The sequence below is a fragment of the Triticum aestivum genome, chromosome 4B (assembly GCF_018294505.1).
Source record: "Triticum aestivum cultivar Chinese Spring chromosome 4B, IWGSC CS RefSeq v2.1, whole genome shotgun sequence".
Taxonomy (NCBI): Eukaryota; Viridiplantae; Streptophyta; class Magnoliopsida; order Poales; family Poaceae; genus Triticum; species Triticum aestivum.
The window spans coordinates 635,639,986-635,691,337 of NC_057804.1; the positions used below are offsets into that span (position 1 = coordinate 635,639,986).

The 51,352-nt window shown below is 45.7% G+C and overlaps 2 protein-coding genes across 29 annotated transcripts; one reads left to right on the forward strand and one right to left on the reverse strand.

The window, feature by feature from the left end:
• The first annotated feature begins 13,377 nt into the window (after positions 1-13,377).
• On the forward strand, positions 13,378-15,033 carry LOC123089506 (DELLA protein SLR1-like). Its single transcript, XM_044511171.1, has one exon. It carries the CDS (start codon positions 13,415-13,417, stop codon positions 14,885-14,887), a length of 1,473 nt encoding a protein of 490 aa, XP_044367106.1. The 5' UTR covers positions 13,378-13,414; the 3' UTR covers positions 14,888-15,033.
• A 736-nt stretch (positions 15,034-15,769) lies between these two features.
• LOC123093739 (uncharacterized) lies at positions 15,770-24,131 on the reverse strand. Of its 28 annotated transcripts, none has more exons than XR_006445534.1 (13): positions 23,534-24,118; positions 23,419-23,461; positions 23,197-23,253; positions 23,028-23,104; positions 22,474-22,521; positions 22,150-22,225; positions 19,642-19,734; positions 19,087-19,134; positions 18,764-18,839; positions 17,642-17,863; positions 16,981-17,050; positions 16,796-16,896; positions 15,770-16,482 (listed from the first exon to the last, which is right to left on the reverse strand). XR_006445534.1 is itself a non-coding variant. In XM_044515771.1 (7 exons), exons 3-7 carry the CDS (start codon positions 19,101-19,103, stop codon positions 16,444-16,446), a joined length of 303 nt encoding a protein of 100 aa, XP_044371706.1. In that variant the 5' UTR covers positions 19,104-19,134; positions 19,642-19,734; positions 19,828-19,851; the 3' UTR covers positions 15,770-16,443. The 28 variants fall into 28 exon arrangements, 2 of the variants coding, with proteins under 2 accessions (XP_044371706.1, XP_044371707.1); XR_006445535.1 differs by having other exon boundaries at positions 23,391-23,461; XR_006445530.1 differs by lacking the exon at positions 23,419-23,461 and having other exon boundaries at positions 23,720-24,118.
• Positions 24,132-51,352: the final 27,221 nt, after the last annotated feature.

Here is a 51,352-nt window from a genome sequence, read left to right on the forward strand (position 1 = left end):
GGACTCCAGATCAGCCCTCCCGAGAGAGATTAGGGCTTGGCGGCGGCTCCGTATTGTAAAACACGATGATTTCTTCTCCCTGATTTTTTTTCTCCCCGAAAGCCAATATATGGAGTTGGAGTTGGCGTCGGAGGGCCACCAAGAGGCCCACAAGGTAGGGGGGCGCCCAGGGGGGAGGGGGCGCCCCCCACCCTCGTGAGCAGGGTGTGGGCCCCCTGGTCTTCATCTTTGGCGAGAATTTTTTATTGTTTTTTCTAAGGTGTTCTGTGGAGTTTTAGGTCATTCCGAGAACTTTTATTCTCTGCACATAAAACAACACCATGGTAATTCTGCTGAAAACAACGTCAGTCCGGGTTAGTTCCATTCAAATCATACAAGTTAGAGTCCAAAACAAGGGCAAGAGTGTTTGGAAAAGTAGATACGACGGAGACGTATCAACTCCCCCAAGCTTAAACCCTTGCTTGTCCTCAAGCAATTCAGTTGACAAACTAAAAGAGAAAAAGAAAAACTTTTACAAACTCTATTTGCTCTTGTTGTTGTAAACATGAAAAGGCAGCATTCAAGTTTCAGACAATATTACGAACTAACCATACTCACAATGACACACAGGTCTCATAATTACTCATATCAACAGCATAATCAGCTAGCGAGTCATAATAATAAAACTCGGATGACAACACTTTCTCAAAATAATCATAACATGATATAACAAAATGGTATCTCGCTAGCCCTTTCTGAGACCGCAAAACATAAATGCAGAGCACCTTTAAAGATCAAAGACTGACTAAACATTGTAATTCATGGTAAAAGAGATCCAGTCAAGTCATACCCAATATAAACCAATTATAATGAATGCAAACGATAGTGTGCTCTCCAGCGGGTGCTTTTTAATAAGAAGGGTGATGACTCAACATAAAAGTAAATAGATAGGCCCTTCGTAGAGGGAAGCAGGGATTTGTAGAGGTGCCAGAGCTCAGTTTTGAAATAGAGATAAATTATATTTTAAGCGGCATACTCTCATTATCAACATAACAACTAAAAGACGACGATATCTCCCATGCTAAACAGATTATAGGCGGTTCCCAAACAGAATGGTAAAGTTTATACTCCCCCTCCTCCACAAGCATGAATCCATGGCTTGCTCAAAACAACGAGTGCCTCCAACATTCAACGGGTCCCAGGGGGAGTTTTGTTTGCAATTATTTTGATTTAGTTTGCATAAAGTATGGGACTGGGCATCCCAAAGACCAGCCATTTTCTCGTGAATGAGGAGCGGAGTCCACCCCTCTTGAAAATAACCCACCTGACACGGAAGATAAGGGCAGCTCTAGTTGACATATGAGCTAATCGAGCATGCAAAACAGAATGTTTATTTGAAGGTTTAGAGTTTGGCACATACAAATTTACTTGGAACGGCAGGTAAATACCGCATATAGGTAGGTATAGTGGACTCATATGGAACAACTTTGGGGTTTAAGGAGTTTGGATGCACAAGCAGTATTCCCGCTTAGTACAGGTGAAGGCTAACAAAAGACTGGGAAGCGACCAACTGAGAGAGCGACAACAGTCGTAAACATGCATTAAAATTAATTTACACCGAATACAAACATGAGTAGGATATAATCCACCATGAGCATAAATATCATGAAGGCTATGTTGATTTGATTCAACTACATGCGTGAACATGTGCCAAGTCGAGTCACTCAAATCATTTAAAGGAGGATACCATCCCATCATACCACATCATAATCATTCTAATAGCATGTTGGCACGCAAGATAAACCATTATAACTCATAGCTAATCAAGCATGGTACAAGCAACTATATTCTCTAAATGTCATTGCAAATATGTTTACTTCATAATAGCTGACTCAGGAACGATGAATCATCATATTTACAAAAACAAGAGAGGTCAAGTTCATACCAGCTTTTCTCATCTCAATAAGTCCATCATATATCATCATTGTTGCCTTTCACTTGCACGACCGAACGATGTGTATAATAATAAGAGTGCACGTGCATTGGACTAAGCTGGAATCTGCAAGCATTCAACTCAAGAGAGAAGACAAGTAATATGGGCTCTAAGTTAAATAAGCAATCATGCATATAAGAGCCACTAAGCATTTTCAATATAGTCTTCTCGACCCCTAAAAGAAAGAAAAGAAAAGAAAACTATTTACACGGGAAAGCTCCCAACAAGCAAAAGAAAAACGGGAAATATTTTTGGGTTTTCTTTTTAATTACTACAGCAAAGAAATAAACTACTACTAATTTTTTGGTTTTTTCTTAAGGTTTATCAAACACACAAGAAGAAAGCAAGAAAAAGAAAATAAACTAGAATGGATATTACAGTGAAAGAGTATGAGCACCGATATCTAGCAATGAGTGTGTGTGAACATGAATGTAATGTCAGTGGGAAATATGTACTCCCCCAAGCTTAGGCTTTTGGCCTAAGTTGGTCTATTGCCAGGGATAGCCTGGCGGATACCCGTAGGTGAAGCTGGGGTCGTACTGTGACGCAGCGGCTATCGCCGCCTGAGCTGTAGCGTGGCGTCGAGCAGCCTCCGCTCTCCTCTTGTACTCATCTACCTCCTCTCTGGTAATAATATATCTTCCTTTTGTCTGAAAATCAAAGAAGGCAGGAGCAGGAAGAGCAATATGGACTACATGACGTTTGTTAAAGATTAGTCGATACTGGAGAGGTGGTTCAGTCCTCTCAACAAACTGGTGGGAAACCATAGAATCAAAATCTAAATAAGAAGGGGGTAACTCCATATCACCCTCACGAATGTCTATCTCAAGAAAATTAGCTAAGTGGGTTGCATAAATTCCTCCAAAGAAATCCCTGTTATGTCTATTCTGATGCAACCTGCGAGCTACAATGGCTCCCATATGATAAGATTGGTCTCCTAACACAGCACTCCTGAGAATGCTGAGATCAGGGACACACATGTGACATGCTTCATCCTTAGCATTTATGCATCTACCTATGAAGAGAGCAAAATAATGTATAGCAGGAAAGTGTACGCTCCTTATAGTGGCTTGTGTTATATCTCTAGATTCCCCCACAGTTATTCTAGCAAGAAAGTCTCTATATTCAGATTTAGGGGGATCCCTGACATTACCCCAAGATGGAAGTTTGCAAGCAGAAGTGAAATCCTCTAAGTCCATGGTATAAGATTTGTCATAAAGGTCAAACATGACTGAAGGAGAATTACGCGAAGATGAAAACTCAAACCTCCTCACAAATGAACTTGTGAGATCATGATACTGGGGGCATTTGTCAGCTTCAAAGTCCTCAAGACCGGCGTTACTCAAATATGCACTAAATTCTTCTTTGATTCCCACTCGATTCATAAAATTTTCCAAAGGCCATTCACAGGGCCTCACAGGAGCGTCTCTTGGTGGTTCCTCGTCAGCATCATGTATTGCAAGTCTATGACCTTGCTTCCTTGAAGAATCACCTTGGAACATCCTCCTAGACATATTGTTTCCTCTGAAAAATTTCTGAAATTTTTAGTAACTTCAAATAAAAGTGAACCAACTTTAATAAAATCGATAGTAAGAACTCCCACAAGTGCCTAGAGCCTATATAAAGCATTGGAACTACTTGGAACCATATAAATTTGACATGCAAGCTCAAGAACATGGTCACCTATGCAGCACAAATTTGCAATGAATAAAGCACTAGAACAAAAACTAATTGGACCAATGGAGGAGTCCAATACCAAGGAACAATCTCCCCAAGCAGTTTTGCGAGAGGTGCTTTGAGCAAGGAGATTGAAAATCACAGCAACGGGGGCTGGAACTCGTGCTTGAGTTGGTTTTTCGTGTTTGTGTGAGGCAGAGGAAGAAGATGGATGCAGGGATAAGTGGAGGAGGGCCACCGTGGGCCCACAAGGCAGGGGGGCGCGCCCAGGGGGTAGGGCACGCCCTCCACCCTCGTGGCCAGGTGGCAGCTCCCCCCGCGGTAATTTTTGCACAGTAAATCTTCAAATATTCCCGAAAAAATCATATTAAATTGGCATGGCATTCTGAGGACTTTTATTTTCGGGGTATTTTTATATTGCACAGATAAGTCAGGAGACAGATAGAAAAATACTATTTTGCTTTATTTCTACTAAATAACAGAAAATATAAAAAGGGTATAGAAGGTTGTGCTTCTATTTTCATCCATCTCGTGATCATCAAAATGAACCCACTAACAAGGTTGATCAAGTCTTGTTAACAAACTCATTCTGAATAATCACAGAACCGGAGAAATTTCGAATAACACTAAGTTACCTCAACGGGGATATGAAAATCCCCAACAATAAGAATATCATACTTTTTCTTGACAGTAGGGAGAGGAAATTCAAAACCTCCAAATATAATCGATGGAATTTTTCCAATAGAGTTGATACTATAAAGTTGAGGTTGGTTTCTCAGAAAATGTACCGTGTGCTCATTGCCATTAACATGAAAAGTAACATTGCCTTTGTTGCAATCAATAACAGCCCCTGCAGTATTAAGGAAAGGTCTTCCAAGAATAATAGACATACTATCATCCTCGGGAATATCAAGAATAACAAAGTCTGTTAAAATAGTAACGTTTGCAACCACAACAGGCACATCCTCACAAATACCGACAGGTATAGCAGTTGATTTATCAGCCATTTGCAAAGATATTTCAGTAAGTGTCAACTTATTCAAGTCAAGTGTACGATATAAAGAGAGAGGCATAACACTGACACTGGCTCCAAGATCACATAAAGCAATTTTAACATAATTTCTCTTAATGGAGCATGGTTAGTAGGTACTCCTAGATCTCCTAGTTTCTTTGGTATTCCACCCTTAAAAGTATAATTAGCAAGCATGGTGGAAATTTCAGCTTCAGGTATCTTTCTTTTATTAATAATGATATCCTTCAAATACTTAGCATAAGGATTTGTTTTGAGAACATCAGTTAATCGCATACACAAAAAGATGGGTCTAATCATTTCAGCAAAGCGCTCAAAATCCTCATCATACTTTTTCTTGGATGGTTTCGGAGGAAAAGGCATGGGTTTCTGAACCCATGGTTCCCTTTCTTTACCATGTTTCCTAGCAACGAAGTCTCTTTTATCATAACGTTGATTCCTTGATTGTGGGTTATCAAGATCAACAGCAGGTTCAACTTCTACATCATTATCATTACTGGGTTGAACATCAACATGAACATTATCATTAACATTATCACTAGGTTCACGTTCATCACCTGATTGTGTTTCAGCATCAGAAATAGAGATATCATTCGGATTCTCAGGTGGTTCAGCAATAGGTTCACTAGAAGTTTGCAAAGTCCCATCATTTTTCTTTTTCTTCCTCTTAGAAGAACTAGGTACATCAATATTATTTCTCTAAGAATCTTGCTCGATTCTCTTAGGTTGGCCTTCAGGATACAAAGGTTCCTTTGTCATTCTACCAGTTCTAGTAGCCACTCTAACAGCATAATCATTTTTCTTACTATTTATTTCATCAAGCACTTCTTTCTGAGCTTTAAGTACTTGTTCTACTTGAGTGGTAACCATAGAAGCATGTTTGCTAACAAGTTTAAGTTCACCTCTAATATCAGCCATATAATCACCCAAGCGTTTGATCATAAAGGTATTATGTTTTAATTGTCTACCAAAATAAGCATTAAAGTCATCTTGCTTAAACATAAAGTCATCAAACTCATCCAAGCACTGACTAGCAATTTTAGTAGGAGGGACTTCAGCTTTATCATATCTATAGAGAGAATTTACCTTTACTACATGTGTGGGGATATCGGGAGGTTCTTCAGTAAATAAGTAATTGAGATCATATACTTCTTCAACGGGCGGTAAATTAAGACCATGTATTTCTTCAATAGGAGGTAAATTCTTAACATCTTCAGCTTTAATACCTTTTTCTTTCATAGATTTCTTTGCCTCTTGCATATCTTCGGGACTGAGAAATAGAACACCTCTCTTCTTCGGAGTTGGTTTAGGAATAGGCTCAGTAATTGGCTCTGGAACTGGCTCAGGAGGTGGCTCAGGAGGAGCCCAACTATTTCCATTTGTCAACATATTATTCAATAGAATTTCAGCTTCATCCGGTGTTCTTTCCCTGAAAAGAGAACTAGCACAACTATCCAGGTAATCTCTTGAAGCATCAATTAGTCCATTATAAAAGATATCAAGTATTTCAGGTTTCTTAAGAGGATGATCAGGCAAAGCATTAAGTAACTTGAGAAGCCTCCCCCAAGCTTGTGGGAGACTCTCTTCTTCAATTTGCACAAAGTTGTATATTTCCCTCAAAGCAGCTTGTTTCTTATGAGGAGGGAAATATTTAGCAGAGAAGTAATAAATCATATCCTGGGGACTTTGCACACAACCAGGATCAAGAGAATTAAACCATATCTTAGCATCACCCTTTAATGAGAACGGAAATATTTTGAGTAAATAAAGGTAGCGCAATCTCTCATTATTAGTAAACAGGGCAACTATATCATTTAACTTAGTAAGATGTGCCACAACAGTTTCAGATTCATAGCCATAAAAATGATCAGATTCAACCAAAGTAATTATATCTGGATCAACAGAAAATCATAATAATCCTTATCGGGAACACAGATAGGTGAAGTAGCAAAAGCAGGGTCGGGTCTCATTCTATCTCTAAAAGATTCTTTACTCCATTTAACTAGCAGCCTCTTAAGTTCATATCTATCCTGGCAAGCAAAAATAGCTGCAGAAGATTCAGCATCAAAAAGATAACCCTCAGGAATAGCAGGCATATTCTCATCATCACTATCATCATCGTATTCAGGTTCAATAATTTCTCTTTCTCTAGACCTAGCAATTTGCTCATCAAGAAATTCACCAAGGGGCACAGTAGTATCAAGCATAGAAGTAGTTTCATCATAAGTATCATGCATAGCAGAAGTGGCATCATCAATAACATGCGACATATCAGAATTCATAGCAGTAGCAGGTTTAGGTGTCGCAAGCTTACTTATAACAGAAGGAGAATCTAGTGCAAGGCTAGATGGCAGTTCCTTACCTCCCCTCGTAGTTGAGGGCAAAATAGTAGTTCGATCATCTTTCAAGTTCTTCATAGTGTACAGCAGATATAAATCCCAACTGACTCAAAGAATAGAGCTATGCTCCCCGGCAACGGTGCCAGAAAAAGGTCTTGATAACCCACAAGTATAGGGGATCGCAACAGTTTTCGAGGATAGAGTATTCAACCCAAATTTATTGATTCGACAAAAGGGGAGCCAAAGAATATTCTCAAGTATTAGCAGCTGAGTTGTCAATTCAACCACACCTGGAAACTTAGTATCTGCAGCAAAGTGTTTAGTAGCAAAGTAATATGATAGTGATGGTAACGGTAACAAAAGTAAAGACAGCAAAAGTAATGTTTTTGGTATTTTGTAGTCATTGTAACAGTAGCAACGGAAAAGTAAATAAGCGAGAACCAGTATATGGAAAACTCGTAGGCACCGGATTAGTGATGGATAATTATGCCGGATGCGGTTCGTCATGTAACAGTTGTTGGGGAACGTAGTAATTTCAAAAAAATTCCTACGTACACGCAAGATCATGGTGATGACATAGCAACGAGAGGGGAGAGTGTTGTCCATGTACCCTCATAGACCGTAAGCGGAAGCGTTATGACAACGCGGTTGATGTAGTCGTACGTCTTCACGATCCGACCGATCCAAGCACCGAACATACGGCACCTCCGAGTTCAGCACACGTTCAGCTCGATGATGATCCCCGGGCTCCGATCCAGCAAAGCTTCGGGGATGAGTTCCTCAGCACGACGGCATGGTGACGATGATGATGTTCTACCGGCGCAGGGCTTCGCCTAAACTCCGCGACGATATGACCGAGGTGGAATATGGTGGAGGGGGGCACCGCACACGGCTAAGGAACGATCCGTAGATCAACTTGTGTTGTTGTGCTTAGAGGTGCCCCCCTGCCCCCGTATATAAAGGAGCAAGGGGAAGGGGGCGGCCGGCCTAGGAGGGGCGCGCCAAGGGGAGTCCTACTCCCACCGGGAGTAGGACTCCCTCCTTCCTTGTTGGAGTAGGAGAAGGGGGAAAGAGGGGGAGAGGAGGAAGGAAAAGGGGGCCGCACCCCTTGTCCAATTCGGACCAGAGGGGGGCTGCGCGCCTCCTTCCTTTCGGCCTCTCTCCTCTATTCCCGTATGGCCCAATAAGGCCCATATACTCCCCAGCGAATTCCCGTAACTCTCCGGTACTCCGAAAAATACCCGAATCACTCGGAACCTTTCCGAACTCCGAATATAGTCGTCCAATATATCGATCTTTACATCTCGACCATTTCGAGACTCCTCGTCATGTCCCCAATCTCATCCGGGACTCCGAACTCCTTCGGTACATCAAAACTCATAAACTCATAATATAACTATCATCGAAACCTTAAGCGTGCGGATCCTACGGGTTCGAGAACTATGTAGACATGACCGAGACACGTTTCCGGTCAATAACCAATAGCGGAACCTGGATGCTCATATTGGCTCCACATATTCTACGAAGATCTTTATCGGTCAAACCGCATAACAACATACGTTGTTCCCTTTGTCATCGGTATGCTACTTGCCCGAGATTCGATCGTCGGTATCCAATACCTAGTTCAATCTCGTTACCGGCAAGTCTCTTTACTCGTTCCGTAATGCATCATTCCGTAACTAACTCATTAGTTACATTGCCTGCAAGGCTTATAGTGATGTGCATTACCGAGAGGACCCAGAGATACCTCTCCGACAATCAGAGTGACAAAACCTAATCTCGAAATATGCCAACCCAACATGTACCTTTGGAGACACCTGTAGTACTCCTTTATAATCACCCAGTTACGTTGTGACGTTTGGTAGCACCCAAAGTGTTCCTCCGGTAAACGGGAGTTGCATAATCTCATAGTTACAGGAACATGTATAAGTCATGAAGAAAGCAATAGCAACATACTAAACGATCAAGTGCTAGGCTAACGGAATGGGTCAAGTCAATCACATCATTCTCCCAATGATGTGATCCCGTTAATCAAATGACAACTCTTTTGTCCATGGTTAGGAAACATAACCATCTTTGATAAACGAGCTAGTCAAGTATAGACATACTAGTAACACTATGTTTGTCCATGTATTCACACATGTATTATGTTTCCGGTTAATACAATTCTAGCATGAATAATAAACATTTATCATGATATAAGGAAATAAATAATAACTTTATTATTGCCTCTAGGGCATATTTCCTTCAGTCTCCCACTTGCACTAGAGTCAATAATCTAGTTCACATCAGCATGTGATTCAACACCAATATTCACATCTGTATGTGATTAATACCCATAGTTCACATCGTCATGTGATCAACAGCCAAAAGGGTTTACTAGAGTCAATAATCTAGTTCACATCGCTATGTGATTAACACCCAAAGAGTACTAAGGTATGATCATGTTTTGCTCGTGAGAGAAGTTTAGTCAACGGGTCTGTCATATTACAGAGTCGTATGTATTTTGCAAATATTCTATGTATTACACCCCGGGTCTATCTTTTATCATATAAGCTTCCAATCTACTTTTATTTGCATCTTTACTTTTCTTATCTATATTATAAAATACCAAAAATATATTTATCTTATCATACTATCTCTATCAGATCTCACTTTCGCAAGTGGCCGTGAAGGGATTGACAACCCCTTTATTGCGTTGGTTGCAAGTTCTTTGTTTGTTTGTGTAGGTGCGTGGGACTTCTGAGGAGCCTCCTACTGGATTGATACCTTGGTTCTCAAAAACTGAGGGAAATACTTAAGCTACTATTGCTGCATCACCCTTTCCTCTTCAAGGAAAACCAACGCAAGCTCAAGACGTAGCAGAACCACACCAAAATCATCGTGTCTTCATTGCGTTTGATTTCTCTGATCCCTCCTTTACTTTCATATGCAAAGTCTTCACTTTTCGCTGCTCAATTCTAAGACTTGCATGTGTAGGGTGTATTTGAATTCATAGTATTAATAAAACTTGCCTACAACTAAAATTGGGAAAAGGATAAGTTTTTATTTGATCAAGTAGTCTAATCAGACCCCACCCTCTAGACATACTTTCGATCCTACAAGTGGGAAGCCATTGCTGGGAGGCTCTTCACCAACCTTGCTGCCTCCATGACCATGTGTGAGTAGTTCCTTTAAGACCTATGGGTCCATAGTAGTAGCTAGATGGCTCTCTCTCTCTCTCTCTCTCTCTCTCTCTCTCTCTCTCTCTCTCTCTCTCTCTCTCTCTCTCCCTCTTCAATACCATGTTCTCCTTCTTCCTCGTGTGATTGGGATCAATCAGATGTAATTTTGCGATGTGTTTGTTGGGACATGATGAATTGTGAGTTTATGGTCAGATTGTTCGTTGATTCATATTGAATCTTTTGTGGTTTCTTTGTTGTATAATTAAGTAGCTATGTATGCTTTCTGATATATTTATCTTCTCTAGACAAGATTGATTGGTAGATCTTCTGATGGAGTGGTGCATAGTAGTGGGTTCAATCTTGTGTGCTCTATATCCTAGTGACAGAATGGGGACAAGACACACATTTGTATTATTTCCACTAAGGATAAAACAACATGGTTTGATCTTATTGCCACATTTCTTCATGTCTACATTATGTCATCTTGTTTATTTTTTACTACGTTTCTTGTAAACTTAACACTTTGCGATGCATGCTGGATAGCAGTCCTAGAGTAGAGTAATAGTAGTAGATGCAGTAGGATTAGCGGTCTACTTGTCATGGACGTAATATCTATATGAGATTATGCCATGAATGATCATTGTTATAAACTTATAATCGTTCCTACTCTTCTCAATTGCCCAATTGTAATGTGTTAACATTCCATTTGCCTTCTTTCGAGAGAGAGAGACCTCTAGTGAACCTATGGGCCCCGTGTCTATTTTTTCATCAATACAAACACCTAAAAATTACCTCTTTACTATTTTCCTTTACTTCTTGCCCTCTATTTTCCTTTAACCTTGTAACTAGCAAGACAAGGGGCTTGATAACCCTCTTGCCAAGTGGGGTGCAGTATTTCGTTTGTTTGTGTGCAGGTACTACCTATCTTGGTAGCTTGCTTATTCCTACCGGTTCAATTAAACCTTGGTTCTTGTGTGCTCTATCTCCTAGTGACAGAATGGGGACAAGACACACATTTGTATTGTTGCCACTAAGGATAAAACAACATGGTTTGATCTTATTGCCACATTTCTTCATGTCTGCATTATGTCATCTTACTTATTTTGTTACTACGTTTCTTGTAAACTTAACACTTTGCGATGCATGCTGGATAGCAGTCCTAGAGTAGAGTAATAGTAGTAGATGTAGTTGGATTAGCGGTCTACTTGTCATGGACGTAATACCTATATGAGATTATGCCATGAATGATCATAGTTATAAACTTATAATCGTTCCTACTCTTGTCAATTGCCCAATTGTAATTTGTTAACATTTCGTTTGCCTTCTTGAGAGAGAGAGACCTCTAGTGAACCTATGGGCCCCGTGTCTATTTTTCCATCAATACAAACACCTAAAAATTACCTCTTTACTATTTTCGTTAACTTTTTGCCCTCTATTTTCCTTTAACCTTGTAACTAGCAAGACAAGGGGCTTGATAACCCTCTTGCCAAGTGGGGTGCAGTATTTCATTTGTTTGTGTGCAGGTACTACCTATCTTGGTAGCTTGCTTATTCCTACCGGTTCAATTAAACCTAGGTTCTTAACTCTCGAAAATACTTTGCTTTTGTGCTACATCACCATTCCTCTTTAGGGAAACTGAACAACTCCTACAGGAGTAGCAAAAGACCGACCACGATCAGCTGAACAAGACCCCAAATCAAAAGAAAAAGGATTGGAACCAATAAGAACAAGACCTATTTGAGAGGTTATTGAGAGGGGAGAATCGAGCCACATCAAAGAGAAACCACCCCCGGGAAGATGACGGTTGCAGCCCCAGTGACGACATCGATGAGGGCACTTCGGTGCGTCCTCTTCGACGAGCTAGCCCACGGATCGCCTGTAAGGACAAACTAAAGCTAAGAACTACGACATGAAACATCAAAATGGATGGTCCCTCACCTTACTCACCGCGGCCGGCGACATGACAGAGAGGGGAGGGGCCGGAGAAGGAAAACGAGGGGATCGCTTGGGAAACGAGGTGGAGAGCACGAGCAATGGTGAAGAAAGTACCAACCATTTGTAACTTGCTTGTTATAGTGCTTGGAAGGACCAACCTAGTTGTTTGTACCTTAAAAAGTTTCAACCCCTTAAAAGTTGAAGTAGTTTTATCTGATAGTACTATTCGCCCCCATCATTAATCCATAAGCAGTCGATCCTAACAAGTGACACAAGAACAAGGTGTCCTTAGTTTGATTTTACCACTAAAGAAAGTGTTTGATGGCTCGCTGAGATTACCACCTACAAGTGGCACCATGACAACACAATAATTTTTACAAATTTTAAAAAATAAATAAAACATTATTATTCATAATTCCAGATAAATCTTTGTGGTAGAAAATATTTTTTCTATTTTTAGAATTAAATATGAATATAATATTATGAATTTGCGAGTCGACCGTTGTGATAGTGATTAATTTCAATTATTTGTTAAAATTAATTAATTCCAAAATTGACAGTGCAGTAGGTTTTAATTTAGTAAATTAATAAAATATTTCTGAAATCGAGCGTTACGATACAGATTTTACTAAATTATTAAATTTAGACGTAATTTAGGAATTGTTCTTTGCGATCAATTGTTTTTAGTAACTTATTTTTGCTGCTGGACTCGATGGTTAATGCGGGGATTAATTTCATGAATTAATCAAAATCAATCCTGAGGACCTAAAACGTAAGCACTTACGTCACTCGTGCCATGCTGGGCTCGGGCTCGGGCCCTAGTTTTCAGCCAGTGGCCCGGGCCAAATGTGTGGAAAAAATGAAATCATGTTCATCTGTATGTGTTTTTAGAAATAGGTTCAAGAATGCACATATGTATTATAAAAACAAATAAACTGGCATGTTTTCCAATTCAAGTTTTTGTTGAAATGGAATGGTTTCTCGGGCCCAAGGATGCCATAATCATATTGGGGCTTCTATAAGCCTGGCACGGACCCGAGCCCGGCCCGGCCCGGCCCGGCCTGGCTCTACGCCCCTGATCTATTGTGAGCCATCCAATTTGCTTCCCCCACCCCCGCCCGTGCATCCACGGTTTCCCGGACGCCAAAACGCTTCGCTACGACGCTGTCCCCACCTCCACGTGTGCACCCAATCGGCACTCTCCACACCTACAAATACGCCCCAAAGCATGGACTGGACGCTCACACACAGCCAGCACTCGCAGCCTTCACGCAGCTCGCCCGGCCGTGAGGAACACATGGGCCATTTCGCCTTCGGCTGGAAGGGCAAGGAACCCGCCCCGGCCGCCTCCCCGTCCGGCGTGGGTGCTACGCTGCCTCTCCAGTCCATCCAGGGCACCGCCGCCGCGACGACCGGCGCTGACACGGCGTACTGCCTCGACGCGGCCATGTACGCGTCCGCAGCCCCACCCACGGTCCCGCCGCCCGTTGCGGAGGCGGCGGCGAGGAGGCACCAGGAAGCGGAGAACGTCGCGCTCTATCTCATCCACATCCTTCGCAAGTGCGCAGAAACCATCGAGGCGGGCGACTATGCGGCCGCGGCCGGCAAGCTCACCGAGGCGCACACGATGCTCGCGACGTCTGTCTCGACGACCACCGGGATCGGCCGCGTCGCCAGCCACTTCACTGCCGCGCTTGCCCAACGCCTCTTCCCGGCGACGCCGCACTCCTCCTTCGCGCTGGACACCTCGCCGGAGCGCGCTGGCGAGCTCTACCGCCAGTTCTACAATGCGGGGCCCTACCTCAAGTTCGCGCACTTCACGGCCAACCAGGCCATCCTCGAGGCGTTTGAGGGCTGCGACCGCGTGCATGTCGTGGATCTCGCCATCAAGCAGGGCATGCAGTGGCCTGCCCTCATCCAGGCCCTCTCCATCCGCCCTGGCGGCCCGCCGTCCGTCCGCATCACCGGCGTCGGATCTGCGCCCGCCGCCGACGAAGTTGGCCTCCGCCTCGCCGAGTTCGCACGCGCCATGAACGTCCCCTTCTCGTTTCAAAGGGTCACTGACGACAGCCTGGACCAGCTCCGGCCGTGGATGTTCCAGGTCCTCCCCGGAGAGGCGGTGGCCGTGAACTCCATCTGCCAGCTCCACCGCGTCCTGGTGAACCCGGACGCCGCATCCACCTCTCTCCCCTCTCCCATCGACATCGTGCTCGGCTGGATCGCGTCCATGCAGCCCAGGGTGTTCACGGTGGTGGAGCAGGAGGCGGACCACAACAAGCCGGGGCTGGTGACACGCTTCGAGAATGCCATGTTCTACTACGGCTCCGTGCTCGACTCCATGGAGGCCATGTCCGTGAGCCGTCGCGGCGCCATCGGCAACGGAGCCGGCGCCGACGCGTACGTGCAGAGGGAGATCTTCAACATCGTATGCTACGAGGGCAGCGCCCGCACCGAGCGCCACGAGCCACTGGCATACTGGTGCTCTCGCCTCTGGCGCACGGGTTTCACCCATGTGCCACTGGGTCCGAGCGCGGCCTATCAGGCCGCTAAGTTTGTCCGCGTGTTCTCTGGCACCGGATTCCGCGTCCAGGAGATCGGCGGATGCCTCTCGCTCGCGTGGCACGAGCACCCCCTGCTCACGGTGTCCGTGTGGAGCGCAATGCCCGCCGACCGGGCCGGCACTGCCAAGGAGCACGCCGATAAGCACAAGCTGAAGATGAGCATCGGCGAGAGCAGCGGCGGCCACCTGCCAGACGCCGGGGCGCAGTGAAAGAGCGCGACATGCATGCATCGTGGTTTGAATAATTGTTAAGAGTCGTTGGAGGCAGAGTTTAGTTTGTTAGTTAGTCGGAGCTTAAGCTGTACGTAGTCGTGAGTCAGTCGTCATATGGATATTGGTCTAGGTCAATAAAGTGTCAAAGCTTGTGAGAGATAGTGTCGTTATTCCTTCCTGGTTTTACCTATCGAACAGTTAATTTGTTTCATCAGTTGCAAGTAGATCATGGTTGCTTGCTACTACTGCGCTGATCCGTATGTAGTCGTTACTCACTCCGACGGAGGCCAGGGAGCGTTCGATTACTGGATCTGTCCAGTGGAAGATGGTAGCGCGGGATATTTTTAACCGGTTTACATAGCGGTCATGTAATAGGATAGGCAATTAGTTTACCTATCTTTGTTTTGCTAGCCGTTTGTGGCTTTTGGCCCTTTTGTTTTTGGCGTTGTGACTCTTTGTGAGCTTGTCGTTATCTTGTTTTCAGACTTTAAAACCTTGTTGAACACCTTTATTTATTTATAAATGTGGCCGTATGCATCGTATGCATCGTTCCGATGCAGAGGCGGGGAGTCTCCCCTTTTCAAAAAAAAAAACCCCGGGTGGCGCCACCTAAGGCGGGCCTGTGCGCTCCCATTATGATTACTAGGTAGGAAGTGCGGCTTGCCGCACCCGGTGCTGCGAGTACAGTCATATCCAATCCGCTATATAGTCATATGAGCATTGCAAATATGAAAAATAGCAATGAATAGTTATTGTTCAAGCATGTAAACAAAGTATTAATTGTTGCGAAAGAAAATGTGGTTGCCGACAATGGATCAGTCCAATGCAGCAAATTTACAGAGCATTTCATCCAAGCAAAGCCAAAGGCAAGCAATCAGATATACCGAAAGCAAAGGAGCATTTTTCTTACAAAAATAAGTTTAGACGATGGATCATCACTAAGTAAATACAACAGTTGAGTCATTATATAGGCAAAGGGAGCCACATAGGCGATGCGAGATAAAGAACCTAAGTAGTTATGCTAAAGCCTAATACTTGATAGCTTCGTTGGGTCATCCTGACTCCTTACATGACATGATACATGAATCTCTGGCGATTTTACGGTCTAGCCAATGAAATCACATAGAAGTATTTGCATAATAGTATGATTTCATAACTGCCTTCCCAAAGCGGGTAGACAGTGAGCGACAGTCTGCCCATTTTAGACTTGAAGGCAAAGGCACATAGCTAAAAGTTTTGCAAGCTGTTATTGTCACAAAGTATGACCAATTGGTTCTGATGGTTGCTCTTGCATTCACGCCCATAATAATTCTGACCTGCTCCTTAGCGCACATCATCGATTGATTGTTCAAGGTTACTTGCTAGGTATCTCCATGTGATGGAGCTGAGAAATACTGGAAACTGGTAGCATATGATGGTCAAGATCATTCCTCTCACCATTTGTTGGCCGGGAGCGGTGGTAGTCTCGGTCGTCTCACATATGTAATACCTGATGGCAGGCTTCGTCGTACCAACAGATTGCTTGAGTCAATCATGCTCGTATGGAGATATTTTTAGCTTTTTCGCGTAGAAGCACCTGCATCCAAGCGGTCCTGCGTATCGAGTATGAGAGTTTAACATTCGAGAAGTAAGAAATATTTACCCATAGAGAAGCGACAAACATGTCTTTCATGGCAAGAGATAAATTCAAGGATAAATTACTACACCTTATAAACTACAGTACTATATTGTTCTCTTAGTTCCACCAACTTAAATTGCTATCCATGTTGTTACAGAAAATTTTAGCTATTATATTTCAGATCGTATGACGCGCTTTCGTTTACTTTGTATGCACAGACTGTTTACCTCCTTGATCTACAGTTTTATATCGCAAATAGCTGATCCAAACAGGGGCCAGTGGGTTACCTCTTGTCTTGGTCCTCTCACAAAGGTATGGTTCACTGCACATGGTTTCAATCCTTGGCTTTCCGGCACGGTGGCATTTACGACAGTGTCTACCTGAAAAACTGAACGAACCCGTGTGTCGAACACAACATCATCAATAGAATTCATAGATAATGGCACTTGCTACTCAATGCATACATGTGTACCTTCGTCATTACTGCGGTAGATCGGGTCGTCGGCTCTTGCCCCTTCCATGATGTGCCTAGTACTTGAGCCCTATTAAGAGTGAATTTTAAACGCAAGAGGATTGTTATTAGCATGGTCCTGGCAAGATTAGTCTTTAACAACAAACAATCAGATTATGGTCATATTCACATCTGATATCCAACAATGCATTGACAACCAAACCTGGAGCTAATAGAGGGTACATCAGAACTGAATCTATAAATGTTCACCAAATCTGAATTTATCCATGCAATCGGTACAGTTTCTGTAACCATGTGTGTATTAGTAGCAGGAAAATAATACTGGCATACCAAGCTAGTCAACATATAGTGAATCGTATTAAACTGGAATCTATATACTGGTTCTATAGTTCAAAAACCTCTTTTCATGGTTAATTAGACAGAGAATTAGCGAGGGACTGGAAGAGAAAGAAAGATGGACAGAGAGAGGGGGTGGGAGGTAGAGATAATATATCTGCAAGAAACAATCACAACCATATCGGAATGGATGGTAGCCGCATCTGCGGGTGACATCGTCCTAGTGTGCTTCCCTCCCATGGTCCTTTATTATTTTAGAAGCAAAGGAGAAAAGCATGGGAGCCAGCAAGAGAGACAGGGAGAGGCGTGAGGGTTGAGGATTTACCAAGATTCAATCGAGATCCGCCGAGAAGGGTTGGGTTTGTACTTTGGCCAGGTCGAGGTCGTTGTAGCCGCACTTCTAGATCCAGGCGAGGTACCGTGAAATGTGGATACTGAGTGGAACGTGTCTTCTTATATTCCTCGGCTTCTCCTCTTGTAATCGGGCCGAGCCCAGTTCAACACTTGTGGGCCTGATAGATTTTGTTGCTTGTGGAAAGAACTCACACTGTAATTCGAAATGGAAATTAGCGCAACGGATGTTAGGTGGGATGACCATCGGTTATTTTCACAGGAGAGGAAGAGGTGCCTTGTTATGCCAGGGTGGTAGAGGAGCAGGGTAGTATCTGGTGACATAATTACGGAGAATCATAAGAGAGAAGTAACAGTAAGTACTCATCAGGATTTCTAACAGTTTCCAATTTGGACATGGACAAATTGAAGACATTTTTATTCTTCAGATCCTAAGTAGCTTAGAACAAGTTTATATGATCATCAAGAATCACCAGAAAAAGCTATAAAATAAGCATGCACGTCGTGTCTGCAAAACTAAACCAAAATGTACAATAGTCTCATTCTTCTACCAAATTAATTTAGCAAGAAACTAAATCACCTGCTCAAGGCTAGGGAAAGGACCACCGAAGCAACAAATATGAACATAAACATATATGGTTTGGTCCACATAAGGAAAGAAGGTTTTCTACATAAAACATATGGTCAGGTCTATCCAGGCAAGGTACACATGAGTTTGGTGAACTATTATTGCCCTGCTACTAATACTAATTTTCCAAAAAAACATTGAATGTGTAAAAATAATCTTTTAGTTGGAGTAAAAAATCTTGCCAAAGTTAATTGGGTGGCCTATTAACCCGAAATACTTAACTTAATCACAACAGAAATGAAGTGCCGACAACACAAATGTGGCCTCCTTGTTGGATTATTCATTAGTAAGAATTGTTCTGGTTCCTAAATCTATGTTAGGTAGGATGGATACAACCATTATTCTTGAAGGTGCATATCCAAAATCAAGTAAAAACAATATTTCAAATGATGGCCCAAACAACCATCTAACTTTATGTTAGGAAAGTCATAAACTACACATCATTCTGATTTAGAAGTCATATAATACCTTTTGGTCCTCAGAGCCATTCTTCTCTTTTCTTTCCTTGTCGTGAAGTGCGGTATAAACTTTGAAGTACCAAGAGCTGCAAATTGAACTCAGAAGTCAAAATAGGTCGTACGAACAAAACAAAATAAACCTTTATCTATAATGAAAGTTGAGTGCAAAACTACTATACAGTAAAGCCATGGAATTTCAAATATAAGCCGGGATGGGGAGATGCGATGTAGAGAAACATAGCTAAATATAAGAATGAAGCACTTAGGCTTGCGAAACACTGAACAACATTGCCCTAAGGATCAGATCAAGTTCTTTGCTAACTGGTCACTCACATGCTCTTCTTGGCCATTCTCTGGATTTATGGAGAAGATCCCTTGAACCTAAGAATGCAAAATGAGAAAAATCATGTTGATTCAGACCTTATTGATATACAAAAGGAGAAATCTATGTATTTTGACTTTCTCTACGATTCTATATTTGAACTACCTATGAAGAAAGCTTTCGTTTACCAAACAAATACACCTTTTGTGTGTCGCTGCTTATTTGAATCTTACACTTAGTCACCTTCAAATATCAATTTGTCTTCTAGCTAGTTAAGTGTGCATATTGAATCTTGAAGTATATAATTCCACAGATAAAAAATTACCCCAAATCATAAATCAAAGTATATAATTCCAAAGGCTGAAACCCTAAATCAAAGTCATATACAATTCCGCAGACACTAAAATATCTAAACTCCCTTTAATTCACCATATATAATTCCGCAGATAAAAAAATGACTCCAAATCATAAAAGGAAATCAATGAGAAATTCATGAAAGGCAGCAAAAAAAATGATAAGAAAATACTGTTGTAGATCATATTGGAGTTTTAGCCGCTGATACTGACCTTTTCAACACTTCTTGTATCATGCCCTTGCTCATGAACCTCTCCGCCATTGTCTTTACTTGGAGGACCGATCTTCCCTGCAGCAACATCATCCTGAAAGTCACAACCAAAACATATCATAACCAAGCAACAATCTCATAGTCGATCAGTGATCATTTATGTTGCAGATCTTTGCTGCATTCCCACCACTCAAGGGGCGTCATTCATTATACTACCAACATCCTCCTGCAGTGAACAACCAAATTAGAAAAACAGTGGTCTCGTGATTATTCAAGGAGCCATTTTTCTCAAAACCAACACCCCCTGAAATCAATAACCAAACCAGACTAACTAACCAGCAATCCCACCAAACATCAATAACCACAATTTTCACACCTTCACTGCATCTGCGCCGTCATTATCTAGTGTCAACATTCCCCCGCAATCAATAATTTTACTACTCAGGCGGTCTCGTTGGTGGGCAACCTGCAGAAGCGAATAGCTTGAGAACCTTTGCATCTGCGCCGTCATTATCTAGTGTCAACATTCCCCCGCAATCAATAATTTTACTACTCAGGCGGTCTCGTTGGTGGGCAACCTGCAGAAGCGAATAGCTTGAGAACCTTTGCCTCCTGAGCGGTGGCGCCCTCGCCCTCCCTGGCCAGGAGGCCTGTCCGAGGCATGCCGCGGGGGTTGATGACGATGCTGGGCAGCCGCTCGATGTCCCAGCCGAGCACGCTGCATATAACAGACCCAACACGCTCAGAGGCAAAGAACAAAGGGAAAAGTGAGAGAGCAATGAGGAGGCACCTGAGGTGAGGCGAGGCCAGTGACGGGCAACGGCGATGACACTCTGACCTTGATCCAGTCACGAGAAACCCCGATCCACCAGCGCCTTGTGCTTCCCCGTGGATGACGCCCAGCTTCCTCCCGTCGACGGCGCGACGATCCACTGCTCCGCTGGCTCGTGCTCCTCCTCGCCGCGTCTCCTCCGCGTGCGGCGCCGACGGACTCCGGACGCATCTAGGCCAGACGGCGACAGAGACGGGCGGCACAGAGGAGAGGAGGAGGACGGGCGGCGGCGACACAGAGGAGGAGGAAGACGGGCAACGGCAGTGCAGAGGAGAGGAGGAGGATGGGCAGCGGTGCCGCAGAGGAGAGGAGGAGGACGGGTGGCGGCGGCTCAGAGGAGAGGAGGAGGTAGGGTTACGGGAGGGGAAGCCGCGAGGGGAGGACGGAGCGGAGCTGCGCGTGTGCGGGAGGTGGCTTGCTGCACTTATATGCCACCAGGTGAAATGACGAAATTACCCTTAGCGGGCCACCAAATTTACAGGCGGTGGCATGACGACCCCGATTAAATGACTAAAATACCCTGGTGCTCTGTTTGTAAAGCGTCCCTAAAGCGTCGCTTAAGCGACGCTTAAGCGTTAGAGCGCCCTCCAGGCTCAAAGCGTCCAACTCGCTTTAGACATGTGTCTAAGGCGTCCGCCTTAGACACTAAAGCGTCTGAAGCGCCTGCTTAGGCATCCTGATTGGCGCTTTAAGGCAGAGAGGACGCCTTAGACTTGCCAGGCAGGGTACAGAGATTCCTGGCAGGGAAACAGGGCTGGGCTCACATTTGAAACAGTTACAGGAGGGGAAAGAAAGAGAGAGAACCAAAACCAGAGCGTGCAAATATCCAGGCTTTCAGCTCTTTCCTCTCTCCTCTGGCAGCAGCTTCCTCAGATCTGCACCAGCCTTTTCTGCTCTGTTGTGTGTTATGCTATGCACAACTCCTCTGCTGTTAGGTGCTACTGCCTCTCTTATAGCAATTGGCTAGTTGCTTGCTGCTTAGTGGATGGATCAGAATATATGGGCTCACTGGTGGATTAGAATCAACATATATATGTCTCACTAAATGGTGCTCTATTATACTGCCCATCAGGTTCAGAGTCTGTCTAAAGCGTCGCCTCGCTTTACGCTTTATCGCTTAAGCAGTGAGGCGCCCCCCTAGCGCCTCGCTTCGCTTTACCGCTTTATAAACATAGCCCTGGTGTGGGCAAAGATATTACATTCTGATGCAATTGAAATTTTATCCGACGGCCGAAGTTGATCCGGTAAATATCCAACGACCCACAGCGATTTGGATCGAGATCCGACAGTCTGTGTCGCGAGGAGATTCCGATCCGACGGCTGAAAATCCAAACGCCTGAGGAGGCTCCATTTCGGTTCTGACTCTAACAAGGGTAAGCAAAAAATCTTGCCAAAGTTAATTGGGTGGCCTATTAACCCGAAATACTTAACTTAATCACAACAGAAATGAAGTGCCAACAACACAAATGTGGCCTCCTTGTTGGATTATTCATTAGTAAGAATTGTTTTGGTTCCTAAATCTATGTTAGATAGGATGGATACAACCATTATTCTTGAAGGTGCATATGCAAAATCAAGTAAAAATAATATTTCAAATGATGGCCCAAACAACCATCCAACTTTATGTTAGGAAAGTCATAAACTACACATCATTCTGATTTAGAAGTCATATAATACCTTTTGGTCCTCAGAGCCATTCTTCTCTTTTCTTTCCTTGTCGTGAAGTGCGGTATAAACTTTGAAGTACCAAGAGCTGCAAATTGAACTCAGAAGTCAAAATAGGTCGTATAAACAAAACAAAACAAACCTTTATCTATAATGAAAGTTGAGTGCAAAACTACTATACAGTAAAGCCATGGAATTTCAAATATAAGCCGGGATGGGGAGATGGGATGTAGAGAAACATAGCTAAATATAAGAATGAAGCACTTAGGCTTGCGAAACACTGAACAACATTGCCCTAAGGATCAGATCAAGTTCTTTGCTCAACTGGTCACTCACATGCTCTTCTTGGTCATTCTCTGGATTTATGGAGAAGATCCCTTGAACCTAAGAATGCAAAATGAGAAAAATCATGTTGATTCAGACCTTATTGATATACAAAAGGAGAAATCTATGTATTTTGACTTTCTCTAAGATTCTATATTTGAACTACCTATGAAGAAAGCTTTCGTTTACCAAACAAAGACACCTTTTGTGTGTCGCTGCTTATTTGAATCTTACACTTAGTCACCTTCAAATATCAATTTGTCTTCTAGCTAGTTAAGTGTGCATATTGAATCTTGAAGTATATAATTCCACAGATAAAAAATTACCCCAAATCATAAATCAAAGTATATAATTCCGAAGGCTGAAACCCTAAATCCAAGTCATATACAATTCCGCAGACACTCAAATATCTAAACTCCCTTTAATTCACCATATATAATTCCGCAGATAAAAAAATGACTCCAAATCATAAAAGGAAATCAATGAGAAATTCATGAAAGGCAGCAAAAAAATGATAAGAAAATACTGTTGTAGAACATATTGGAGTTTTAGCCGCTGGTACTGACCTTTTCAACACTTCTTGTATCATGCCCTTGCTCATGAACCTCTCCGCCATTGTCTTTAGTTGGAGGACCGATCTTCCCTGCAGCAACATCATCGTGAAAGTCGCAACCAAAACAGATCATAACCAAGCAACAATCTCATAGTCGATCAGTGATCATCTATGTTGCAGACCTTTGCTGCATTCCCACCACTCAAGGGGAAGTCATTCATTATACTACCAACATCCTCCTGCAATGAACAACCAAATTAGAAAAACAGTGGTCTCCTGATTATTCAAGGAGCCATTTTTCTCAAAACCAACACCCCCCCCCCCCCCCCCCCCTGAAATCAATAACCAAACTAGACTAACTAACCAGCAATCTCACCAAACATCAATAACCACAATTTTCACACCTTCACTGCATCTGCACCATCATTATCTAGTGTCAACATTCCCCTGCAATCAATAATTTTACTACTCAGGCGGTCTCGTTGGTGGGCGACCTGCAGAAGCAAATAGCCTGAGAACCTTTGCCTCCTGAGCGGTGGCGCCCTCGCCCTCCCTGGCCAGGAGGCCTGTCCGAGGCATGCCCGGGGGTTGATGACGATGCTGGGCAGCCGCTCGATATCCCAGCCGAGCACGCGGCATATAACAGACCCAACACGCTTAGAGGCAAAGAACAGAGGGAAGATTGAGAGAGCAATGAGGAGGCACCTGAGGTGAGGCAAAGCCGGTGACGGGTAACGGCGACGACACTCTGACCTCGATCCAGTCACGAGAAACCCCAATCCACCAGCGCCTTGTGCTTCCCCGTGGATGATGCCCAGCTTCCTCCCATCAACGGCGCGACGACCCACTGCTCAGGTGGCTCGTGCTCCTCCTCGCCGCGTCTCCTCCGCGTGCGGCGCCGACGGACTCCGAACGCATCTAGGCCAAACGACGACAGAGACGGGCGGCGCAGAGGAGAGGAGGAGGACGGGCGGCGGCGACACAGATGAGAGGAGGAAGACGGGCAACAGCAGCGCAGAGGAGAGGAGGAGGATGGGCAGGGTGGCGCAGAGGAGAGGAGGAGGACGGGCGGCGGCGGCTCAGAGGAAGCCGCGAGGGGAGGACGGAGCGGGGCTGCGCGTGTGCGGGAGGTGGCTTGCTGCACTTATATGCCACCAGGTGAAATGACGAAATTACCCTTGGCGGGCCACCAAATTTACAGGCGGTGGCATGGCGACCCCGATTAAATGACTAAAATACCCTGGTGGGGGCAAGGATATTAAGTTCTGATGCAATTGGAATTTTGTCCAACGACCGAAGTTGATCTGGTAAATATCCAACGACCCACAGCGATTTGGATCGAGATCCGACGGTCTGTGTCGCGAGGAGATTTCGATCCGATGGCTGAAAATCCAAACGCCTAAGGAGGCTCTATTTCGGTTCACACTCTAACAAGGGTATGCACATGGCTTAACAACTACCGTTATGTATGAGGAAATTAAATGCCTCAAAATTTCTTTATGCAACCACCAGCAAGTAAACTAGGCAAAGAATTGCCACAAACTAGTTTGGTATCATTTTTCTTAATACGTAGTCAGGTTCAAAGATTTACGCACCCACAATCTGAAGACCTGTGATACAAATCATATATATCTGTAAATGCGTGTTTGATCTCCTTCAATATCTCGCCGAGCAACGCAAAGGCCTCGGATAGGCTTTCACACATATGGCAGCAATCAATGCTTCCTCGGCTTCCCGGCAGCTTAGCTACTTTCTCGATGTGCACAAGTACAACTCTAAAAACATCATGGATGGACTGACAGCTTCACATTTTTTTTCTCCCCTAATACGCGTCCCACACACTTACCTAAAGGAGATGCAGGGAGAGATCGAGACAGGCAGCGGCGACGGCGGCTCGCCGAAGCAGAAAGCGGGTGGCTCGTCCGCACCGTACTCCAGAAGGGCCGCCGTGTCCATGGCATGGCGAGGGACCTAGATGTGTCACCTATTAGTTTGCAGATCTATATTGAAAATCAATCAACAATGGAACCAATTCAACACCTGATTTCGGCACAATAAGAGCAAGCATGTTGAGTTTTAGTAACCATTTAGAAGAAACCATAAGTTGGTCAGCATGCAGACTACAAACAATCTTTTGTTTGAGAAAAGATAGAGAAGTCCAACAAGCAACCCTTCAGGATGGCAATATATAACCAAAAAAATAAAACAACGCCAAAATCTTATAGACACAATCTATTTGCATAAAAATTCAACTCCCTATTTTGTTATCAGGATTTAGAGCCTATTCGAAAAGGTCACATGCTTCAGATTTTAGCAAATGTAACTATGACTATCAGTTATGTGGGGGAAAAGATTTAATTGTTGTTGTTGATAATCAGTTCTGTTGCCATGAGATAATGAAATGGTTCCTTCCCAAAAAAGATCATGTACTGGTTAGTCTTTACTCAAGCTCCTCAGTATACTCTAGACTCCGGACAAGATATATATAAGCATGTTTCCTGTAAGTGATATGATTAAGAGAAAGATAAACATAAAAAGTGTTCAACTATGGCTAATACAACTTCCAGACTGTTGATACTAAATTAGTGCATCTCAATAGTTTCAGAAATGGGTTGATTCACTCTTTATTAAGAAATGTCAAAACTCACAAATTAAAACATCAGCTGCTGGTGCTGGGCATTGTTGACCGCATGGCCGGCAGCAAGATCCTAGTTATACATAAAGGCTTCGGTATATCAATCTAAATAACCACAACATTTAAGTGTCTACATTAACAGGCCAATATAAATGAGCTTTCCAAGATAACTTGTGAACAATTTCGAAGTTGTAGAACTCGAGAATAACAGAGGTCTAGCAGACTTGGCTAAACAAAGATTCTTAGCAGAGACAACATTAGAGCAACACTTAGATTTTGTTGCACTTTTAGAAACTGGACGAGATAATTTCACCTCCCATTTCCTTCAAACCCTTACTAGTGGTGTAGAGTTTGATTGGCACATTTTACCACCTAGAGGAAGATCCGGCGGGATTTTACTAGGAGTACGGTGTGAGACGTTAGAGGTGCTTAATGTGGTGCAGGGGGACTTTTCGGTTAAATTCAGGGTGAGATCCAAATTGGATGGGTCCCGATGGTCGCTAGTTGCGGTATATGGGGCAGCGCAACCTGAATTTAAACCTGATTTTCTTGCCGACCTAGTGCGGATTTGTGGAGATGAAAATCTGCCACTGCTAGTCGGGGGTGATTTTAATATCATTCAGAGAAGAGAAGAAAAGAATAATGACAATTTCGATGGGCGTTGGTCTATGATGTTTAACATGATTATCGAGAGCCTCAATTTGAGAGAAATTGAGCTCACCGGTCGACAATTTACATGGGCCAACTCGTTACCTATTCCGACTTATGAAAAGCTGGATCGGGTACTTGCTAGTGTGGAGTGGGAACAGAAATATCCGTTGGTCTCGGTCCATGCGCTGCATAGAGGGATCTCAGATCATACACCACTCTTTTTAGATTCGGGTGTGGCCACTCATGTTGCAAACAAAAACATCTTCTCCTTCGAGCAAAGCTAGTTTGAGCGAGAAGGATTTATGGAGATGATTGCACGCGAATGGGGTAAGCCAGTTACAGGAAGGACGCAAGTTGAGAGATGGCAGAATAAGATTAGACATCTCCGACAATTCTTGAGAGGATGGGCCAGGAATGAGAGTGGGATTTATAAACAAAAAAAAGAAAGTCTAATTCAACTCATTGAGACTCTAGATGTTAAGGCTGAAACCACGCTTCTCTCTGTTTCTGAGCACCGTACCAAGTCCGAGGCTGAGCAAAGCCTCCGTGCTCTCTTGAGAGAGGAGGAACTCAAGTGGGCGTTGCATGGGAAAACGCTTAAGGTTGTCCAAGGGGACGACAACACACAGTTCTTCCATATGGTTGCAAATGGTAAACATAGGAAGAAGAAGATCATACAGCTTGAACAGGACGAGGGAACAATCGTGGGGCATGAAAAATCTGAAAACATATATTTCTAACTATTATAAAGGCCTTTTTGGTCCTCCGAATACTTCAACGGTATCTCTTGATGAGTCTGTGATTGATGATATACCTCAACTACAGACAGCAGAGAACGATGTTCTCTCTGCACCGTTTACCGAAAAAGAAGTTCATCTGGCCATTACTCAAATGAAGCCGAATAAAGCACCGGGACCAGATGGGTTCCAGATGAATTCTATAAGAAATGTTGGCATATCATTAAAGATGATCTTATGCCTATGTTTCACGATTTTTTCGATGGCCATTTGGAGTTGTTTCATCTTAACTTTGGTACGATAACGTTATTACCGAAGAAGAATGAGGCGGTCCGGATAGAACAATTCCGGCCCATTTGCCTGCTGAATGTGAGTTTTAAAATCTTCACAAAGGTAGGAACCAATAGATTGACACAAATTGCTCACTCAGTGGTTCGGCCTAGTCAGACAGCCTTCATGCCTGGACGACAATACTCGAAGGCGTGGTTGTCCTACATGAAACGCTTCACGAGATCCACTCGAAGAAACTAGATGGGGTGATCTTAAAAGTGGATTTTGAGAAGGCTTATGATAAAGTCAAATGGCCTTTCCTTCAGCAGGCCATGCGTATGAAGGGTTTTAGTGAAACCTGGAGGAACCAGGTAGATACTCAAGTCCAGAAAGGTAGTGTCGGAATTAAGGTGAACGATGATATCGGTCACTACTTCCAGACGCACAAGGGGTTGCGACAAGGGGATTCCATGTCACCTCTTCTGTTCAATATTGTGGCAGATATGCTGGCCGTCATTATTGGCAGGGCCAAGCACCATGGCCATGTAGAGGGTCTAGTTCCTCATCTGGTTGATGGGGGGTGTCCATTCTACAATATGCTGATGACACTATTCTTTTCATGGAACATGACATGGCCAAAGCACGTAACATGAAACTTATCTTATGTTTATTCGAACAATTGTCTGGCTTAAAAATCAATTTCCATAAGAGCGAGGTGTTCTGTTTTGGGGCAGCCAAAGATGAGGAACATACTTACAAACACTTGTTTGGATGCGAATTAGGTGCTTTACCATTCAGTTACTTGGGTATTCCGATTCATCACCGTAAACTTTCCAATAAGGAATGGAAGTGTATTGAAGAACGAATTGAAAAACAACTCAGCTGCTGGAAGGGCAAGCTGATGTCACATGGCGGTCGACTGGTTCTGATTAACTCAGTTCTGACCAGCATGCCAATGTTTTTACTTTCGTTCTTCGAAATTCTGAAAGGGGTCCGGAAGCGACTTGATTTCTTTAGATCTCGTTTCTTTTGGCAGTCTGATGAGGCCAAGAAGAAATACCGCCTCGCGCGATGGGATATCCTGTGTAGACCAAAAGATCAAGGGGGGCTTGGTATTGAGAACTTAGAAATTAAGAATAAATGTCTTATGAGCAAATGGTTATATAGGTTAGAGATAGAGCCGGAGGGCATGTGGTCTCAAATCTTGCGTAATAAGTATTTGCACACGAAAACGCTAGCCCAGGTTACCATCAGACCCACTGATTCGCCGTTTTGGAAGAGACTTATGAGAACGAAGGACATGTTCTTTCGTAGGGTCAAATTCTTGGTGGGCAACGGGATGTCAACAAGATTTTGGGAGGATACGTGGCTAGGAGAGACGCCTCTGGCCTTACAATACCCTACCCTATACAATATTATCCAACGAAAGGAGGAGTACGTAGGTACAGTCCTTCAAACTATACCCTTGAACATCCAGTTCAGACGTACGTTAGTGGGCAAGAGGTGGACAGCCTGGATGCACTTGGTTCGGAGATTGATTGAAGTTCGACTCTCCGACATGCCGGACTCAATGATTTGGAAGTTAACTAAAAATGAGATATTTACTGTGAAATCTTTTTATACGGATTTGATTAATTCTGGCCCCCTCTCAAGGTCTTTGCATATTTGGAAGGTTAGAGTTTCTTTGCGGATTAAAATCTTCATGTGGTTTGTTCACAAGCAAGTTATTCTCACAAAGGACAATCTTCTTAAGAGGCGATGGGTAGGAAACTCGCGGTGTTGTTTTTGTGCTCAGGATGAGACAATACAACATTTATTTATTGATTGCCCACTTGCCAAGTTACTTTGGAGAACAATTCATATAGCCTTTAATATCAATGCCCCGGTAGATATTGCGTCTATGTTTGGGACGTGGTTAGCTGGGATTGAACAGAACATGGTAGCTCGTATTCGGATTGGAATATGCGCGTTATTATGGGCTATATGGAACTGCGGAAATGATATGATTTTTAACAGACGACACAACTTAACTTTTTTGCAGGTTATCTTCAGAGCTACAGCTTGGATCCGTACGTGGTCCTTACTCACTCCTATGGAATCCAGGGAGCTTTTGGTTACTGGGTGCAACCAATGGGAGATGGTGGCTCAGGGTATATTCAATTGGTTCGGATGGCGTTCACATAATAGGATAGGAGTCTAATGAGCTTATCCTTATTTTTACCGTTTCGGTTGTCCGTGCCAGCCTGTATTTTTCCAGCTTTTGTTTTTTGTTTTGCTCCGTTTGCGAGCTGTAAGACATTTTTGATGATACTTTCTGGATTTTTAATAAGAGGATCGTATGCATCATCATGATGCAGAGGCCGGGGGCATGCCTCCATTTCCAAAAAAAGAACTCGAGAATAACTATACAAAAACACACACAAGTGTTTAGCTCTTGGTTAACTGGTCGAAACATACATCAACAACATCAGTACGCTTTTCCATGAAATCATTTTTTGTGAGCACACCAAAGATTCTTTCACCTGAATCAAGAAAAAGTGAGGTCCAAGCTGAGAAATGAGTAAAATTGCAGCAATGGTACATGAAATTAAAAGAAATTACTATATGTGAGTTTCCCCTTTCTTCAACAGAGTTAGCCCACAATAGGTTCATACAAAAAATCAAACATATCAACCAAATAGTGATTGCCAACATAATATGTCTGATATCCACAAAGATAAACTAAAAGCATAGGTCTTAGTTGGTTTATCTTTATGTCAGCTATTGGTCCAATAAATAAGGTGAAGATAACATAGTTTGAATCTTTATGGCATATTAAAAGTAAAGAACCCAGGATAATAAGCGTTTTAAGACATTAGTGACCGAGAACGTAATGACATTAACCACATTACCCGAAATGCAGTTCACCAAACTGGCTGCAACAAAGTCATACCTTTTGGGTTAACTTCCCGTGAAATCTTAATAGCATCCAAAGTTGTAAGGTCCTGATTGGCTGCAGAAACAACTAGAATGATATAGTTGGGCTGAAAAAAGACCAAAATAGTTGTTGTTTACACAGTGCATGGCACCATAATTCTAAATCAAACTTTCTATTATATGGGATATGGTTGAGAACAGAGCATGTTAGACGCAATATGCATAACATGAATACTAAATTTGTACATAACCATGAGTTATACAGCTACGGTGCTGGATAGGACATTTTTGGGTTGCTTTATTTCGTTCTGGGCAGCACAAGTAGATATGTAGATGCACCTATTGTTGAACTTAATCGTCCGTTCTAGTCCTTTTCTGTCTACTTGCCGACATGTTTAGTCTACTTGCTGGAAAATGATATTCCCCAAGTGCAAGGAATCATCGTAGGAATTTCCAAAAGTGGAAGTGATAAGTATGGAGTGTCGAACCCAGAAGGAGCTAAAGGTAAGATCAATATTCTCTCAAGTCCTATCTGCCACTGATACGACTCTACGCAAAACGAACATTTGCTTCCATCTAGAAACGAACAATAAAACTACGTTGTGGGTATGAAGTGGATAGCTTTGCATGATATCAGAAAACTCAAATATAAGAATAGGTGTTGTTAACATAGAGTTAGAATATATTATAATATATTATAAAAAGCGAGTATGAAATAATGATGGATTGGCGTGCGGAATTATCCTAGGAAATTATTTACAAGATCGGTAACCATTATTGCAATTTTATATGAGGGAGAGGCATAAGCTAACATACTTTCTCTATTTGGATCATATGCACTTATGATTGGAACTCTAGCAAGCAACTGCAAGTACTAAAGATCATTAAGGTAAAACCCAACCATAGCATTAAAGTATCAAGTCCCATTTATCCCATACGCAACAACCCCCTTACTCGGGTTTAAACTTTCGTCGCTCTAGCAACCCACTATAAACGAATCATGAACATATTGCAACACCCTACAACGGGAATCCTTCACGTGTGGGCGGCACGGAAGGCACCATAGGACAACACCAAAATAAAATGTACAACTCAAACCAATCTAGATCATCAATCAACCCAAAAGACAAAAGAAATCTACTCAAAACATCATAGGATGGCAACACATCATTGGATTATAATATGTGGCATAAAGCACCATATTCAACTAGGGGATTACAGCGGGGTGCGGGAGAGTGGACCGCTTAAAAGAGATGAGGAAGGTGATGAAGATGTTGATGTTGATGAAGAGATCACCGCGGCGATGGTTCCCCCGGCGGCACTCCGGTGCCACCGAGAGAGGGGGGGAGAGAGTCTCCCCCTTGTGCTTCCTCCTCCATGGCCCCACCCCTAGATGGGGAGAGGTTCTCCCTCTGGTCCTTGGCTTACATGGTGATGATGGCCCAGGCATCCTCCTCCATGGCCTTCGGTGATGATGGCCCCATCCTGGCAGGGTGCTGGAGAGGGCCTAAATTGATTTTTCATGGCTACAGAGGCTTGCGGCAGCGGAACTTCTGATCTAGGGTTCTTTTTGGAGGTTTGGGGATTTATAAGAATTTTTGGCATCGGCCTCACATCAAGGGGGTGCCCGAGGGGCCCACAAGCCGTAGGGGCGCGCCTTGCCGGCTTGTGGCCACCTCAATCACTTCCTGGCCCAGCTCCGGTGCTTTGGGAGTTTCTTTTGGTCCATAAAAATCACCATAAATTTTCAGCCCATTCCAAGAACTTTTATTTCTGCACAAAAAACAGCGTCAGTCCGGATTAATTCTAATCAAATCATAACAAAATCATATAAAATTGTTGTAAATATGGCATGAATACTTCATAAAATTATAGATACGTTGGAGACGTATCAGAGAACATGGACTATGAGCTAATTAGCATTCTTATTAGGTTTTCCTGGAGCTACTTGCATGACAATGAGTCACGTGGGGTTGCTTCAAACATCTTCAGAGCAAATCTTTATGGCAGGGATGTCATCTAGTAATTCTTTAAGTGCACTAAACCTCTTTTTTTATGGAGATAAGGAAATCAGCAAGGAGAATAAAGTAATGAAATGACCACCTCTTGAGTTACTTATGAATCAATCTTTTAGAGTCTAGGTATTTTTCACATCCGGGAAAATTTAAGTGAGATTATATATTCTATGTACTAAAAAGGAAAAAGGCCAATCATCCATCAGATATACATGAGTATTAAGAAATGCCTTAAAGTTTGGATAAAACACCAGTACTTCATGAAACGGAGTACACAAAGGCATGTATGCGCAGAGGGGAAACCTATCGCCTCCATTACCTTGTCCCAGTCAGCGGTGGCGCTGGACGAAGCAATGAACCAGCCCCTTTCTATATGCTACAGTCATGCGATCATCATAAATTACAAGAAAGTAGGCTAGTTAAATCTCAAAATGAGATCTCCCATAATATTCAGAGTAGAGTCAATACCATTAAGCATTTGGGTCAAATAGATTTGCATACAAAATAAATTTGGAGGTCATATGAGGAGCAACATTTAGGCAAGTTGCACTAAAGTACCTTTTCGACGAATGCTCGAATGATTCTTCTAATTTCCTGAACAATAATCTCCTGCTGACCCTCTAACAAACATAAAAAGACAGTATCAAATAAGAGAATGACATCTTAAAATATGAATAACAAAAGAACAATGCCTTATAAGTTATTTTTTTAGGAACTATGGACTGTGGAGAGAAGCTCCCCCACTGACTTTGTATTAAAAGCAAAAAACTAATACATATTTACAGGTTAGCGCCAGGCGGGGTGGGGGTAGAAGAGATCAGGAATTACGGAATTACAAGCAAAGGGTGTTCACAAGAGCAACGTAGGAGGTGGGAATCTATCAGGGTAGTATTGAAAGGAACTAGTCCGCTCTTTGTCCTGTGTATAAGTAGATGGAAATCCTCCTTGAATCGTGCGCACCACGACTCAAATGATGGGTTGATCCCTCGGAAGCACTTGTTGTTTCTTTCTATCCAGATCCCCCGAGCAGCCACTATAAAAACCTCCATGAACATAGGCCTCCCCCAATCATTTCTGCGTGCATGCAACATAGAACCTCTCGTCAAGGATCGGCCAGATGATTCCAATGGCATCCCAACACCTTTTGGCAAACCGGCATGAAAAGAACAAGTGTGTCAGTGTATCCTCAGGACATGCTGCACATAACATGCATGCATAGTCATTGTTCGCCACGGCATAGTGTCTCCGTTTGAGCATGTTTCATGTGTTTAGCCAGTCTACAAGAAGCAGCCACGAGAAAACTTTCCACTTCATGTTGCAGCTAGTCCTCCAAATCCAGGTGAATGCCTCATCCTCTTGTTCATCTCTAAAACAAAACGAGTTGAATTTGGCGGACGTGAGGTTCTGACAGCAAACGCAGCTCCAGGAATCTGGTGTTGTGTCATCCGGGCTCACATTTGCAGTTATCCTCTGTAGATCTCTGACCTCATCTCTAGCCTGGGTCGACAGTGGGATACTGGAAATTTCAAAGATCGAGTTGGGCGACAGAAGACCTTTGACTGAGACATCCTCATCAGCAGCAAATGAATAGGCCCTCGGATGAGATTCAGACAACAGTTGCTGCTGCCACATGTCCTTCCAAAATAAGGCAGTGTCTCCACTCTTGAGCTGCACTGTGGTAACACCCCTGTAAGTTCAATCCGCAACAATCCACCAGCTAGCCAGCTAGCTCTCTACCACGTGTACTAACCTACAGCATCACCGAGCGTGCTGTAAATCCAAATCTAAACAGGAATCGAACCACAAGAAACAAATCGTAGGGAGGGGCAAGAGTACTTTTCTCTTTTGCTTCCGTCTCATCATCTTATGCAATGTGTGAATGGTATGGTCACCCGCAATGGGCGAACAACTAAATAAGATGGGGAAGATGAACCAACATGTATCGACCACCGATATTCGGTTGTAGAATCTGCATCAGACAAGCACCGGCCGCTGCTATCTCGGCCACCACCCGACAAGGAGGACTAGGAGGTCGCCGGTGGACAGTGAGGGGAGGCCCTGACATGGATGACAGGAGATGTGGCGGCGACAGGGGAATAGGGGAGATGAGAGGTCTGATCTTCTACAGCCGCCACCCCTACATCACTCGATCCCTAAATCCGCCGTTTGTCCATCTTCCCCACATTACGCGGGCGGCCTATCTCACTACCGGAACAGGGCTCTACGCCGACAGCCAAATATATGCCGACGGCTGCCGTCGGCCTAGTCCGAGCTATGCCGACAGCTAGCTCCTGGCCGTCGGCGTACAACGGCCGTCGGGCTATCCGCGGCTACGCCGACAGCAGCCGTCGGCATATATAGGCCGTCGGCTTATTCCAGACTACGCCTATAGCTGCCGTCGGCATATATAGGCCGTCGGCATAGATGCGGGCCCGCTGACAATTGTCATCACGGCCGGCTAACGACGTCAAATCTATGCCGACGGCCGTGACGGTGGCCGTCGGCATAGGTACAGGTGACACGTCACCGATCCAGAGCGCACCGACCACGAGCTATGCCGACGGCAGCCGTCGGCATAGCCGACACGTCATCGATCCGCGGCGCTGTCCATCTGCCCTGGCCGCACCTATGCCGACGGCTTTGCCGTCGGCATAGTTTTTTTTTCTTTTTTTTTCTTTTTTTTGCATATAGTATTATTATTATTATTAAGCATACAACATGTGTTAATAAGCATACCTATAGATTGTGTTAATAAGCATATAGTATGTGTTAATAATCATACATATAGTTTTTTTCTTTTTCTTCACTGTTTTCTTTATTATTTTTATTTAACTAACTTACATACAGTATGTGTTAATAAGCATACATACATTATTTTTCGGTTCTGTACAAAGCGTTGTGACCCCCCTCACGAACGGTGCCGCCGCCAGCCGGCAACTGGAATGGGGAACAGCCGCATCGGGTCTATACGAAGGGGACTTTGCTCCAAGTGTTTATATATATCGGATGACCTACCACAACCGGATGGTGTTATGGCATGTCCGAAGAGGCGGCACGCATCTCCGGGGTGTGGCCCCGTCACGGACGGCGCCGCCGCCAGCACCTGGAGGGGGGGAACGGACGTGTCTGGTCTACATGAAGTGGATTTAGCTGTGGGTTTGGCCCGGATGTTGCTCCCCGGTGTCCCTCTGGGCCGACACGACACAAACGGGCGGAGAGATCCACTGGTCAAAGCCCGTCCGTGCAAAGTCAAAGGGCTAGATCCCGTGGTCAACCGCTCCAGGGTTAGGCGGGACGGGTCCCTGGGGGTAGCAATGCCACCGGAGCGTCGTACCGGGCCCTCATACATGCGGGGTGGTGTTGTGGCATGTCCGAAGAGGCGGCACGCGTCTCCGAGGTGTGGCCACCGTCACGGACGGCGCCGCCGCCGGCACCTGGAGGGGGGGAACGGACGCGTCGGGTCTACACAGAGTGGATTTAGCTGTGGGTTTGGCCCGGATGTTGCTCCCCGGTGTCCCTCTGGGCCGACCTGACACAACCGGGTGGAGAGGTCCACTGGTCAAAGCCCGTCCGTGGGAAGTCAAAGGGCTAGATCTCGTGGTCAAACGCTACAGGGTTAGGCGGGACGGGGGCCCTGGGGGTAGCAATGCCACCGGAGCGTCGTATCGGGCCCTCATACATGCGAGGTGGTGTTGTGGCATGTCTGAAGAGGCGACACGCGTCTCCGGGGCGTGGCCCCCTCACGGACGGCCCCGCCGCCGGCACCGGGAGGGAGGAAACGGACGCGTCGAGTCTACACGGAGTGGATGTAGCTGTGGGTTTGGCCCGGATGTTGCTCCCGGGTGTCCCTATGGGCCGAACTAACACAACCGGCTGGAGAGGTCCACTCGTCAAAGCCCGTCCGTGGGAAGTCAAAGGGCTAGATCTCGTGGTCAACCGCTTCAGGGTTAGGCGGGACGGGGGCCCTGGGGGGTAGCAATGCCACCGAAGCGTCGTACCGGGCCCTCATACATGCGGGATGGTGTTGTGGCATGTCCGAAGAGGCGACACGCATCTTCGGGGTGTGCCCCCCATCACGGACGTCGCCGCCGCCGGCACCTGGAGGGGGGAAACTGCTGCGTCGGGTCTACACGGAGTGGATTTAGCTGTGGGTTTGGCCCGAATGTTGCTCCCCGGTGTCCCTCTGGGCCGACCCGACACAACCGGGTGGAGAGGTCCACTGGTCAAAGCCCGTTCATGCAAAGTCAAAGGGCTAGATTCCGTGGTCAACCGCTCCAGGGTTAGGCGGGACGGGGGCTCTGGGGGGTAGCAATGCCACCGGAGCATCGTACCGGGCCCTCATACATGCGGGATGGTGTTGTGGCATGTCCGAAGAGGCGGCACGCGTCTTCGGGGTGTGGCCACCGTCACGGACGGCGCCGCACGCCGTCTCCGGGGTGTTGCTGACCATAGAAAAAATCTGGTTCAGAAAAAAATATACGTGATATTTTAAAAAATTGTTGTACAATATAAAAAAAGGATCATGTAGTTAAAAATAATGTTTCAAACCATTAAAGAAAATGTATGGTACATTTTAAATAATATTCATGCATGTAATGTATGTATACCATATAAAAAATTATATACCATGTATCATTCAAATAAAATCATTCAAATAAATTCAAGAACGTGTATTTGAAAAAAAAAATATACCTATGCCTACGGCTTAGCAGTCGGCATATATGCCACATGGCATGATTAATGTATGCCGACGGCTCACCTTATCCTTTTTTTGCGAAAAAAAATCCTTATCCAACCGGGCTAGCTCGATCCACCCCATGACCCGATCGAACTCGACCTAACCTCGATCCAGCCCCGCCGCCGCACGATCCCCGCCCTCCGCCCCTCGATCCCCCAGCAGCCGGCCATCCCCGCCCTACTCCGCCGCCGCCCCCTTCTGCGCCGCCGCCGCCCCTGCCCCGGCCGCATCGCGCCGTCCCTGCCCGCACCGCACGCCCCCCGTCCCTGCCCCGGACCACGCGGCCTTGCGCTGCACCGCCGCCGGCTGTGCCCGCCCCGCACCGCCGCTGGCCGTCCCCGCCCGCTCCGCATCGCCGCCGGCCGTCCCGGCCCGCCCCGCACGGCGCGGCCCCGTCCCCGCACCGGCCCCGTCGTCCTCGCCCCCTTTCCGACCATCCTGCTGCTGGTGAGCTGGCCGCGGCCGCGGCTCCGGCTGTCCGGCGCCCCCTTCCCAGCCCTCATCTGCAACTGGTGAGCACCGGCAAGCCCCCCCCCCACCCCCGACCAGCCGGCCCTCTCCAACGTGAGGATTTTTTCACTTTTTTTAGTTTTGTACCTACTGTTTTTTACCTGTTGTGATATGAATTGTTCACACAAGCCTGTATCCGTATGTTGGCGGCAATAGTTGATGCCCAATGGCAGACATGTGTTTACATGAGTTGTTATTCTATTCAAGTGGGTGAACTAAGCCATTTTTATTCAGTTTGCTCTCTGCTATGCCAAAGCCATTTTTATTCAGTCTGCAAGTGACGTTATGCAACTAGCAATTATATATGTGCTCCCTAGGTATATGAAAAGTTGAGGGGGCATCTGTGGACGGTTTTGGAGTTCATGGTGATATTTGGACTCAGGATATAGTTGAGCGGTGTACTAGGCATCTGCTAATTTTCATGGTAAAATATGCTAGTTTCTGTTCTTCACAGAGAAGGCTAGAACGAGTGCCTAGACTAGCAAGTTTCTATGACTTTTTTTAGTTTTTTGGTACTGTTTGTAGGTGGATAGTTTGCAAAATATTGATCAATGGATGTCATTAGCACTATGATTTTTTTGAATGGTGGAATTAGCATTCTTTGTTGTGTCGCTTGATGATCTAAGTTTTTTTGTCGGTAAAATTTACAGGCTTTCTGGAGTTGCATATCTTTGGAGTCATCGTCGTCGAAGGCATTGGTCTGTGATTTCGTCGCTGTTTGACTACTTTGTCTACGGTCGAGGGTGAGCTACGAATACATTTTAATTAATCATGTCACTAGATTTTATTTTCTCGTCAAGTCGCGTAACCTAGGCGTCTCCCGTCCGAAAGGGTTGCATCGATAAATATGCATTCAATTGCATATTTATCACCGCAGCTCGTTCGGATTGTCCAGCGCTTTCCACGAACAGCCCGAGGATGTGTATATTGGGTACGTTGTTCATGCTCTACCCCGTTCCGAGACAGGATTTCGGCGGCGCCTCCCTGTTGTTCTCCGGATGCACATTCTCTCGGCATTTTGCCGAGACATGTATTTGGAGAACAACGGGGAGGTGCTGCCGAAATTTTGTCTCGGAACGGGGTAGAGCATGGACCGTACTCAATCTACACATTCTCGGGTGGGATTAGGACCCATCTTTACCTATTAGAGATGTAGGTGGATTACTCGTCAACCTTGTAAAAAATAAAATATTGATGTGGGTAATTTAAATGAAACATTAATTTTGTTGTGTGGGTTCCAATAAAGCAGAGATGGCAGATAATCAGTGGATGTATAGTGGGTTTTTCCGTCGGAATCAAGTAACTACAGAGTGGGTCGAGAAAACCGCAAAGGCCTTCCTGGAAATCTTGGCCTCGTCAAAGAAACCTCTCTATGAGGGTGCCAAGCTGTCTGTGCTGGATGCCATCTCGCAACTGGTGGAAGTGAAGGCTGAGTACGGCTGTAGCCGAGGTTGCTTCGAAGCATTTCTGGGAGTATGGGCTAACAGCCTGCCCGAGGGCCATGAACTGCCGAAAACCCTGTACGGTACGAAGAAAATCATGAAGGCGCTCTCCATGGACTATGAGAAAATACATGTTTGTCCAAAGAATTGCCTTTTGTTTAGGCATGAGTATGCGGATGACAACTACTGTAGGAAGTGCGGTTCCTCTCGGTATATTGAGGTGGTCTATAAGCATGGTCAGAAGCCACACAAGTATATTATCTGCCTTATCCATGCCAGAAAGAGTACCTAAAGGGTTGGGAAGTTGTGTTCAAGGTGTCGCCACATGGTAAGCTACCGGACCCGAATGATGATGATTACTACAACATAAACCCCATGACATACGAGGGAGTGTTTTTTCAAGAGGAACATGATGATGTAGTCCGAAACAAGGAGGAGGATGACTTGGGTTATGTTGACCTAGACCCAAACGACGACGGCGCCCGGATTGATGGTGAGGCAGTTGTGAATCAAAGAGACATAATTATGCTTGAAAAGTTAAATGAAGACGTTGACGCTGACGATGAGGAAGAGCCTCCACCTCCGTCAGACAACGAAGAAGATATGAAGGATAGTGATGATGAGACCGGTCGACAAATAGATTACAATAGTGATGATTCATATGGGTTCTAGAAAATGTATGTTCTTTTAATAATGTTCTCTTCCGTTATTAATGTCCTCTTCCGTTATTAATGTCTTTCCTGTATGCTTGTTTTTTTATATCCTTACTAATTGTTTATTCTCTTCTCAACGCAGGTTTGCTAATCATGGGCAAGTCCAGCGGTGCCAGTTTCCTCAGTAAACTCAAAGGAGGACTTACTCAGAGTGGATGAGCCCACAAGGTTCCCTCCCGACTACGCGAGGATGGCACCTCACAGGGAGGTGGAGGGGTCGGGGGAGGAGACCCTAGAGGAGGAGGGGGTGGGGGAGAGCCCCTAGAGAACGAGGAGGTGGGGGAGAGGCAACCGGGCCAAAAAACTCCGGGCCGTGTCCGAAATAGGAGGGTCTTCTTCGATGCCCTCCTATGCTGATGCAGCTTCTGAGTCTGAGGAGGAGGAGTATATTCCTGATGTCGAGGAGGAGGAGGCCGAGGAGGAGGAGGCCGAGGAGGAGGAGGCCGAGGAGGGCGAGGAGGGTGAAGGGGAGGTTGACCCCGAGTTGTGGGGTGACTTGCCACCGGGTGCTCCGCAGGGGTGGCTGCGTGGTAATGCCGGAGTACCTACACCACCTTCTATCGAGGCGCACAAGTGGCTCATTGAACCTGCGGGGACAGAGTAAGTGCATCTCAATCATACTTTCAACACATGACAACATTTTTTTATTGTACACATGGCAACCATTTGATTCTTTTGCAGTAACTGGATCCTTCACGGAAAGGGCCGTAAACCGAACGGCCTTCTCACTGTCCTGTTGAAGCAGTTTTGGCCTGGCCTATTCTGCCCGCGGCCAGACAGGGACCCACAACTGCGTGTTTTGGCCACAAGCTGGGCCCACTACGAGGCTTGTAGCAACGCGGAGTACGGGACGGCCGCTAAGGCCGTGATCACCAAATTTTGGGCAAGTTCCCTTTTGAATCACTTGTCTTTAGTTTCGTTCATAGTTTATCATTGAATCACTCAAATCATGCCTTGTTTGCTTCTGGTTTATGCATGATTGCAACAACTCTATAGAGTTCTTGATGAGCACAAGGCCAGAGCCGACGTGGTCTTACTTGCGTCTGCAAAGAAGAAAGCTCGTCAGTTGCAGTACGAGGTGCGTTGGGTTGCCGTCTCACAGTACTACCACATCTACCTGCAACAAAAGATGACCAAAACTCAAGCACAGAGGCAAAAAATTACCATGAGCAGGGAGCAGTTCATGATGGTAAATATTACTGACTTTTCATTGTTTCAAGGAGTCAACTATATGTTTCGTGCTCACATGTCATGCTTCCAAAATTTGCATAGGTTGTTCCTCGTTGGTGCTATGGAAGGCATGACGGATGGGCGTGTTTGGTGGATAGGTGGGTCGGTGATGATCCAGAGTTTGTTGCCAAGAGCATCAAGGCCCGGGCTAACCGTGGAAAAGATGGGACACACGGCCAAGGAAACAGGAACCACTGGGGCTTCAAGGCCATGAAGGTATATCTATATGAAAGATGCGTTTTGGTTCTTCTTTACCGTCATGTTCTTATGTATGGCTAACTTCTGTTTGACGTTGCAGGAGGACAAGTTGCAGAGGCCGCTCTCAGACATGGAGTCGTGGAAGCTGGCCCGCGAGCGGAGTGATCGCAAGGAGGGCGAGAGCCAGTACTACGGCAACACCGAGAAACACCCGGAGTCTTACACTCGGAACTATCAGAAGTTGCATCCGGATGTTCCCGTTCCTGAGGTCGCCCAGTCTCAGATCGATGACACGGCGGTGGTGGCCATCCAGGGTAAGTCCCATGGCCGGTATCCATGTTTCGATGGCTTGGTCACTCCGTCGATCTCGTACACACGGCTTCGAGCTACCAACCCGAGCCCGTTAGAGAGTACGGGGCGTTCGCAGCCTCCCTTAGTCTGCCAACGTGCTGTAAGTACTTCCCCTTATCTTATTTGTCTCTATCTTTCTTAGTTTATTTTCATCACTGCCCACTTAGAAACAACCTCAATTTTGTAGGCATATCAGACCTTTCTCGAGCATAAGCATATTGAGGTGAGGGAGTACTTGCAACGAGTGAAGGCAAACGATGATTACAGCCGTCAAGTGATGGCGGTTAGTTTTGCCCTCTTAAACCAAGCTCAAATTTGCACTTTCATTCCTTCTAACTTTGTTGATCACGGCTTGTTTCTAAGTGGACTTGTTTAACTAACATCCAGGCTATGTTGGCGTCTTGGACTAACCGCACGGAGCCACCACAAGTTGGACCCCCACCACCACCTGCGGGAGACGCCCCACACATTCCCACGTTCGAGGAATGGCTGACACTAGGCGGTGATACTCCGGTTAGTAAATTTGCCTAACTAATGACAAACTAGTTCTCGTTCATTCAACACTATCATGTCATATTTACCGTTAGAATCTTCTTTCAAACATGTAGGGGACCGGTGGCTCGACTCCTGCTCCGTCGACCCCAGTCACTCCGATCTGGCAGAGTGATGGTGGTCGCGGTGGCGGTTTTGGCGGAGGAGGACTTGGCGGTGGCGGTTTTGGCAGAGGTGGACTTGGTGGTGGTTTTGGCGGAGGTGGACTCGGTGGTGGTGGTGGTTTTGGAGGAGGTGGACTCGGTGGTGCTTGATGTCGATGATGATTCCGTGTATGCGGCCGTTGTGCCATGTCTTTCATGTTTCAACTTTTATGATATTTCATGTCTTGCACTACTCTTATGTTCGTGGACTTTCGCCGGTCATGATCTTTAGATGATGAACTTGACTATGTTTAAATGATGTTGATGAACTGTCATATTTCATATTATTCTGTTTTGAAATATTGTCAAATGAATTGGAAAAGAGAAAACAGGGAATATAAAAAAAACTATGCCTACGGCAAAGCCGTCGGCATAGATACGCTCAGGAGCCACCAGGAGGCGACACGTGGCAGGGCTATGCCTACGGCCAAGCCGTCGGCATAGATTTATATCTATGCCGACGGCTTTGCCGTAGGCATAGCCATGCCACCAACCTATGCCGACGGCTTTGCCGTAGGCATAGCCCTGCCACGTGTCGCCCTCCTGACTCGCCAGCAGTTTGACGGCGCCGTCCGTTGCCGTCAGACGGAAAACTACGCCGACGGCTAAACTATGCCGACGGCTGCGCCAGGGCCGTCGGCATACCCCCCTATGCCGACGGCATTATTATGCCGACGGTCTGACAGGAGTACGCTGACGTAATCTAGACTGACGGCTCTATGCCGACGGCTGCCGTCGGCATAGATCTATGCTGACGGCCTAGGGGCCTATGCCGACGGCCCGTGGCCGTAGGCATAGACCGCGAGTCCGGTAGTGTCTGAGCGGAGCCAACGCCTCTCCTGCTGGCCACGCCCTGCTCTGCACGGTCCCTTCACATGGCCATGGATGGGGAGGACGTGCCAATTTAGGTGGAGGTAACGAGAGTGAGAGATCGCGTGCGTGGGCTAGCAGCCTTCATGGTGAAGATAGGAAGGAAAGAAAGTTTACGAGGTGTTACCTACGTTTTCACCTATTTTTTTCTCCTACAGAAATAGTACCTGGCCAATAGCTTGTGTCCACGTGGACATCAGAGGGAAGCTCCCAATGGTTCGCTCCTGATGGATGTAACTAGATAATACCCCACGCATTGCTGCGGAATATGTAAAATATAAACTTCAAAAAATTATGCATATTCAAGGTAAAATGGAAGATAAGTGTTTCAAATTTATTATTTGATGTTTCATAGGAAAAAGGCTTGTGTAAATATAGATTTTAAAAAAAGTACCCAAGTCATCTTGCTAAAATTAGAAGTTTTTCTTTTGAATTGTTTGGATTGCTTACCACATGTGTCACATGGTGTTGCCAAGATTAGAAATTGATTCCGTACAGCTAGTCTTGTTGTTCCATTTAGATGCATATCAAATTATTACTGCATGAAGAGTGCAGACCTCATGCGTACCATTTTAGTCTAAATAGCTCATTTGTCTTGTGAGACAAACAGAAAGCATATACTCCCCCTGTAAACTAATATAAAATATTTTAGATCACTAAAGCCCCTGTAAACTAATATAATATTTTTTAGATCACTACTTAGTATATTGCATGGCCATTTGACCATATATCAAACAGAATACTCATGGCCCCTATGACCGGAAGGTGTCATATTCCTTTCTATTGCAAGAAAACTGCACTGTAAAACATATAGGTACAGGTGGATAGGCGACGCGAGATCAGGATCAAAAATGTGCATCAGTGCCCATGGCCATTTTTCTTGTTTTTCTCTCTTGTAGCCTGTACTTCTGTGTTGGTGTGCCTTTTGCAGCCGGCCACACAAGACATCTGGTAGAAATTTAGGGCAGCCCCTGGCGGTGCTCCTAGATGCCGTCACTGCCGAGGTCAAGATAGTTGGAGGTAACTCGCTGCAGGGCTAGTCCGGCGGCGGCCGCGGTCAACGGAGGCTCTGTAGACAGGGCTGAAGCGAGTTGGAGATGGAGGTGATTGACTTGAGATCGTTCAGAGTATATGAAAGGTGTAGGCCACTCCTCGATGACCATCTGTTCGTTTCACATTATTACTTTGCATTTAATTTCTCCCTCTGTGGTGGAAAAGGTGACCAGCGGAGGAGTAGATGAATACTTCCTTTAGACAAAGAAGAAAGAACATGAATAGGAACGTGTGTCCTCGCAAAAAAAAAGAAACGTGTGGAAAACTAATTAGATGGGCCGAGAGCATATATAGGAAGGGTCTGTCTAGGTCTTAGTCGACCGAGACTTCGCGAAGTCTCAGTCAGATGACATCATCTAACAATAGCCCAGCCCATTTTTAATTTCTCATTTAGTCTGCTACTTTTCTAGTATTGTTGGGCCGGCCCCGCTATTGCGTCTAATGCCTTTGTCAGTTTCTCACGTTGCTCTGTGCCTTTAGGCCAGCGTTTTTTTGAGTCCATCGAGAGTTTCTGGAGATGCTGCTCGTTCTGGCACACAGGCCCGGCCAGTAGTAAGTTTGCATGATTTTCCTTCCATCCGTTTTTTTTGTTTATGTTTAGTTTTTCTGTTTTTTCCTATTGTTTGTTAAACGTTCATTTCCTTTGAAAAATTAGTTATCAGCTCACTGTAAAAAAATGGAAGCATTTTGTTTACATTTATCATGATATTTTGGAAAAATTGCTCGTTTATTCTTAAAATTATTCATCATGTGTTGGAAAAAATGTTCCTAAAAAACATCAAGTATTTTGAAAAAAATGTTCACGTGTGTTTTCAAAAAGAACTCAAAATGCAACAACAAAATAAAATAAGCATAAAAAATATAATAAAATATGATGATGATAATAATAATAATAATAATAACAACAACAACAACAACAACAACAACGACAACCACCACCACCACCACAAGAACAACAACAAAAACATGCAGTTGTAGTCGTGGCGACATTGTGTCTAGTGAAAAGATATGCAACTGCCCCCCTCCTGACAAAACATCATTGAGTTGCAGTCGCGTTGAAGACATGCATGCAATTGCAGTCGGAGGAGACACTTGCAGTTGCGTGCCTAGTGGCAGACATGCAACTACCCCCTCCCCAACAAAAAAAACACCAGGGAGTTGCAGTCGCGTTGAAGACATGCAATTGCAGTCGGAGGAGACACTTGCAGTTGCGTGCCTAGTGACAGACATGCAACTACCCCCTCCCCGACAAAAAAACCATAAAGTTGCAGTCATGTTGAAGACATGCAATTGCACTCGAGGGCAACACTTGCAGTTGCGTGCCTAGTAGCAGACATGCAACTACCCCCTCCCCGACAAAACACCACAAAGTTGTAGTCACGTTGAAGACATGCAATTGCACTCGAGGGCAACACTTGCAGTTGCGTGCCTAGTGGCAGACATGCAACTACCCCCTCCCCGACAAAAAAAACACCAGGGAGTTGCTGTCGCGTTGAAGACATGCAATTGCAGTCGAGGGCAACACTTGCAGTTGTGTTTGTAGTACAAAACATGCAATTGCCCCCCCCCCCACACACACACACAAAAACACTAAGTTGTAATCGTGTTGAAGACAATGCAGTTGCAGTCGGAAGCGACACTTTCAATTGCGTGCCTAGTGACATACATGCAACTTTCCCCTCCGACAAAAACACTGGTAAGTTGCAACTGAGCTGAAGACATGCACTTGCAGTCAGCGCGACACTTATAGTTGATCGGCAAGAAAATACTTTTAAAAAGGAAAAAAAAGAAAGGTAAGTTGCACGCGGATGACATACATATACAATAGCGTGTGGCTGATGCGCATGCAACTCCGTATGATCGATGGATGTGACCGATGACAATACTCTTGAAAAGAAAAGAAAAGGTTGCATACCGATAGTTGACATGTAATTACGCACAAAAACAAAATATGTGGTAATATTTATTAAAAAACAAAAACTAATAGAAAAACAGAAAAAGAAATGGGAAAAGGAAAAACGGGAGCAAAGCAGGTAAACAATCCAGAGCGAAAGCAACAGGAAGCAACGACAAAAAAAGCAAAAAACAATGAAAAAGGCCCGGCTGAACACCCGCCCAACACAAAAGCAACACACACGCACGCTACAAAAAGGCCCAACAAAACAAGGAAACGGGCTGGTCGCCTTATACAGGCTGAAACAAAGACAAACACACCTGGCGTGAATCTTAAAGCGAATAAAACATCCAACGGCTAACTCGTCGACTGAGACTTCGCGAAGTCTTAGTCGACTGAGTTTTAGCAGCTCCGATATAGGAAGGTCATACATTGGCACTTGCAGTACACTTGTTTAGCCAGGCAACGAAGGAAATTTAACGGGGAGATGAAACAAAAAGTTACATAAGAGCAACTCCAATGGGACGCGACCAATTTCGTTCGTTTGGGTCATTCGGACACAAAAGTTGGCCCAACGGGGTGACCCAAACGGACGCGGCTTCCGCATGTTGTCCATTTTCTGTCCGTCCCGACCTAAACTGGGCGCAAAAATGGGCCACAATTGGGTCCGCGGCGAACAAAACTGGGCGCTCCTGTCATCCGCTCCTCCCATCTCGTGTCCGGCTTGGACCCACCGGGCAGCGACCCGCTCTTCCTCACCAACCGCCGCGTAGCACATCCTCCACAACCGCAGCGACGAAGCCGCCGGTGCAGGCCGCCATGGCGCTCACCGGCGAGGCCAGCGGAGGAGCGGAGGCGGGCGGAGGCCGCATCGGCAGTAGCTGCTGCTACTTTGTTGGAGGAGTGAAGCCCGGAGGAGGAGGAGCACGGCGCGCGGCGGGCCGATGGCGGAGTAGTAACTGCTGCCGCTCGACGTGTAGGCCGCGGAGGAGGAGGAGCGCGGCGCGCGGCGGGCCGGTGGTGGAGGCCGCTGCGGCGGGCAGAGGAGCGCGGCGGTGGAGGAGCGGAGGCGGGCGGAGGCGGCAGAGAAGCGCGGCAGGCGGAGGAGCGCGGCGGGGGAGGAGCGGAGGCGGGCGGCGGCTGCGGCTGCGGCGGATGGAGGAGCGGAGGCGTGCGGAGGCCGCGACAGCGGGCGGAGGAGCGCGGCAGGCGGAGGAGCGGAGGCCGCGGCGACGGCTGCGGCGAGCGGAGGAGCGGAGGTGGGTGGAGGCAGCAGCGGCTGCGGCGGCGGAGGAGGAGCACGGCGGGCGGCGGGCCGGTGGCTGCGCCCGTGGAGGAGCACGCGGCTGGCCGGTGGTAGCGGCTGCGGAGGAGTGTTTGTCCGCTTTTTGTTCTTGAGCGTTGGGTTTATCTAGACGTCGTGCGTGTCCGCCTCAGGTCCGCTAGGCGGACGGAGGACCCAAACGGACAAAATGCGGACAAAATCCGTATCCGTTTGGGTCCCTGCGTTGGAGTTGCTCTAATGTACTAAATATCGATGATGTGGCTGTTTTACACACGGGACCTACTTGATGTAGATGGGCCGCATGATGAGAGAATAGAGAGATGTGGGGAGCAATTTCTTAAGAATGATAGATTTGACGACTTCCTTCACGCCAACTCTTACTATCAATTTTTATCTTTTCTTTACCTCTTTATCATTACCTAATAATAATAAAGGGAGGATGCTTTCATAGTTCTTCATCCGTCACCTCTTAATATCCATTAGTTTCATATTAATCATAAAGATTGACGGCTGAGATTAAAAATTAGATCTACACACATGTAACAGAAAATTGAATGATGCACCAGCGAGGTCGAGCATGGAGGACTCCTCGCTCATGCGGCAAGGAGATGGCGAGGCTGAGTGCATTGAAGCATGTTGGGTCCCCGATGCGGCAAGGAATTTTTCTGCTCTCTCCCTCTCTCTCTATATGCACCTTCTCCGCCCCTCTCTCAGTACAATGAAAGGAACGTGGGAGGTGGGCATCGACCGCGACATAAGTCAAGCACAACAGATAGTGCTCGCAGCAACTGGCCAGAAGAGGCATGCGGCAGCCAGCCAGATGAGGCGTGCGACAGACTAATGGTGTGTTTGGTTGCTTTCGCTGCCAGGCCTGACTCAGCGGGGGAAAACGAGCCAGGCTGAGCAGGGCCTGGATAAGAAAAACAGGGTCAAAAATATAGATGACCAGTTGATTGGTTGCCTGCATTTGAGGGTCTTGTCATCGAGATGTAATTTTCACTCGGCGTTTGGTTGCATACATGCATATGATTAGGAGTTAACAACAAAGCTTAACACCCACCAGGTTTGGCATCTCATTTCCTCAAACACGTTGAGCGCGCCGGAGGTTCCTCTACCCATCATGTCCACCGCCAGCTCCGGCCGACCATGGGCGCACTCGGCACCTGGACTCCTTCACGCACGGTACCGTGCCCGGCTCGCGGCCGTGGACGCGCCCAGCTCCGGCGGCAGCCGCTCCAGGTCCCGGCTGAGAGCTCGCACGACTTGAGCAAGCCACACGCCTAGCCTTAGCTAGCTAGCTTACCCCACAGTCCGCACCCAAAGCACCGCACCAACTATGGCGATTGCGAGCAGCAGCGGCGGCATCGCACCAACTAGCAGCTGGAGAGCATCGTGTTGTCCTCCGTGCAGGCGGCACTCCAGCGCAAGGTGGCACTCACCGTCGGCCTCGTCCGCATCTTCTTCCACGACTGCTTTCCTCAGGGTTGTGACGCGTCCGTGTACCTCAAAGGCAGCGGCGCAAAGCCCGCCATTGGGCCCAACACCACGGCCGGAGCTGGCTGACGGACTCCGGGAGGCAGCCTCCATTCCCGACGGCCTCGGGTGCTGCAGCTGGTCGAGGAGATCCAGCCGCGGGCGCTGCTCCTCGCCGCGCGTGACCCGCGACACCATGCTCCAGCCGCGGGCGCTACACTCGACCAGCCGCGGGCGCTGCTCCTCGCCGCGCATGACCCGCGACGCCATCGTGCTCTCCGGCAGGCCCAACTACACCGTCCGGGCCGCCCGCTTCCTCAAGGTCGCGCCCGGCGGCTTGCTCGCCGACGAGGCCGTCGGGAACGGAGGCTGCCTCCCGAAGTCCGTCATCCGGGCCTACGGAATTCGGCTGCGCGAGGGCCGTGGACTCCCTGCTCCCGATGGGCGGCGCGGCGGCGTTCATGGCGCCGGAGGTCACGCGCGGCGAGGAGCAGGGGTCGGCGTCCAACGTGTGGGCTCTCGGCTGCACCAGTCGTCACCGTCGCCGCGGGCGCCGACGGACGGGATCAATGCACACTGGAGTGGAGGGAGAGAGACGGGATTGAGGATTAAGGAGAGAGAGGGGGGATTAACTCGAGACACACGTCTCCAGAGAGCCACCCACGTGCGCCTCGAAGCATCACTCGGGCCTGGCTCTCGGGAAACAACCGATTCGGCCGTTCCCAATGGGTTAGGCCCAGGGGTGCTTTTAAGAACCGTGCTATGTGGGCTGAACAGTGTATGCGAATAACCAAACAACCAAGGTTCAAAAAAATGCTGCACCGCGCGGGGCTGGTTGGCTTCGATGCAGGCAACCAAACTCGCCCTAAGGCTCGCATCGCGGTGGCAGCCAGTGCATGCATCAATGACAACTAGGGCACGTCGTGACGAGGCCAGCTAGGATGTACATGTACGTGGGTGGAGCGGACTAGCTCGTGCGTGGCTGGGCTGCATTGTTTTAGGCGAGGCAGCCAGCTGGGCCGGCGTGTTGTGGGTGGATCATGTTGGCTGCGTGTTGTGCGTGTGTGTGTGATGTCGTCCGCCTGATGTGCTTGAGTGTTGCTGCGAGAGGATGCCCAGCCGACCGGCGTGCGTGGTGTGCAGCTGCCGGCAGGTTGTGCGTGCATGTTGGCTGCCAGGGTGCTACGAATGCGTGTGGCTGGCCGGCGTGTTGTTTGCCTTCTATTTGAAACCTCGTGGAATCAAGTTTTCAGAATAGGCCATGAGTTTAACATCATCGTTTTGTTTCCTTTTAAAACTGCGCACCATGTGTTTGAGGTAATGTCGGATAAAAGCAACTATGGTAGGGTCATGTCTTTTGATCAGATTATGGAGATTCACGATTGATATAGGAATAGAACAATATATATAGAATAGTATATATATCACCAAGAAGAAAGAATACTTGTGTGTAGTTTTATTTCCTTCTAAAAAGCTACTATTTTGTTAATCTTATTGCTACAGTGGTTCTTATATATTACGGCAGTGTATTATGAGTTTTCTCTCCAGTTTATCTTTCATTAGGGGAATTTGTACACATGTTTGGTTGCATATTCAAAATGGATGAATCTAATGCAGCAACACCCCTATTAAACCAGATTGACTATTGTATTGCTATTTGCCGATATCACTCATGATATATTTTATAGAACTAAACAAAGAACATATGAGCTGTAAAATCAAGCTTTTTTTTCTTTTACAATTTTGCAACACATGGGGCCATAAGCTAGAGACATGGAAGGATTTTTTTTTTCTTCCATTGGAACGCACATGCATGTTTTAGCGACAAAATCTTCATTTATTGACTGTGTATAATATTACGTCTTATATGCAAAAGCTGGAACAGATCTTCCAGATTAGAGTTGTCGGGGGGCAATGAACAATGGATTATGGATGCCTCCTCAATGAAAGTATGGTACTTCGCTTTTCCCCCTTTTGTTGGTTTTACAAGTGACTGTGTAGATTTGTTTAGTTAATGTTATGTTAAAACTTGATGATATTTCTAGGAGTTGAACCAAGTTATCCCATGATACTTCATCTGAAGAAGTCAATGATTTGATGATGAGTGGTTTTTATCAATCGCAAACATTTGAGTATCTATGGTGTTTTAAGCTAGTTGCTCCATCAACGGTGGTGGTGAACTTAGAATTGGGAGGTCGAGGAAGAAAAAGAGTGAATTAGCATTCTTCCCGGAAGATAAAGAGATTGACTTAGTTGTACGAAAGCCAAGTACCTTTATTCTTGTGCATGAATTTGACTACATAATTTGAGAAGCTAGGGACATCTTTGAATTTTATAAGCTAGATTTTAAGCACCCTCCAGTAGAAGAGATCCTTCATGATAAAGGCACCATACGTAGGTTGGAATCTTATGATTATTTTGCTTATGATGAGAATATTAGAAAGAGAGTCTGTATGCCCAACTAATTAAAACCTTATACATCAATACTTGTGATAAATTTGAATGGATTACTAAAGGTATTGATGAGGGCTTTAATGAAGAGTGGTTTGAAAGCATGGCTAGGGATTCTATTGATGATGATATACATGTCTAATATGAGGATCTTTATGGTGATGATTCGGAATTTGAAGTTGTGAATGTTAAAATTACCGAACAAAGTCCT

Excerpts from the sequence above, each read along its gene's own strand:
- LOC123089506 (XM_044511171.1), top strand. The coding sequence starts at position 13,415 with ATGGGCCATTTCGCCTTCGGCTGGAAGGGCAAGGAACCCGCCCCGGCC.
- LOC123093739 (XM_044515771.1), bottom strand. Across the intron at positions 16,897-16,980 it reads CTACCGCAGTAATGACGAAG|TTTTTCAGGTAGACACTGTC; the intron begins GTACACATGTAT and ends GGGTTCGTTCAG. Across the intron at positions 16,483-16,795 it reads TGAGAGGACCAAGACAAGAG|GACCGCTTGGATGCAGGTGC; the intron begins GTAACCCACTGG and ends CTCGATACGCAG.